Source organism: Hetaerina americana, unplaced genomic scaffold (genome assembly GCF_022747635.1).
Source record: "Hetaerina americana unplaced genomic scaffold, ioHetAmer1.1.p SCAF_8, whole genome shotgun sequence".
NCBI lineage: Eukaryota > Metazoa > Arthropoda > Insecta > Odonata > Calopterygidae > Hetaerina > Hetaerina americana.
This window is the reverse complement of record NW_027287427.1, coordinates 68,755,065-68,820,495: the sequence shown is the minus strand read 5'-3', so window position 1 is coordinate 68,820,495 and position 65,431 is coordinate 68,755,065. Positions and strand designations below refer to the sequence as shown.

The 65,431-nt window shown below is 38.2% G+C and overlaps 1 protein-coding gene across 2 annotated transcripts; it reads right to left on the bottom strand.

Moving 5' to 3' along the window:
• Positions 1–5,026: 5,026 nt before the first annotated feature.
• LOC139698078 (uncharacterized) lies at positions 5,027–45,494 on the bottom strand. Of its 2 annotated transcripts, none has more exons than XM_071596968.1 (6): positions 44,820–45,494; positions 21,104–21,397; positions 19,095–19,226; positions 14,582–14,674; positions 13,138–13,344; positions 5,027–5,544 (listed from the first exon to the last, which is right to left on the bottom strand). In XM_071596968.1, exons 1-6 carry the CDS (start codon positions 44,979–44,981, stop codon positions 5,479–5,481), a joined length of 954 nt encoding a protein of 317 aa, XP_071453069.1. In that variant the 5' UTR covers positions 44,982–45,494; the 3' UTR covers positions 5,027–5,478. The 2 variants fall into 2 exon arrangements, with proteins under 2 accessions (XP_071453069.1, XP_071453068.1); XM_071596967.1 differs by having other exon boundaries at positions 5,027–5,547; positions 44,820–45,492.
• Positions 45,495–65,431: the final 19,937 nt, after the last annotated feature.

Here is a 65,431-nt window from a genome sequence, read left to right as displayed (position 1 = left end):
GCTTTAAAGCTTTTTTCCCTTTTTATTTCCACTTCATTGCAATTTTATAGCATCCAAAAATTGCCTTATTATTACTGCATATTTAAGGCATTAATAAGTTTCCATGTGTGCCATAGAGTAAGTCAGATAACTTCATTATCTGACTTATCAACATCTTCGGTAGCTTGTGTTCTATTTTTTGGACATTGATTTATTATGATGAACTATTATCATATTTCTTCATGTGAGTAGCCCTTTAAGATTCCATAAATAATCTTAATATGTAGCTAGTGGAATGTGTTTTTTTGCAATTGGGCTTATATATATATTTATGTATGTTTAATGTGTAATAACACTATCCTAATCGATTCGCTCCATTGTGCTCAAATTTTGTTGGACTAATTTTGCTTGATAATCATTAAATCTGCAAGATATTGTTTTGTTTGTGAGGGGAATATTTGTATTCCTTGGCCAATGATATTAGCAATAATGTGTGGAGGAGTGTGAGCATATTAAGATGCTAATAGTAATCAGCTCAGATAAAAGAAGATCAGATCTTCATTTCTGGCAAGCACATCTATCTTGAATTTGAATTTTTTGTGCATAAAAGATTATTTGTGACTAAATTTACTTTTTTCTTCCCAAGTGATATCCTTTAAATGGATGTAGCCATGGAAAAAAATTATTTGAAATATTACTGCCGTTGTTTGTCTAGTCCCGCATTGAACCCTATAATACCGAATTTGAATTAATCATTTTTTTAAACCTTGGAATGTTTTAGCCAATCAGTGCTTGAAAGTTATGAAGTTCTTGATGTTAAAATATAAAAATATATTAAATATTACCTTAACGTATTTTGTAAAGTTTTCATGTGCTCAATTTTTTGTTGAATTTGAAGTATACGTTTCATAATACCTGGTTAGGTATTCTTTCTTTACTGTATTCTTGCCCTGTTGAGAGGAGGTTTTAAGAATATGCATACCCTTAGATTAGTGTAAATACTCGAGAACAAATCATAATTTAAGATTCAAGAGCTTTACAATTTGGCATTTCTGGAGGTTAATATGTGCATAATTTACTACAAACAACTACATGTATAGTATAACAGCCCATGCAATAAATTATAGTTTTCCTGATGATTTTTTTTTCTCCCAGGTGTAAATAAGTTATTTGTTTGGAGTAATATTATTTTTATCTTTTAACGCTTGACAGAGAAATGTACTAAGCTTATGTTGCATAGTGTGTTTTTTCATATAATAAAATGTAATGGGTGTGAAAATAGCTGAGGCTGTATTCTTTTTTATCATTGTCATTTTTGTGTCAAGCTCATGTCCCAGTATTGACAAATGGGTGAATTTATTAAATGTTTTATATCTATTTGATGCACGTTTGTGTGGATTGTAAATCTTGTCACTAGTAGTGACAAATGTGTGAAACACCAATTAAATAAACGGTGAAATGTCATATCTACAAAATTATGATGGTGTTTTTATGTGGAAATGTGTGTTTCTTAAAAGTAAGGCTAGTTCTATTATGATTTAAAATGAATTATTCCCTATTGGTTAAAGTGACTCTAGGGATATGATATATAGAGCTGGAAAAGCTGTATATTCATTCCAACTTTCTGAACTCTGCCACTGATCATGCTCAAAATTCTACTTGCATTTCCATCTAGAGTACAGTTTGGCTAAAGGGTCATGCCTCCCTAGATCATGCCCCCTATCCATACCTTCATTCAGTGCCACTGTCATTTCATTGTTGTACAAATGCCACATCTATTAATCTTCTGATGGCATATATTTTTTCAGTGGTATCTCGATCCCTACTTGAGGTGCTTTGTGGAGGGGGGCACTTGAGTGAGTATGCCATCCGTCAGATGGGATGTTAAACTGCTGACCCCTTGGCACCTTTCGTAAAGAGTAGGCTAATGCTGATGCTGGGGTTCTCCACCCTTCATCCTTTCCTGTCCATCCCTAATGGTGCAAATGACCTAGGCTCTTGGTCCCCTTCCCTAAAACGACTATTACTACTCTTCATAATTGCATTCCGCAATAGACCTGTTGAAACCTTCCTAATTCAGGTTTCTTCAAAAAAGATAATGGCTGGTCGACTGTCCTTCTCTTTCCCTGATGGCAATCATACTCTTCCAGGAATTATATGAGACTCACAGTCCTGTTGTAACTTACCCTGAACCATGCCTGTTTAAGGTTCGGGAATATGAATAGGCTTGCAGGACATTTTTGCAGACAGACTGGGATAGACTGTGATTTCAATTAAGCACATATTGCATGTTTGATAATTGCATGTATTATAGGTTGTCCTGAAAGATCTTCAGCCTTGTCCTGTGTCATGTAAGAAGAAAATAGTAAAGTTTTTCATAAATGCATTGGTGACTCTTTATGTAAGATGGTACCCACTATTAATTGTGGTTAGTTTGGCATAGAAATTGAAGTAGGCACCCAAAAACTGAGATAATCAGTTCAATTTGTGAAGTGAGAATCAGGTTTGCATAAGATTTCAGGCTGGAATGAAGATTGGTGAGAAACCCTATGTTGGCCTTAATGTACTCTAAGCAAATTACAGCAGCAGTGAACTCAAAATTTCAGTGGCAGTTGCTTCCCATTAATTGGAAAGTATGCTGTGGTTGAAGTATCCTTCACAAGATATTTTGAAGATATAACCCGGTGAAAATTTATGTCATTCCATGTGCATACAATTTAATGAAAAATTGAGACATTTGATCATAAATATATTTTGAAATAGTTTTCTCATTGTTGATCATTTTAGTACTAATTTGACTTAGTTCTTTACACATAATTAGTTATGCCTGTGATAGATGGATAAATGTATTTATTCGGGTGAAGTGGAGACCATAAGGTCCCTTTTTTCCATTGAACCTTTATGTTATGGCAGTATTGTGATCATATTGTATTTGTCTGTTAGTGCTATTTCTATAATTTTTTCATCCCTCGGCCTACTGTTTCAGTCTTCAAAAACTGCACTTCAAAAAAATTTGGAGAGTATTATGAAGAACATTGTATAAGTCAGTGTTACCAATTATATTGGTGACAAGCTCCTCCTTTTCCTTTTTCCTGCCCCCATAGAGACTTACTTTGTCACAAGATATTTACCTTCAATACTCATTTGTGCTCATCGGCAGCTATCATTTCTGCTCTCTCATTACCATATCTCTGTTTGACATACCATTTTAATTGTCTTTCTTTCTCCTTAAATCCCTACGTTAAAATCTCTCAATATGTGCTTTACATATTCAAATCATCCCTATCTCTTTATTCACTTACTTCCCTAATTTCCACTGTATAGCAAATTTTCACTACCTCCCTGGTAGTATTTTTTCACACCCTTTTGTACTTTACCGTGTACATAATACTTTGAAAATCAACAATGCTATTTGGATATTTGTATTTTCACATGATTATTTGAGTAAAAGAAGTATCACTTGTCATAAGCCATCCTGTTTTTCATACCTCGCAGTGAAACTTCATGCAAAGCCATACTCCATGAGAGATCCTCCACACTTGTAGTGTTCTGGAATTGGAAGAAATATGTTATGGTACTGACAGTTCTAATTATGGAGTAGATTTACTATCTGAAATGGGTGACAGAAAAGGGCACAGGGCTGGATATTGCTATGGCTTCATTGTATATAACTACGTAGGCATTATATCTTTTGTTTCAATTACTGTGGTCTTTTTCAAATGGTACTTTATTGTTCATGACTCTATTCCTTTCTGTTAATTTTTGGTGCCCAAATGAAGTTTCAACACAGATCTTCATTATCTGCATATGTGATTGTTATTACAGTAATGGATAGTAATGATAATTTTTATTGGTTCCAGGATATGTGGTTTACATGTGTAGAACAGGTCATATGAACGGTAATGAACACATTGTTACCCTATTCCAAATATCATGCCATGGTACCTGACATAGTGCACTTCCTGGTGATACTAGCTGTCCTCGGAGGTGGTTTGCTAGGTGAGTTGTTGAAAATGTGCTTTGGAAGAAATCACATAATTGATAGGGGTTGTGATAATATGTAAAAAACCAAATGTTGCTTTCTAGCTTACTCTACTGTGGGCAGCAGGTGAAAATTTCACTGAATGGAGAGTTTTCAGAGCACCTCACCATCCATGTACCATACCAAGCATATGGATGGTATTGCTGATGCATTCCTTTCCTTCAAATCCTGGCATATTGTATTGGTATACCTGAGCATACTGCCTTGGGGCCTAAATGTCTAGGTTTATGTTCCTTTAGTCTTCCTTGTGGTACCCTCACTTTGGCCAGAAACTACTGATTTGAAGTACTGTAAACTACTGGTGGGGCAGCGGGCAATTTCACATTAGGCATGCAACAAAAAATACTTTAAATGTTAATTACTAATGGAAAATTGAATAATTCAAATGATTAAAAACATTTCAACTTCTGTGGGCATGATATTCTAGTTCAAAATAGACACTTGTTCTGTCTTCATCCATTCACCTGCTGGACTGTGGAACTGACCTTGTTGACTAAAGGCACAAGGAGGTATGCAGTTTCAAAGGTTTAGTTCTGTATGAATGTTGTCATAAATGGGTATACAATAGTGCATGCTATTAAAAAAACAGAATGCGTTGAATACCCATATGTGCACCTGGCAGTGCAGTTAATTTTGGAATATCGGTTAAACGATACAATGTAATATCCATTGCTTTCTCTTTTTTTGAGCTATGAAATAATACCAGCCTTCCAAGTATTAATACTCTCATTTATTTGTTACATTTTGTTTTAAAAGGCAGTCTTTTCAAATTACTTGCCAGTGAATTATTTTACTATACCATGAAGGCATCATGCTATTAGCACATGCTTTGTGTGTTCAGAAAAAAATAATATATTTCTTCCTCATCACAGGGTTTTTGCTTCATATTTCAAGGATGGCAGTGCCCTAGATAATACTGAAGTAAAATGTTATATATATCTCGGTACAGTAATTGATTTGTGGATGTGAACATATGTAAATAGTATACTACAGAAAGTCATTAAATCATAAAAAATATTTTATTGTCAGTTTGGGAATCTATTTTACATGGATCAAGTAATTAATAAATTTAATGGTGTTTCATGCTCTCTGAGAATGTCTTTTTTCCATTCCAGTGCAAATTGTGGTTATAATACGTTCTTGCTGTTCCATTTCACATTTTTACACAGACTTCTTAGTGCTTACGAAGTAACACAACTTATGTACATCTGTTACGTATTTCTTCATGTCACAGTCAACCTCTCACTGAAGAGTATCAGTGGGAATAAACATGTATCTGATATGATTTGTTGCAGTCAAGGCTGCTTGTTTAGAAAATATATGCTGAAAGCATCATCCTTGAATACAAGATTTTAGACAAATTTGAGTCTTTTGTCTCTCCTCATGTCTGCTCCCAACAGAAGCATGATTAGTGAACAGTCCCTTTACTTCATTTTCTCTGCTGGGATACTTAGTTCTCATTGCACAAATGGCCGTATTGCATCCTGCCACTCCTTGGTGTACATCTCTATATTTTTGTTGGACTGCTGTGGGTTAAGAGAGAAATATACTTTAGCAGGATGCAATGAACAATAATGTTTCAGATCTTGAAAAGACAACTCATTAAAAAGTAATACTTTTGTTTTTTGCCTAGGTTACTTAAAAACCGTAAAACTAGCTTAGTGCTACCTCTGCATTACCAATTCTATGTAATAGAGTAAGGTTGTGGACTTGGACTCTTAGGTGTTCTCACATATGTTGGGGTTTTTGTGAATTAATGTACAATCATATATAAAATTGTAAGTGCAATGAGAGCAAGGGCCTACCCACATTGAAGCACTGGTTGCTGTTAAATTACTGAAGTTAACCAGAGTAGGGCGTGTACAGAAGTTTGATGGGTGATCCCCATACCTTCTTCATGGTGCTCTTGATATCTGTCTGCCTGTGGCAAGCAGGTTGGCATAATGGATCAAGGAATCTAAGTGCCTGGGGCTAATGTTGAAGATTTATTTATAATACTCATGTATCCAGATGCATAAATTCTTGTGTATTTCCTTTTAGAACTTATTTTGATTCAAAAGCATTAACTTCTCTTCCTTATTGTTTCTTATTATTTTTAAAACTCTTTTGAATTGTGTAAAAGCAATTTGTGCCTATGGTATTCAATGAACATTAGGGCACACTAGGAATGCTTATAGGTTTCTTTGGGGGCTTTTTGGTTTCTTTTTCGTGAGCCAATATGTCAGGACTTACATATGCCCCAGCCAATTTCTTTTAATTGTACAGCAGAGTGACCCTTGTCCCTCTGTCATTCTGACAGATCGCTCCTGGCTTGTAATCAGAATTTATAGAAGCTAAACCACCAAGTGTTAAACAAATCAATGTCCAAAGTAGACCTCAGACATTGGGACGAACTGTTTGGTTTTCTTTGGGTTCTGTGAATAGTATTTCAATAAATTCTGTCGTATCATGGGTCACTCCTTTCCTAGTATTGCCACCCATTGGACATATACATACATTACTAAAGGACCTGCCTAATATCCTTCAAAGGTTAGAGTTATACAGGAATTCCAAAATACCCTTTGAAAATATGGATAATACTAGGGAATGTTGTTTAAAACGTGAAAATTCACAGCAAAAATTGTTCTAATGTAGGCTTTCTCAAAGGGGCTCATTTACATAAACTGAATGAAAAACTGTTACTTGACTCAGCTTACATCAATTTTTAGGCTTGAAGGAACACATTCCCTAAAGTTATCCATTTTTTCTGCGGGGTATTTATTTTTCAGTATCTGTTCACATGAATCAACCACTTTCTGTTCAGTTAATGAAATAAAGACTGGGAGAAGCCTGAATCAGAGTAATTTTGATAACCCAGTGGATTCAGTTAATTTCATGAGTGTACTATATGCCTGAAGTGAATGCATATTTTTTTGCTCATAGGAATTTTCAGATGGCTGTGGTACCAGAGGATGTATGGAGGTGACTGAATTATGATGCTTGAATGGAATATCGATGACAATCAGATGGGCAAACGGAAGATTTAATAAAAAAGCTATCCAATTGGAGGGTGAAGACAAGGCACCTTGAAAAGGCAATGATAAGAAAGAGAAGGCATCTTTAGTGACATATCATGACTAATTGAAGGCTTTAAAGAAAGGTGAGATTGAATTGACTTGTAGAAGATGAGTTTTTTAAAAAAATGCCCCAAAGGAGTTTTAGGAGTTAGGGGAAGGAAGCAGTTTAAAAAATAGAATATAGGGAATACATTATTCCAATCAGAAATGGCTCCTTTATATATACTATGGGGTCCAAATCAATTGTAAAAGAAATTTGAAACTCTTTCAGGTTACTGAATTTTTCTATAGCAAATTTAATTCTCAAATAGTTGATAGTCTCTTTGTAAATTGCCAAATAACCTGTACTAGCTTTGAATGGTTTAATGTAGAATTGTTATGGTGGCAGTAATTTCCATTCACTCACAGGTGCACATGGATTCATTTACATCTACATAATACTCCGCAAGCCACCGCAAGGGCTTGTGGCAGGGGGTCGCCAACCATAAGAAGGAACAAAACCACATGCAAAATCAACACATACATGCAAAGCTATACCCACAGTGGCATATACATTCATGCAAAAATCCTTGCATTCTACACTCATGCAAATACATATACTATCATCTAACAAATAATGGCCCCTTAGTATGCAGTATGAAATTTGTCCAATAAAGTGCAATTTGAAAAGTAGGATGGTGAAATTCCACTACTACATGGACATAAAACATAAAATGGTCTCTTCCCCAAGGACACAGGTGGGGAATGTGACCCAATTCTGCAGGTAGCATGAGGGCCCCCCACAGAGGGAAACGAGGGATGGAAGGGGGAACCTTAAAAAGAGAAAAGACGGAACAAACAATGTTGTAAAGAGCATTACATTATTTAAAGACTGAAAGGATTGATAGCAGAGTATTCAGGGAAATATATGTATTGTGAGAAGTTGAGTTGTGTATCTGTGTTTTTCCAACAGCTCACAGTGTTAGCTATTGGGCCATTTGCAGTGGGTTCTTAGGAATGGTTCATTGAGAGTGCATGGGCTGTGATGCAAGAATTGTATTAGTGAGACATTTTATCCATTTACAGATGATAAAAATCTTGGAGTTGGCATACTTTAACTCTCCCATGCAATGAAATCTCTATGAATACATTTCCAAGCTCTTGTATCCATGGTCTCTTAGAACTCTGTCATTATATTGCTTCAGTTATGGGCGGCTGAGGCACAAGTTTTTTAGCATTTATTCGACGATGGCATCGGTTTGGTGTTAGAATTTGCAGTTGTTCGTTTTTAAAATATCCTTTTCATTGTTTCCTTGTTATTTCTATCGGCTCCGGACGTTTATTTTCGATTCAATCTCAGATGAACGGAAGGACTACCAATTGGTGTATTTCCACAGTAAAATCCTTTCTGAAAGACAAGTTTCAGTGGGTTTTGCTACACTTGTTTAGATAATCACCAGCAGAAATAGATTCCGACTTATTAGATTAAAACGACGAAATAATAAGCCGACCACGTTTTAATAGGGTATGCTCGCAAGTATGTATGTGTGCCTTCCTGCCCGAAGTATTGGATCTTGCCGAAGTTATTTTCTTCAGGAAAGATTATTTTAACAACATTTCTGGTAGACAGTGACTGTTGCAGGCAAAGTTGGGGTAAAAAGTGCGCTTGTCAGTAAAATGTGATCTAAGAGAGAGAAATAAGTCTTTTTTTACATCCCTAGGTCCTTCGCCCTCTTCCCCTGTCTGCTTCAAATGAGACAATACTACGAGGACGGGATTTGAGGCGATCGCCCTTAGTTTCACTGACGGGGAGGGGTCCGTTTCTCAAAGCCTGTCCTTGTAATTTTGCACATACGGAATCTAATGGTGGTAGTAAATGGTGCTGCACGTGTCACTCGCTTACATTATAGAGTGTTCCAAAATTCCAAAGTTTTTATCACATGCAACACTTTTCAAGGGCTTGTGAATCGGGTTGTAGAACTGAAAAACGTGCCCGCGGTACTTGCCGTGGACCCGTTTTACCGCACTGGGAAATTCCATAGAAGCCCTCTGAAAGCTGTTGCAGTTGTAATTTAAAACTCTCTCAATTACATCCTATGAAATATAGAATTGTGATGAGCATTATAGCATATTTATTGTTAATAGATAGCTTTTATTATTCAACTTCAAGGAATTGTAAATTAAATTGTTTTAAGGAATGGGGCCCAGTTTTCTGCTTTATGCTTTCATTCTAACAGTACTGTTCAGTTTTTTATAGCAATAATGCAGTCTGCGTATCTGCAGTGTTTGTGGACAAGCAACTAATATGTTGTAGTAGTTCAGTAAGTACCAGCCCTTAGATTTTAAGACACATAGCATTAAAACTCAGCGTTGAGAATGAGTTGCCTGCCGTAGTGTAATATAATAATCGGAAGGTGTGGCATTTTTTCAGGAAATAAGTGATACTTAGGTACATATTTAAACTTTGCTGGCTTATATTATAGCATTTTAAGTTGCAATTATTTTTCAAGGTTGGAAAAGGATGGAATTATTGCAAAAAGTCATAATCGGCTTATCCCTCTGGGGTGACGTCTGAATGTCATTCATTTCGAATTGTTCGTATTATATGGAAAATTATATTTCCAAGGTGGTTAGGCACCTTTCACTTGACCTTTCTTTTGATTTCCAAGGTCCTTCTCCCAGAAATAACCTACTGGATAATAAATGAGTGGGCATAGATCGGAGAAAATTACTCAAAAAAGATCAAATCGCCCTTTAGGCCAGATTTTGGTCATCGCTGTCGTTTTTATGAAGTTTCATGACTATAGACTGAAGATTGTAGCATAAATTTTGACGGCATTGAAATTTTCGTTCATGTTTTCTCTTTCCAAAAATTGGCGTTTATAGTCTCGAAAAAATGTAACTTGTTGGAGACCTATAATTGAGTGACCTTGTTGGCATATTAATAAAACCACACATTTTCCTTCCAGTGTATGTTACAAAGACTAATATTTAGCCACTTGGACCTTTTTTTCTATCCTTTGCAGATTTGGGTTTCTTGTTAGTAGGGCGTTTGGGTTTGGCGGGTTTTCGTTCTTAAGACGATTACGTTATCATTTGCGGTGTTCTCGTCAATTTTCTGGTCAATCTGGTCTCTCGATCAGAACCTTTGAACATTGGCTTTGCTCTTAATTTTTTTAAAGAGAAGCTTATATTTTAGCATTTACTTCTTTATGCCAATTGCCAGGTGTTACTAGAATGTGTTAGCATGCGACTTTGTAGTTCACACTTTATCAATAGTTAGAAAGGTTGTATAGCGTTTTTTATGTACCATTAAGATTAATTGGTTTTTAAATAAGCACAGCTGCTATTTTACGCTCAAATCTCACCAGCCATTAACCTGCAACGTAGGAATAAAAATAATCAAGGAAGGTAAATGGTGAGAGTTTCCATTATACCAGCACCAAAGTCTCAAGGTTAATGCAGCGTCTTAATGTCCTGAATCCTAATGTTTTAAAAGCAGTAGAGCAGTTTATAGATTAGAAATGTATACATGTAGGAATACATGTATACATTTGTTTTGACCAATAACGGTTTTTATTGGATGTACGATAATAATTTGCATACAGCTTAATTAGCTTCATTAGTCATGATATCCATCATGCAATTATTGTTTTCTCGCAGTTATCATTTAGGCTAAAACAGTTATAAGAAAGCACCTAATTTTACAACATTTAGATTTGTTAAAAATGTATTTGGCAATTACTTCCAAGTTAAAATTTCTCTTCCGAAACTCAAATGAACGGGGTTTCACGGCTCGAAAAAAACAATTCGTTCCTCGAATGACAATCTAATGTAGAAGCAATATGAGGTGAATTCGTTTTCATTTGGCACGTAACATTTGAAACAGCCATGCAGTTCATTAAACCTCTGGACATATTAAATTGCATGAGTGATGCGATGAAAAGTGCAGTGGTGTTGGTAGGAATAGAAATAAAATTAATATCAATGTCTGGGAAAAGTTCTTGTTCATAGCTATGAAGTGGTTTGATCTTCGTATCTGAAATATATTATAGAAATACTCTATGTGTGAATTTTTATAAATAAGCATGAGTATAACCTATAGCAAGACGGTGAGCCATCGTAGGAGAGGGAAAGAAATACGTGTAGCTCTTAACCAGCTGTGAAAACCGTTGCCGTAGTCGCTTAGTGAGCTTTCGAATTTCTCAATATTTTAAGTGTTAGGTGGCTCCCGCGTTGTTTTTTTCCGTGTTTCAGTAAGCGTCTTTATAAGGGAAATGGTTTGTGCTACTCATTTGACTGTGTTGATGCGACAATAAAACCTAAGTGACCGGAAGCAGAGTTTCAAAACGGAAAGGATGTTAAAAAGAGGAGGAGATAAAATAGATACAGGATGAATTTAATGTCTAGCAGCTGAATAAACATAAAACTATAAGCACAGCAATCTATCCGAAGGCCCGTTTGGTAGGTGATAGTAGACCTCACACAGTAATCAGCCCGAGGGCATGTGAAATTCACACATCAGAGTAGGGGCCATTTCCTTTCTCTGTGCCGATTATGATTTCATCGGAAGATCTGGTATCCGAAAAATCACTCAGCTTAGAGAATATGATGAAAAGTTCAGAAATGACAATCAACAAAATCATGATAGATAATAATAAATTAGAGCAAGTAGTATTCGATGGACCTGGGGAGTGTTATCAAATGGAATAAATATTGTGAATGGAAAATTAGGAATAGGATTGATTAGGTAAAGTCAGCTTTCGAAAAAAATGAGCGAGTTGTTGTAGTTAGGATCGTTGAAAGAGAAGTAAGGAAAATCTTTTCGCGAAGATTCATATGAAGCATCATTTTGCGTGGGCATGAAATGTAGATGGCGAGGAAAAAAGCAATACTGAGAATGTTTTTAGAATTGCCTGTAGCAAAGGATGGAGAGGATTAGGTGAACGGACTGTCAGGAATATGAAAGTTATGAGAAGAATTTGAGTGAAAGATATAAGAAAGAGGAATGCAAACTGGACAGGCTAATTAGTGGGAGGGGACTTCATTCAGATGTTTATAGAAGATTTACGGGAAGAGGAATAAGGAAATTTGGTGGCATCTCAGACATCGATCTGGGGTCGATGCGGCAGCAATTTAATTAAGGCTTTTGTACATCGATGAGGAAAAACTAAGAAAATTCGCTTCGGATATTAATTACTTAGGTAGAGTAATTCGGAAACCTTCCATAACATCAATGGCACGCACTCGAAAAGGAGCTATTTACGTTATTGTAAAATTATTTGCATGCATTAATTGCATGATCCGGTATGAAAAACTTAGAAAAAAAACACTCATTGGTGGGTCCTTTAAAAATGATGGGGGACATTTAGTTAGTATACTTACCGTTGCTTTGTGGTTAGTCAGAATGGGGAAAAGTTCTGTGAGGATATGTTTGAGGGACTGAATTCCTGGGAAGTACGTTGTACTGATCTTCATCTACGAGGGTGTGCGAGTTAATGTCTGGGGAAGGTGTGGACGCGTTAAGTTTTAGAGGATTTGCGTTGTTTAAAAAAGCCTCAGGGAATCATTGTTGAGATATTTATCCAGGGAATTCGAATTATTGCAGATTCGGTGACTGCGGATGTAGAGGAAGTACAATGGGTGACAGCTGGTGTTGTGAAGGTACTGTTGTTTGTTAGTGGATTTTATGTGGGCAGAGGTGTGAAATATTTGATAGGTGAGAGATACATGTATATTGCCGTCCAGGAAATTGATTTCTGAGGAAGAGTTAGTGAAAGGACGAATAGTTTATTTAAATGTTTAATACGTAAAAGCATTTGAAGATGGAAAGACGTTCTGTGGAACTTTAAATTGCCATTGACCATCTTCATGTAAAGCTTGTTTTAGTTTCAGGCATCAATTAGGGAAGTTATACCGAGGGAAGTAATAACTAGGTAATAATCAAGGGGAATCTAATTTCATCGCGAGAGAAGTTGCGCGCGATGAGAATGATCAATTTTACGAAATCGATTGATGAAACTCTCTCCTGTGACAATTTTTTCGAATGCTTTCATCGCGTAATTGAAAAGGAAACTTCACCTGAATGGCGTTCCAGAACTCCCGCCCGAAGAGCCGCCCGAGGCCGAAGACGTTCCGTCGGAAGATGCCCATCAGCTCGCCGGTGCTGATCTTCCTGGGTGTGGGCTCCGTGGTCGTCGTGGTCAGCGTCTCGTTGGCCCCTACCGACGCCCCGTCCACGTCTTCTCCTTCGACGCCGGCCTCTGCCGTCACCGACGCCATCTCCGTCTTCCGGGTTTTTAAAAAGATTTCATTTCCGAGGGGAGAGTGAGATAAGGACAAGTCATTGTCTTCGAAAAGCCTTTCACCTAAAAAAAAAGCCGCCATAATTTGCCTCTCACAGGGCGCCCTTAAACGAACGCCCAACCCTCTCTCTTTCTCAAAGGCGTCACGGAAATTCTCCCGAACGCTCATGTCACGTTAGAAGAGAATCGGCAGGAACAAAAACCCGGAGGAGAATAGGCATCCACCTTGATTTCCGCGAAAATTCTTCATAATTACGGTAATTTCTTTTCGCTTCACGGGGCGGTACCATTGATTTTCACAATTTCTGCGATTTTTCCTATTTCATTTTCTGCAATTTATGTAAGTCATTTGTTTAGGTACGTGAGTCGGTAGAGAATTTACTTATGAGAAAATTTAAGACCAGCGTTACCGTTCCAGTTATTCAAACAAAGGGCTTTCATTTCTTATCCGGGGAGGTTATGAACCACTAATGGACCATAAATCGGCAGATTGGAATTAGGGCGCATGGTAATTTTGTAATTAATTTTGTAATTTTAGTTCAAAATATTATTTTCGATGTCTTTATTTGAAATTTTAGGTTTGTTGGATTAAATTCGCCAGAACCTTTTTTCGGTTGAATTTTGAATAACTGTGATAACCACACTCCCCTAATTTTGCATGAAGAACAAATGTAATTAAAGTCCAATGTGACCATTAATTTAAGATTTGAATACCTTGTCAGATCAATTCTGGACCTCGAGGCCTTCACAAAGATATTAGACTATGGAAAAGGAACTCATTGAGTAGTTTCAGGAGTAATGTGGTGGGATTCGAACATGATAAAGAAAATACAGTAACAATTTTCAACTAGATAAATTTAATAGTACGACCGGGTTTCGATGTATTACATCACATTCAGACCTGAATATGATGTATTACATCGAAACCCACCGTACTATTAAATTTATCTAGTGGAAAATTGTTACTATCTCTTCTATATTATGAAGGAGGAAGTGAAGTAGCTCAGCATCAGAGGAAGCAATCATTACATGACGATCGCGTTTTCTCCCGAAGCAAAGTAAATAATTTTCAAATAACCTAGGAAGGACACGCTGGAAACAGTGGGGCCATTTTGCTATTTAATTCGTAAATGATGGAAAAGAGGGGCAGTAAAGAGGATACCATCAGAGGAGCAGCTTTATTATAGACGTTAAATTCTTTTTCTCATTAGATAACTTACCGTTGTTACGTTTTCTCGCGGCCTCTCTGGTTCGATTAGGGTCGAGAAAAGTTGTCGTATTTGCTGGAAGGCACTTACTGTATCGTTGTTTCCCTAGAAATGCAAAGTAAATTGCCATGAATTATTTCAGTAAATACTGTTTAGTGTCGTTATCTTTGTTAACTAATATTCCTTAGATTCAAAAGTATTTGAAAAGGAATTTAAAAGTTTTAAGTCCTTTGTGATTATCTCTCCTAACAAAACAGCCTGGCATCCAAAATTATAATAAATCCCTCTTCAATTTCGCATTATTCTTTTCTCCTTTCATTCCGTCCTTCGTGCTTTTCCTATTTCTACCCCTTCCTTGTTTCTCCACCATTCCCTCTTCTATCTTCTTCTTCCTTCAACATTCCATTGCCAATCCAAATGCTGTGTATCCATCTTTCCCGCCTCTTTTGATTTCTTCCAACTTTCTCAGCCCCTCACTTCCTCGTTTGTTTTCTTTCAGCCCGTCTCACCTTTTCCATCCTTCCTTACAGTCATATTACAAAAGCTTCCAATCTAAGCCTATCACCCTGCTTCAATGGCTGTTTCCGCGCCGTGCAAAACCACGATCCATAAAGTTTTGACGATCCTTTTTTTAACATTCTTACTCAACGTCCCTGTCAATTCCCAGGTCCTTGTGAAAGCTTCTTTGCCTAATACAATTGCACTTGGTATGTCCCTTCTACTGTGATCATTTTGGTCCAAAACACTTCCGAGATACGTAAAATGTCCCATCTGCTCTAGTTTATGAACTCCTTCTTTAATATGTAGCTTGGCCTTTCTCTTTCTCGAAAACCGCATAAATTTTGTTTTATTTACATTTATTTTCCTCCCATACCTGTCGCACTGACTAAACAATGCGCTGGCTGATTACGAATGCTTGCAACCCCTTGACTGACTGACAAATTCAAGCTTGGGCATCAGTAAACCTGATTTTATTTTTTTCCCCGCCGACTTTCATTCCTATCTCCAGTTCTTTCCATTCGTCTCTAATCATTTCCTCCGCGTATACGCTAAACAGCGCAGGTGATAATGGACAACCCTTCCTTACTCATTTTCCTAACACGTCTTATCCGAAATCTCCATTCCCCACTCGCACCTGAGCTGTCTGAGACATGTACAAGTAGCGGATTAGCCTCGTAACTCAACAAACTGCGCCTATTTTCTGCATTATTAATTAGTTTACACCCAATTCACCCAATCAAATGCTTTGTCGAAATCTAGGAAACAGGCAATGCAGGTTGCTGTCTACCCCCACGGCCTTATTTGATTTCAATCCCTTCAATTCCCATTCAATCTCGGCATCGATTAAACCTGGTCCTAAGCTATCCTCATCTACGTCATATTTTCTTGCCTCTAATTCAAATTCATTTTTCCTGTCTAACCTTGCTGGCCTAATATTTTTATCATAAAGATCATCAATATATATCATGCCTGGACCTAAGCTGTCTTCCTCTACGTCATTTTCTTTTTCAATGTCTAACTGTGTTGGTCTGAGTTCTTTACTATACAGTTCTTCTATATACTCCTTCCATCTCTCTTGGATCTTTCCTGCGTCAACTATTACCTTACCCGCCTTATCTCTAACTATTAGCATAGCTCTTCCTTTCTTACTTCCCGATAACGATTTAACTTTGCTGTACAGCGCACCGATTTCGCCCTTCCTCTGGAGACTTTCCATATCCTCGCACTGCGTCTTCCACCATGCGTCTTTTGCCTTATTTGTTGCCCGCCTCAATTTATTGTTCAATTCTTTGTACTTCATTTTGCCTAATTCTGTATTTATATTCTTCCATTTTCGCCGCTCATCCATCTTTGTAATCATCTCATCCGTGATCCATGGTTTCCTAGTCCTTTTAGCGTTAACGGTTCCAATAGTGTCTAATAGTGTCTAATAGTGTCTTTTGCGGCTTATATATATATATATATATATATATATATATGTATATATATATATATATATATATGTATGTATATATATATATGTATGTATATATATATATATGTATATATATATATATATATATAAAATAATAATAAGGGCTGACACAATATAACACAAATAGAAAGGAATAGCAACATTTAAAAGAACACTCACACGGTAAATTGTTCGAGCTTTCGGCCATATATATATATATTTGGACGGCACAATAGAACACAAATAAAATAGTAGCACTTAAAAGGACACTCACAGTGTAGATTGTTTAAGCTGTCGGCCTTCTCCGAGGCCTTCTTCAAGTATTACTTGAAGAAGGCCTCGTAGAAGGCCGAAAGCTTAAACAATCTACAATGTGAGTGTCCTTAAGTGTTACTATTTTATTTGTGTTCTATTGTGCCATCCAAATATTACACTGCTCGTGTGAGTGTTTCTTTATCACGATATTTTTAAATACATACCTGTGGAAACGCCACTTCGAAGGGTATTGCGTATATTGCACAAGTTCGAAGGCTACTTGTGATAACTATGCAGATAAATGCCAACAACGGGTTTTTCGCATCTCGTTGGTGGTTTATTAAATGTACTCCAGGGAAAATATTCTCCAGATGTGTTCTCTAATCCCAATTTAAATTTTCTGGCCATTTTTGTGAACAACATAGTCAGTGTTTTTAATAGCTGGATTTGATAAGGCCATCCTCTGAAAATACATCATGAGAGCGTAGTTTACTCACATCGGCAATATATGATATACATGTTATAACATAGGACGGGTCCTGTTTTTTTTGGAAAAAAGTCACAATTGCCAGAAAATCAGAAGGTATAAAAGGTCTGTCCCAAAGGTAGTAGTGCTTATTTTTTCCCGGACAGACGGACGGAGGGGCGACGGTTTCTCTGGCTGGGTTCGAGAGAGGAGAGTCTCAGGAAAGGCTGGAGGCCGGTGGCAGATGGCTCCCAGCTTTTGCGGAGTGCGGATCGTTCATTTGCGAAACGTCTAAAATGTGACCTCGGTACGCTCCTTCATGAACCGGTTATCGGAACAGCGCTACGCCAACAAAGTTTTCGTGAAGCTGGGCGAAACTGGGATAGAGACTAATGAAATGACCAAGGCAGCTTATGGTGATAACGCCATGGGTAGATCGGCTGTTGTAGAGTGCACACGTTATTTCGGGAGGGTACAGAAGATTTGAAGATGCTGAACGTTCAGGACGCCCTTCGTCCTCAAAAATTGACAAAATTTTTGTGAGAGTGAAGGTTTATTGGACAGGGATCGCAGATTAAGTGTTCGCATAATTTCTGATGAACTTTGCATCCCTTAAAGTGATGTTTATCGACTTGGGGCCGTAAACATGGGCATGAGAAAGATGTGTGCGAAGTTGGTCCCTCGAGTGCTTGGAAACTCGCACGGACCTGCGTTTCTCGACCATGTGAGTTAGGATCCAAATTTCTTAGACAATACCCCATCAGACTTCTTCCTCTTCCATTGCCACAAATTGGTGTCTAAAGCACGTCACCATGGCTCGGTGAAAGCGTTACAACAGGCCGTGACCTGGGTGCTTAGCATTTCGGAGCTTAGATCCCGGGCGCAGCCTTTCAGTAGGCGTGCAAGATGTGGAAAACCCCCTGACAGCGCTGTGTGGACTCACAAGGGTGCTACTTCGAAGACTTTTTAGTGATTGTATCAATTCTGTTAATACATTTTTTTTAATCGACTAAGTCCTACTACTTTGGGACAGACCTTGTATGATAAATAATTTCAATTAGGTAATGTGTTCACAGTTGAAATTTATTTGACTACCACGTGAGGGGACTGTGTGCAAGATTAGACTACATGCAAGATTAGACAACATGCAAGATTAGACAACATGCAAGATTAGACAACATGCAAGATTAGACTATGTGCAATATATATATATATATATATATATATATATATATATATATATATGTGTATATATGTGTGTGTGTGTGTGTGTAACACAAATAGAATAGAGTAGCAACATTTAAAAGGACACTCACACGGTAAATTGTTCGAGCTTTCGGCCCTCTCACAGGCCTTCTTCAAGAGAGTCTCTTGAAGAAGGCCTCTGAGAGGGCCGAATGCTCGAACAATTTACCGTGTGAGTGTCCTTTTAAATGTTGCTACTCTATTCTATTTGTGTTATATTGTGTCAGCCCATTATTGTGCCGCTCGTTTGAGTTTTTCCGTACAATCGTTATATATATACATATATATGTTATAGATAAAAGGAAAACTAACATTTACTGTCTTCCCAATAATAATGGTGGAGAAAACTTTATACGTACATAGTATATCCGACTTTGAAGACGCGCCTGACAAGTTATCTACATGAATATTTGAGGATAAAAATACATGTATTTGATACGGCAATAACCAATTTAATTTAATTTTGATCTAACCCATATTATTATTATCCAGCTTATTTTTAAAGTTATTTTTGAGATACAGTTTAAAAAACTGAACATAGCTAAAATATGACGAAACAATGTTGTGTATATTTTCTGTTAGATTTGAAACTTTTTTGGTCTTACCTCACGCATCAGCCTGAGGTAAAGCTGCCAGAGGCCCTCTTGAGGTTCAGATTGGCGTCTCAGCCTTAGCAATGTCGCCTTTGGCTCGGTAGTTAGATGTCTCGTAGCAGCCTGCGAGGCGACGTTCGATGGCTGGGATGGTATAATTAAATTTTTGGTTAGAAGGTAATTAATATTACTTCTATTACTAGTCATGAGGATCATTAGTGTCCATATTATTGTGAATTCATATATCAGGTATTGTGTGGTTTAGGTGGTAGTGCACCTTACGGACAGCATCTGGCAAAATATGGGGAAAGGAAGTATAATTGTACATTGTTTGTGTAGTGTGAGATGAAAAGACACTGGGGCTAGTGGAACGATGTACACAAGTATGGTGAGGAGAGCCAACGTGTGGCTCTGTAACAATGAAGAGGAAATTAGGATATTGTACATGGCGTTGGCGAGAAATAGATATTGATAAATTGGAATAAAATCTGATCCAAAATATTTAGTTTCAACTCCGATCGCCATAGATGCCATCAAGTAATAACAGGAACTCGAGGATCGAGTATGTGCTTAACCAGAGGAAATAATTGGGAATGCACCAGGGAAGTCATTGCCTTATATCGATGAGGATTAAAATGTATCAATGGGCATGGCAAGGATAAGCAATGGAAGGGAAATGAATTACTTAAAAATAGCTGTAAATTTTACTTTTAAAACTTATAGGGCTAACAGGATCTCAAGGTACTCGTATTGTGATGTCATCTTCAGGCCCATAAAAACCAATATGTTGAAACCAGAATCATGAAATAACATTTTATTATGCGGAATTTTGAAGCCAGCAATTTATAAAAGAGAAGCATTACAAGTTAAGCCCGAAACAGTGAATGTGATTGGAGTAATTCGGCTTAGGAATTTCTGAAGAGAAAATGTTTAGCTAGAAAAATTGGAAAGAAACGTAATTCAACTACTATACCAGCAAAGGCGCATGTCAGAGAGAAGAGGAGGGAACAGATAAAATTAAATTATGATTAGACACGCCTTTAGAAATTGCGTCGTCTTTCCTCGTCGCTTCCCAGGGCGTATTAAGATTCGGGTCATAATTTAGCTGCAGTGACAGGTAATGAATTAAGGGAAAGGAGTTTGCGAAAGTGAAAAAAAACTTTAAGTTAAAAATAAGATACCTGTAGTACACCACGAATCAGTGGAATAATTTTAGGTGAGATAAAGGGGTGGGATGAGTAAAAGGAAGGAGGGAAGATAAAAGCAACACGAGAGCTGCAATGGAAAGAAGAAAGGTGAACTCGATACAATTTGGAATCTCGTACTAGTAATGTATGTAATTATAAAGATAGAGGCGGAAAAATTAAAGACCACGATCAAGTTGAGAGAATATACTGAAAACAAAATTACAAACTCATGTTAACATCACTAATGCAAAGGGTACATGGCAGAAATAGCCGTGAATTGTCATGGCACATTTTATGAACAGGTAAAAGTGGATGTGGTAAACAAGAAACAATACAGTAAAGTTATTAATGGCATTGACAGGCATCAAGGAAAGTGGTAGCAATACCTGGAAAGATATTAGGACAATGCACCTAAGTTAGAATAGAATTGAAATAAACATCAGGGAATAATGGGTCTGGGAATACTTGATAGAGAAATAGAAAAAGCAAATACGGAAAAGTTGGACCCGATAGTTGTATTCAATGATGTCCCACGCAATTAATTAGGCCAAGTTTTATAATGCCTCACTAAAATGAAGGTTAACTTTAATCTCCGCTTAAGGTCAAAGCTCAGATTTATGACCGCTAGTAAAGCCGCGACCTGAAACGGGTACGAACAATTGAACAAAAACGTTCGGAGTTGTTGGACTGTCAAAAATCCTCTCAGTAAAATAAAACACACGATGTTTGCCGAATGAATTCCTTTCCGCATTCGAATGATTCTAGTGCGGGAGCAAGATCGTTCTTAGAAGGCGAATAATCCGATAAAAGTAGCCAGCCAGCCGTTGAACTCACCCTCTGTTGCCGCAGTTGTGTCTGCGGGCTCGGCTGCAGCGGCTGCGCTATCAGCTGCGGCGGGAGGAGGAGGATTGAAACGAAGAGGAAGACGAGAGAGGGTAGGAGGAGGGAGGGGAAAGGCAGGCGTCCACGAAGTATACGGAAGCCCCTCGTTGCTGCCGGACGGTGATGATGGGCAGGTTGGCCGCTGCTCGAGTCTTCGCCTCCCAAGGCTTGCTGAAGGCGCCTTCGCTCCATCGTTCGCCTCCCTTCCTTTCTCTTACTCCCAGGCGTTCGATGCGAATCCGGCCCCTGTTAACAGGAAGCGGAAAGAGAAAGAATTGATCAACCATCGGATCCTGATTTACGGTGGTCGACGCTCAGCCTAACCACAAAAAGTTGTGAGCTTGTGTCATCAACAGGCGCGTCCGACCATGCGCGTCGAAGCTTTTTGTTCAGTTCCACTTCGTGGTTCTCTCTTTGGATCGCGAAGCTTTAATAACGCGTTTCTTCCCATTGTTTTCTACATTTGAGAGTTTTTTTTCTCACTGCCTGTAATTCAAAAGTCTTCCTGCCTGAAGGTTTGACTTAAAGAGCTCTCGGTATATCGAAATGTTTCGAATTTAAGTTCAGTCAATTAACTAAGCGATTCTTCATACCGTAAAATTGGTCTTATATGTTAGACGTTATTCCCGAAAGCAGAGTCAAATGAACTTTTATATTATCACGGTTCACTTCAAGTAAACAAGTTGTTATCAACAATTTTTTTATTGATACAATTTTAGGTATGTATATATGAATGTATGCACATAATTAATCAAATCAATCAAATTAAGTCAAATATGTCTAAAAGTTAAAATCCATGGAACACATAGCGACCAAAATAGATGTGTGTGCGAGAATGAATGGTATTTGTAAGAAAATATTAGGAGTTACTAAGTAGAACTTAGGACATGCTGGAAAGAAAGAAGTTGCATTCATGAAATATAGATTTTAACCTGGTCGGCAGTCGAAGGAATGTCAATTGGTTATGTTTTGGAAATAAAATTGCTTAGCTTATGGATAACCTTTTCCTTTGACTTTCTGTGCTCAACAGAAATCAAAACTTTCCACAAGATAGTGTCTGGAGACATTCTGAATTTACGTTGGAAAGCATGGATTTGCACGCGCCAGAAAATCGTGCTTGGAAAGGTGAATGAATACTCAATTCAGTGTTAGGGGAGAAACTCAGTGGATGGAGGGAACTGGGTAAAAGTAAATTCTTTTTCCGCTACATCACTCTGGAGTACATTAATCTTGGTTACATTTTGAGTGAAGATTATAAGTATTGAAGTCTGATTTAATTGAAAATGACTTTTTAAACGCCCGTAGGAATTCAACTGAAGGCAAATATTTCCAAAGCACGATTTATATTTTAAAAGAGTGCAAATATAAATGTTTTTATATTCTCATATTCGAGATTGCGTCGAGGTAGTAGCCAGCGATATATTTTTTCCAATGCAATAAAATTTCACGACTCAAAATCCAAACGATGTGGTGAACGAAGGTCGAAAGTTATGAAGCATCGTACCCATTACCTCGTAAAACTGGCTGAGCGAGTGAAATCTTAGAGTATTGTGAATCAAATTATTGACTGTGGACCAATGGCTCCTCTGTTAGTTGTTCAGCTCTTTAATCTCAAATTATCTTGTCCAATGAATGTTTAATTAGTAGGCGTTTTAAGGGTAGGAGACCGACATGTGAGGCCATTTGCGCCATTAGGGATAGGTGAATAATTCGGTTGGGGTAGGATATTCAGGGAATGGAGTAAGGGTGGAGAGACGCCCCTGGTCGAAACTGATCTAATCATAACAAAATGCGCTGAGGGGTTCACATTTTAACGTGCCATGGGACGAACGGCGTACTACACTTAAGGTTCTCCTCATAGCACTCCAATAAGGGATCGGGATGACACTGAAAAATCTTGACATCGGTATTCAAACCAGGGTCCTTGGGGTAGAAAGCCGGTATATTAACCCCGCACCATCCCGATCCCCATATGTTTAAATATGTCCCAGTCAAAAGGCTGAGTTTCCCCTATTGAATTACATTGCTAATCTTAAGAGGTTTCAGACGAATGATTATCCGAGTACACGTCAAATAAGAATGGCAATCGAATAAGGGCAGTGATGTATAACCTTTGTCCATCAGCATAAATTTTCCCAGCTTGCGGCTGTGGCATTAGGATTATTTTGTGAATCTAGAAATGCTTCTCCTATTTTAATGACTTTATGGAATAGTCATCTGAACGGGTTGTCAATCCGAGGATGGTTTGGAGCAGCTCTACAAACTAGCCTGATCCCTGTCAAACTCTTCATTCCCTCATTGCTCCTTGTGCCCACCTTTTCCATCACTTGCTTCTCGTAGTTCAGCCTTGACCTTCCTCTATAATTCTTCCATTTTAAGTAGTTTCCTTCGCTTATGGTCATTAGGAAACTATCATACCTCATGATGTCCGTTTATTTTCCCTTGACCCCTTGTATCTTCCATTAGCTTCTTTCTCAACCCACTATTCTAAGTACTTCTTCATTTGTATTCGTATCAATAATTTAATTTAATCATATTTCAGTAGCATCATATTTGCATCACCTCAAATATTCTATTCTCAGTCACGTAGCTATCATAGTCCACGCCTCTCATCCATAGAAAATTAGGCTTCGTATGCTAAGTTTGAACTAATCACTTGCTACTGCCCATGCTAGTATTATATGCCGTTAGTAATTGTTTCTTCTGATAAAACACCTTCGACATTCCCATTCTTTTTACTATACATTCATTTACCTCTTGCTTCCTCCATCGCCGGTGATCATGCTGCTTAGGTAGCATAACCTTACTACTTGTTCTAGCTTCTCTTTACCTAGTATTACTTTGATATTTTCTTCTCAACATCAGTAAGTATTTAAAATACCAGATGAACACATTTTTGATAAAATATAACAATTAAATTGCTAAACTTATAGGAAAATGACGAAATTATAATGTGATATTTCAAATAGCGTTTAGTTAAATAAGTCATTCGTCATAAGCTATCTGTGGTCGCGAGGCGAATAGCAAACAGTGGCGGCGTGCTGTGCACAGTACTTGATTAAGGGATTTATGCGTGTAACTTGCAACCCATCAGCTGTGCTTAAACAGTTGAATTTGAATGTCATAACTTGAGATAAAGGGTACAATCATTTGCAAATTTGAAAGTTCGATTTTAATAACTGACGGTGTCACTAAATATCACGTGGGTAGGTAAGATTTAACAACAGAACGAAGCAAAATATCAGTATTATTTTGTATTGCATCTCTTTTTGGTTCCCACAAAGATTTCAGTGAAAGCTCGTTCTTTTTTGGCTTAGGCTTTACATGTATTCGGATTAAATTTCGTGTTATTTACATGGCATCGTCGCCATCGTAGTTAACCCTCCGGCAACTTAAAAATTCCTTTACACTTTTCTTCATTCCGTAAAATCTTGAGAATGAACATATACCGCAATCTTTCGTGAAAGGGGTTGAGGGAAATATCTGAAAAAATAGCATCTGATAGCCCTCACGAGAAGTCATCACTTCCTTTCACTGTTTATCCTCCAGTTACACCAACTTAAACTTCAATGGGACGAGGTCAAGTTCTTTGGCCCACAATGTGTTTTTCTTTTAAGATTACAATATGGTTTAGTCGTGGGGAGAGGTAAAGTAAGAAATATTGGTCAGTATTTGTTACAAGATACTTTCAAAGTTGATCTATATTCATCATGGAAGGTGAATTTACTATTTCAGGAAAACCCGACACGTACGAGAGGCTATTCGCTATTTAAATATGCTAACATCTATCCTTCCAATTTTCGCCTCGTGATTGCAATTTTAAAACTCTGGAACCAAAATATAATATACTTTCCCACGCAATTGCCATATATTCTCAAGTAATATTCTAGAGTGTGTACTAGAAATTTTTGTTGCCAAATATACGTTCGTTATCCATTTATAGCTGAAATTTCAGGTTATTTGTATTATCGCTTCTTATTAGAGTCAAACCGAAATTTTAAGATTTTAATCCATTGGACTGAAAACTGTTGGGGCCAGTGTTAGATATATTTGGTTCAAAATACATGTGATTTAAATAATAATCAACACATTAATCGTGTATTGGTATTTAAATTTCAAAAATACCTAATTTCAATTAGGAAAGGAAGCTTTTTATCAAATACCTTACTTAGCATAATAACCTTGCTATAAAAGACTGTCAAGTCAAAGCGTACATGTACAAGATGTACTGGCATGCCAGCACATCCAAAAGCTTGCAATTGATTTCCGATTGAATCAATAATGTACTAGTATTATGTATTTTATGTCAATGGGTCCTACAAACACTTTTGTCACCTTTCTACTCAAAACTTCGATGATATCCACTTCTATCTTTAATTATTCCTCGATTTTGATTTTCCAAGAGAAGTAAACACAGTTGAGGATAGCGAATAGCTTCGAGGTTTAGTTGGTAAATGAATAGGCATTTAGAAATGATGCTCATGTCCATATTATCTACTTAGTTTCTGATCGGTATGATTATTTTCGTGGTCTTCCGTTTGAGATTGATTTTGGATGGACACACTGGCTAACCACCGCTGCCCTTCCAAGCCTCGTTTATCAAGACACAACCTCACACCGTACACTGCAGTAAACTATCAATCCCGCATGCTTTCTGCCTCCTCTCATACCATTCAACGCTGATTGGTATAGTATTTCAAAGATTTCTTACTAAACAAATGTGTAAAGTTTAATTAGGCCGGTTTTTGTGATCGAGAATGTTAACCTTACATTTTTATTAAGGGTAAGGTAAACTATATGATCCATATAATCTTTCCAGTATCCTTTATCATTTTTTTTCGAATCCGTTTCCCAGAATCGTGAATCCAACACACCCTACTTACTCAAAGCGTAAGTTTCTGTACCACGTACCCTAACATTAAGAATGGATCAATTCTCTCTTAATAATAAGATTGTTGGTCATCAATTCCTTCCTTAATATCAATTCTTTTTTCCTTTATTTTTACTTCCTAATACTTGATTAATCTGCGGATGTGTACTTTTTGCCTTCAATACGTGTATTTAGCATAGATCTTCTGGATCTTGGAAATTCAGTTGTTTGTCGTTTATCATAATTTGTTCTTCCCTCATTTACCTAGAATCAGTTCTGTAAATATTCACCTATTATTTAATGCAGTGTCTTTTGCTGATTGATCAGCGTATCTTTAATATTCTCTAATTTGTCCTTTTATAAGTTATAACCGATTACTTTAATTTCCATTTCCAGTCATTTCTATTCCTAAATAACCATTTCCAATGATCAAGGGTGGTAAAACTTATTGTTAGCCTTATCCAATCCTCTAATCAGAATAATTATTTTACTTCGGGTTAAACAAAGCTATGATTTTATTCAGCACACTCTACTGCTTTGTTTTCCATTAGGATGGAGATTAAAATTTATTTCAGGAAGCAATTCCCAAGGTTTTTCATTAATGGAATACTTTCCCCATGTCTCGGCGTGGAGAAAGCAACAAACGAGTCCGATTGAATTAAAACTTGATATAGAGATATTTGGAGCTTTAACATAGACATGCTAAAATTATAATTTGTGATATAAAAAGGTAGGAAACATCCGAACACCTTCTAACCCGCTTAAATGTCCTCCACTGATTTCTACCAACACGACTAAAATATTGACATATATTTGCAAGAAATGGCTTATTTTGCGTAAAAAAGGGTGAGTAATATGATTCATCATCATCTGCAGCTCTACAGCCTGGTTTGGGCCTTGGCTTCCTCAATGATATGCCTCCATTCAGTTCTTGTTCCATCTTTTTCATTCCATCTTGTAACTCCCATTGCCTTCAAATCATCCTCCACATCCTGTAGCCATCTCTCCCTTGGTCTAACTCTTCTTCTGACCTCTTCCATCTTGCTATTAAGTATCAGTTTGGGCATTCTGTCATTTTCTATCCTTTCTACATGGCCCAACCATGCCAGACGCAGTAACTTGGCAAATCTAACTATGTCCTTCCCTTCTAGTAGAGTAATTTGGTTATTTCAAAGGTTTTTTTGTACATTGAATGGTGGCGAATTTCCCTTTGGAAAGTGGAAATTATTTTGTTTTTCCAGTCATTTACCACAAATTATCTCATTATTTTTATTCTCTTTAGAGTTGACACTAAGAACCATACAAAAAAAATTGTGTGCCAGTTAATTATTTCACTCTTACAACGTTTTTCTTATCTTGTGCGTTGAGCTATTAGGTTATTCGAAAAGGAAATAATTCTCAAGAGGAGGATAGTACGTCTAAAGGTTAAGTGGGGTTGTGAGTACCATTCACCCACAGGGGTGGAGGATATTCCTATGCTCACCCTACATTTTTGTGAAAATCACTCTCTTTCCGTAGATACTATTCAATTTTGAGTGAAAAAATTGTTGCAGTATAATGATTTGTTGACTAACAATTTCCCTGTTCCACATGTTTTCGAGTAGTGAAAGAGAGTCCTAATTCTTCTCCTTTGGGACCGTCCCTAAATTACGTAAGCTCATTTTTTTGCTTTTTTTACTTGCCCCTCCGAATAGTAAGGATTCATAAAATATGAAACCAGCCTACCTCTCAATCTTGCGTAATTATTGGCGCTATCATAAATATATCAAACGGGAATCTTTTAATATAAAAAGTGCATTCAGGTTAGAGGAAAGCGTTTTCCACTTTCCACCATTATCTGTCAGCCACTTAAATTACGTGTTCGTGCCGAAAAAAAGTAATACATTTCAAAGAAAAGTTTTGAAACATTTTAGTGGTGTTAAAATACGTAATACACTGAAATGAGACAAAATTCAAAAATATTTTTACGGGTTGGCGAATACTTGAATAATTCTGATTCCGCAGTTTCATTAGTAAGCCTTCGCACATTCTGTTCTTTAACTATCAAGGATAATTGAATTTTTTTCATGTAAATGGGTGAAATAACGCATTAATAAACCTTACGTAAGATTCCTCCTGGACCCTTTCCCATTGCGTAAGGAAACGCAATGAAATGACCCTCCCTCCCAAAAACCTTGCATAATATAAGTAGTCCTTTTTTAACCAAAGGGACTCAGATATTACCATTTAAAGGCATTGGTGGTAATGTTCCCTTGTGATCGTCAATATAACCCAAGTAGAATTTCCTTTCGGAACCTGAACTCAGTTGTATAATTGTGTACAAATGATAAGGAAATAATTTTAAATATTCACTGCGGTATGTTATAGAGGAAGCTAATTTTAGTTATTTAATGAAATTTGCCTAAAAATAACATAACGCAACAACAATTATCTTTCTTTACCACTTCAATGTATATTACAGGTGAGCGTATTTTTCATCCTAATGAAAATTTTAAACTAATAATTGTCACAGAATCGCGCGTCAAGTCTCTTGAGCATGCTGTGCCTCTTCTCCGACGTTGTCCATCCGTGTATGTGGTTGCGGTTTTGTGGGCACGGTAACTCAACTTGTTCCTCTATTTAACGTAAAATTTGATGGTGTACATTATTCCTTAGACTTGAGAAACTGATTATATTTTAGTCGCTTTGCCAAGTTTCATGTTAATATTTATTGATTTTCTCGGCTTTTAGTTGAATAGATTACAGGCTTTGACTGAAAAGCTGTTAGTATTTTTATTAAGCCTACTGTATTATATTTTTCCCTGAGAATTTAATCGTTTAGGAATTAATTTGATTCATTCGAATGCTAATCATGTACTCATATATCCGTGAGTATCAAAAAGCGATATGTATGGGCAGAAATTTTCTAGAAAATGAAATTAAAATTGTCTCCTTTTATTTCAGGCAAATCGTTTGAATTTTAGTTCAAACTACTCTAACATTATGTATACTCTTCCAGTTAATTAATGATATAAATTTCACGGACTACAAATGCAATTACAATGGATGCAAGCATGAAGAATTACATCCAATTTTTGTTAAACTCGTAAACGAATGTGGCTTTTTTTACAGTATTTGTTGAATTTTGCATGTGAGAAATACTCGCTCAAGGCAGTTAATTGAAACTCTAAATTGAGCTAAAATTATTTAGAGAAAATGCAAGCAATTACCTTCCGCTATTTTCCCATCCCATCATTATGGAGAGATTAAAACTTGCGGAGGAATTAGTCGGTGGAAAGCGAGGATATAATTTCTTTTTGGAATTGATACTATGTTCAGAGCATTGAGGAGAAACTTTTTTATTCATCAATTTTGCTTTTATTAAGGTAATATTAAATCTATATTCCAATTGGTAATTCAGTGTTAATTGTTGTTCATTATCGCTTTTTAAATCGAAATACCACAATGGCTTGGAGAAAGTGATACATCCGAGCCAGGATTTTCTGGAAGGTATGAAGCTAGAATTCTACTTTATCCCATTGTAGCTTTCACTCTCTTAGATTTATACTGAGCCACGTTCAAACCTCTGGCGGTAGATAATTTCCTCCCCGCATTTCGTTTCTCCTTTGCCTTCTTTCCTGTATCGCCCTTCCTTCACTGGTGCTTCGTGATTTTGGAATGAATTAGTTTACACCGGCGGATACAATTATTACGCCACTTCCCGACAAAAGACGGTGTTGATGGGTTTCGGAAAAGTGGTCGGCCGGAAACATTCAGTCGACTCTCGCTCGTTCGATCGGAACGGAAGCTGGTCGGTGTTGACCTTCCACGGAAGATCGCGTGCAGACCAACCCTCTAGCATAAGAATCCTTCCGGAATTACGTCATCCACGCTTCGTTGCATTGGTAGAGAAAAACGCGGGAAGCGCGTCTTTCGGCAAGTCGATAACCTTAAGTATGCGAGAGAAATTTTTCTTAGGGTTTAATAGAGAGTAAAGATTTAACTTGCATAGTTAGTGTAAATGTTATCCGGTGTAACCTTGTGGAACTCTTTCATATGCAAATAAAAAATATGTAACTTTTGTTTTTCCTCACAAAATTAATTTTGCACGCCACGACCTAGATTTCATTAAAGATATGTACCGTTCTTTATACTGGATAGTGTAGATCTGTTTCGAAGCCTGGGTCTTCTTGAGCTAAATTAATTGTATAAATGTTTGGAAAGACGAAGTTAAATTTTTCATTTTAATATTTTGTGTCCAACCACAATTTATATTTGAACGTAGGTTTTATTGACGTTGTCCGTCATGCATCATTTAGTTTTTTTTTCAAACTGATGCGACTGAGTAAAAATCTACGTATTCCTATTTTCGAACTAATTTAATAGCCTACTGGGCAGCAATGGATAGCGCATTCGAGTAATGACTGGAAATATTCCGGGTTCGAATCCAGTTGATGTATCTGGTCACCCTCATCTTATACCAAATACATGATTTTTGAATACCAGAAGTTCCAGGAATGGAAGTCAACCTGTAAACGATTTGAAATTTGGTGTAAAGATTTGCTTTGTACTAATTCCCTGGCGTGTGAGGACAGAAATATTCATGGTTTTATAAGTGGATTGTTGACAATCTCCGTGCTACCTGGAATCTTCTAGGTTAGGTTTCTGGTACCTAAATATGAATGGAAAGCTTTTATGGCTTCCTTCTTAAAGCAAAAAAGGGAAACACTCCTCCAGCAGTAAATGATTTTACCAATCGTATTCAGGCAGGAGTGGAGCTTTTGCGGGAAATATATCCCACGCCAGAAAGATAGTCAACTTCACGCAGCCAAGGATCACACACAATCAACCTCCTCTGTACTTCTGCACTCTCTGCACTCTTAAAACTCAAACACGCCCTGAGGTTGTTTTTTGAGGCAAAAATAATTTTACTCTGAAGACAGCCATAGGATGCAATCACTCTACCTAGTAGAGAATCTTTGTCGAGGAGTTGAACAACCCCGTAAGAGCAAAAATAGCCGGTAACAATATATAGATGGTTTATGGGGAAATTAATCCCGTGCAAGGGACCAACTTACCAGAATCTAGTCGACTAACACTCAGAAAAGGCATCTGAAAAGGATGTGAGATGTGAGTTTGATGAATGTTAGCTGTAGTATTTTTAACACTCGGAGCATATCATCATGATATGAAATAAGATAAATATTTGGCTTTCTATGTTTTTTCAAGTTGAAATAATCCTGTCCACGAAATAAGAAACCTGAGAAAGAAGTAGAGTAAAAATCTCAAATGACGACGGTATCATTTCTGGCACTTAAGGTATTCAGTTGATAAAATTCCGTTTCTCGAACTTTTAAGCTTCTTAATGCTGGCCAGCCGTATGACCTTCGAATTAGGGTCCAATAATTCCAACCTTGACCTGGGAATTAGGCCGTGCCGTTCTGGGATTATGGATACAAAAATGGATGAGTTATCTCTTTCTCCTCCAGTGCTTATGGAGAAAGTCATGGATCTCATACTGTTTATATGAATAATTCTATTATTTAGTATACAAAAAAATGGATGGGTTATCTCTTTCCCTTCCGGTAGTTACGGAGAAAGTGATGGATCTTATACCTTTTATGAATAATTCTATTTTTACTGTGTTTTGCTTAAATTGGCGGGCAAAACACTTGAAGTGTGTATATTGTTCATACAGAACGGAAATAATGAGTTTCACTGAGTTATAATCCTTGTTATTTATGATTAAACAATATTATTGATGGTAACCTTAGAAAAATTATTTTCAAATACTTGGGAATATTTCACCTGAAATATGTATCATTCCTTAACAATATCTATTTCATCCGTAAAAATATTAAAGAATTTATGACCAAAAATGTTTTACAGGTATATACTCTCACTTTCCGTTAACTAGGACGCAAGCAATTAATTTTGAGGATAACATATCATGAAAATAAAGTATAATGAATGATAAACTGTGAAAAAACTGGAATTTTTATATTATTTTATGAGACTTTTAATTCAAAATACACGTTCACTTTACAGGATAGGGTAACTTTTACTTTTGCCTAGGATGGGGTAAGTGGTTTGAATGGAACTTGCGAAAGGGATACCAGAGTGAATTTTAGGACGCGCATTTGAAAGATATAAGTTGATTTTGACATGGTGGCAGAATGATGAACTCTATTCAATAATATCTCGTATGTCGCAGAAAATTACGAGGATTAAGTTTTCCATGAATTATGTTTTGGCCAAAAGAAAATTAAAAGTTTTGTTCTGACTAATGGTTATGTGTGTGTGTGTGTATATATATATATATATATATATATATATATATCGATGATATAGAAACACTCACACGAGCAGTATAATATTTGGACGGCACAGTAGAACAAAAATAAAATAGTAACACTTAAAAGGTAACTCACATTGCACACTCACATTATATATATATATATATATATATATATATATATATATATATATATATATATATATATATATAAGGAACATCGTGGATGTACATACTATGTTCTCTTCGGAAATGGAAAATTTGATTTGAAAATGTCCGTATTTTAATCGCTGTAGAAAGTATATATTCTGAAATTACTATTTCGAATGGATCCATCTTACCGAGATAAAAGAACAATGCATGTTTTGAGTTTACAAGCAACTGAGTTTTTTTTGCTTGTTCCCTTGAATTAAGATATATTTATGTCCCCCCGATTTCCCCTGAATTAATAAAATCATCTTCTTTCAGAGCCAGCTGCAGGAGGATCAACCGTGAAGGAGTCGCAAGTGGCAAATATTCATATTCCCTTACGCCATTACCATCGATTCTATGGAATGTCGACATCGATACGGATCGACCGGTACGGATCGATATCCAGGAAATAAAGAAAAATTGCCTCTCGAAGAAAAATTTTCTCCCAGATCCACTCATCCAAAGGTAATTCACTCTTTTACTTACTTACTTGTTTATTAATAAGCTTTACCTACACTCGCATCCATTATCTTAGATTAAATGAATCCTCTTTATTCCACACGGATGATGAGTCTCAAGCAGTATGAAATATATGGTGCAAGTGAGTCATGACTGGCTGGTCCTATAAATCAGAGCGCCTGTCAGTAAGAAGTATTGCAGAATTTTCAGTCCAATTGATATTACTTGTCGTTTCCGTGAAAATCATTCGCGTTCATCGCGTTTTGTTTTATTTGTATTTTTCGCCTCCGCAGAACTGCCGGTATCCTACTCCTTGGAAAGTATTCAACCAGGAAGGGAGGGAAAAGTGAAACCACCCTGAGGCTTTTCTCTTTTCGGGGTTGAATATTTAATTTTTCTTGCATAATAAATTACACACAGTTTTATCATGTCACCTACTCCAAAAATATATATAAACATTACACTTTCTCAAGGACGTCGTTGAGCTTGGACCTCGATAGTATCAGAACTTTTATTCTTTATCCGTAATTGGTCTGAATGGTTCAACGTTTTATAATGCGTGAAGTATTAATTATTATTATTTATTTCAATTGAACAGTTATGTCCGCCCTACGTAAAACACCACCAAACCTCCTCAGCATCCCTTTTTCAGCTCACCTTTTTCTTGTAAGCTATCCTGCTACTATAAAGAATTCCTTCTGTATTTCCAAGGTTTGTTTCACTGAGATGTTTACCTGTTTGATTTAATGCGCTTGATGGGAATCCCTTTGAATAGTAAAATACCCCTGACATTATGAAAAGTGTTTCATATAAATATTCTAACGAAGGTTTCGTAAGTACAAGGTTTTAAACATTCTAATCTCAAAGGTAATTATGGTTTCCTGAGTTAATCTTTTGACGTAAATATTACGGTCGCTCAACCTGCTGTACGTGGAAGGAAAATTATTTCATCGTTATTAGTTGTTTTTAAGCTGTGTAGGCCCTATTATTTAAAGAGTGGAATGAACCCCAATGATAGTTTTTGTTCCACAAAGTACCAATGTTATATTGAATATTTCGTTTATATTCAGTATACAGGTATAATTGTGTATATATATATATGTATATGTATATGTATATGTATATATATATATATATATATATATATATATATATATATATATATATATAACGATTGTCCGGAAAAACTCATACGAGCGGCACAATAATGGGCTGACACAACATAACACAAATAGAAAAGAATAGACACATATAAAAGAACACTTACACGGTAAATTGTTCGAGCTTTGTCAGATATTGTCAGTCTCTCTTGAAGAAGGCCCCTGAGAGGGCCGAAAGCTCGAACAATTTACCGTGTAAGTGTTCTTTTATATGTGTCTATTCTTTTCTATTTGTGTTATGTTGTGTCAGCCCATTATATATATATATATATATATATATATATATATATATATATATATATATATATATATTCATTCACATGGAACTCCTGGCTAAAGGATCGGGGCCCTTGGTTGAATAAACCTCCCGCAAATTTCGGTGTAATTTACGTTTCCTTGATAGCTCAAGTGGTTAAAAGCATCGGCCCGGCAAGTCGAAGATCCGAGGTTCAACTCCCGGTCAAGGAAACTTCCTTACACTTGTGATCTGCTCGATTCCGCCTTCATCACCATTCCTGTGTTCGCTTTTTATATTTGTTCCTATTCCTTTTCCATTTATCAATTTCCATGTGAATTAATGTGTGTTCGCCAATTGGCTGTATTTCGTTTTTGAATATATATGAAAAAAAAATATATATATATATGTATATACATATATACACACACACACACACACACACACACATATATATATATATATATATATATAGTATATATATATAGTATATATATATATATATATATATATATATATATATATAAATTTACCGGAAAGTAGCAGCAGCAATGTGCGAGCATCAGAGATTGGGAAAAGGAAGTCGTTGGACTGATGTCCTTCTGGAAAACAGTCAGGAGCATTAAATAATATTAGTCTTCATCTCACTTTTAATTATATAATTTTTGGTTGTATTTACTTTATTCATTCCGAATTTTTATAGATGAGAATATTCGTTTTTGTCAAATAACAATAATTCTTATCCGCTGAAATGTTCAATCGAGAATGGTACGGATATATGCCTCTATTGGACGCACAACACAAAAGAAAGAATTCATTTTACTTTTTCTTTTACTTGATAATTAGTAATTCATGATAATTGCGATGTTTACAACTAAAACCAAAATATATTATTAATGATAAGTCTTATTTCTAATGCAGTAATCATTGTTGTATTCCCAAATCTCCCTTAGTAATACCTGTATTTTATGGCTAATACTTTAAATTCATTTGGTGTTAACAGATACCTGATGTAGCGACCAAAATCTAATTGCATGTAACTGAAAAAGTGATTACTTTAACATCTGGTTATAATTCTTACAAATTTTCCTAAAGAACAACTATCTGTACCAACTAAACCAGGCAATCATGAGATAATTTCAGTATCTCAAAGGTGGATGGTCGGAGGCTCACAGAATGGAAATAATGTCTACGCAAACTTTTCTAAAGTATTCTTTTACTTGATGAACCGCAAAGGGCCCCTTTTACAGATATTACCAATGGACCGTATTCCATAATAATAAATGTAGTCCTATACTCCTACTTACTCGATTTATATTCCTCTTGGGAGGCGCACTCTTCTTTCTAAACGGGAACAAAACTAGAAAGTGAATTTAAAAACATGCCAATTAACCTTTCCTCTTGCGTGACCGAGTCTTGCATTCCTGGTGATGTGTGCTCATATTTCCAGAGGGGTGAATTATGAAACTTCTTTGATACATTTACTTCTTTTTCTGCAATTTCTGAAGCCCTCTTTATATGTCCGCGAAAGTGGTTCTATACTAAAATATATTTTGGATGTAAGTGCGGGGAGTTAACGCGCACATAAAATTCTTTATATGGACTTGACTATTTTATCCGATGGCTTCTTGAGTTATCTCGAAGAATTCGGGTCGAGTTTTGTCAGTTTTTAAACGTATACGGAGTAATTGAAGAATACTACACTCCGGCTGAAATGTACCCATCATTTCCGGTTTATTAATTACCGCTGACTATACTTAGGAGTGCATGTACACTAAAAGATGAATCGTCAATTTTTTAAAAGCAGGCTTGCATCATGTAATTATCAATGATTGATCAGACTGATGGTGGAATTATATAGGATAAAATGTCTTAACTGTGAATACAGAAAATTTCTAAAAATATTTTCATGGCCCTCTCATAATGCTAAACCCGTAGATTTCCATTTCGTGTCATTCATTTAAGAGACACCTGATTTAGTTCATATATAGTATACTTACAAATCGCGTTTTAAAATGTCATCGTCGTACCTTTGCTAAAGTTGAAGAATTTCCTACTTTAATCATGTCTTGTCAAGTAAATCCTTTACCGTGCAATATATAAGATCAAAAGAAAAGCTATTTGTGCCATGCGAAATATTTTCATTACCAAGGAAGAATGGGAGTCTACCATTTGATACAATTTCGTCAATTCGTCAATTCGTCAATTTCAATGCTATTCTAATAGTGAAACTTTGGTACGCCCTATTCGATTCGTCAATCCCTCCACCCACTATTTAAGATTAGATAGATGCTTGTAGGAACTTGTGTTTATCACCGTGTGTTAATTATTTTTGTTTATAACCGTGTGTGTTCCTTCTCTTTTCATCCGTGTACCAGATATTTATCTGAAAGAAATTTTGCGTTTCGCCTACAAACGTTCATGGGAACGATGGAAAAATTGTGGATTGGAGAAATTTTTTGCGAGGTGACCTACATTTAAAACTGCCGTAGGGGAAAGAACTTGCTGTGGTTTAAACTCACCCTTAGGGTAAAAAGTTTCGTCCGCTGGCTCGTCTCCTAGCTTTGTCGGAACTTAATTAAACAATGGTTTCCGGGGAAAGTCAGAAAGGGTCGCGGCATGAAATCATAATGAGCTTTTTTGGTTATAAATGGATTCAAGGGATAGACAAACCCGAGTGAGTTTTTATATATCTTATACTAGGCTACCTCCTGTGTTTCGACAATAAAAGCCTGAGCAAAAGATTTCCCTGATTTTCGAGTTCTCATGTTATGGTTCTCAAATGATGCTCTTGATTTGTACAGATAAATTTAAAATTTTCCTCGGCGTGTTATGATGCCAGGATTTTGGCAACTGAATGAATTATTCAATGCCCATCATAGTGGGGCATTGAGAAAAAACTATAGACGATCAAGAAAATTTAACACGAAATATTTTGCATGAAATTCTATGATGTGATAAAATATTAGATAAAAAATTAGAAATACGGATTAAAGAAAGACTTTGCTCACAGCTTTAGTTATGCCAAAAATTTTCGAGCATGATTATTTATACCAAAAAATATATCATTCATCTAAGTCTTTGAGCAATGTTGAAAAGGAAAGTTAAGGGAACGACTCGGCAGTGCTAAATGAAGCGATTTCGTTTTGTACGAAAAGGTTCGGGATTGGGGTAATTCTGCGAATGACCTTCTAGGAAGAAATACGATTGCCACTTGCTTTCGAAGGTACGAGTAGAATTTTCACCGTAGCGCGCCTCTCCGTCTATCGGCTACCAAAGCGGATATATGAACTGCGTATGCAAAAATGTTCTTAATTAAGTTTAAATTTATATTTATACTTATGCCTAAGTAAAAATGTTTTCCTTGATATATCAGATTGCCTTTATTTATTTTATTATCGATTCATTAAATTCTGTCGCATCAAGGTCAGTATTACCGTTGGTATCTAGAACCGACAGAACTCATGCTGTACTTATATCTTCAAGTAAAAAATAATAATAATAATCCCAGGTTTTTGACGTTTTGATATCAATTAGAACCTAATTTTCTCCATATTTCTAACGAGAAATCAGTTGATTACTTTTATCGTCTATTTCACCGAAGGTTTTTCTTTTGTTGGTTTATTCCGACATACGTTGATATATCTTCCCAGAGAATGAATAATTTTCAATGGATCTCTAAGGTTCGCCTTTTTTGATACGAGTTATCATTTGCATTAATTATGATTCCAGAATGTACATCGTCAAACAATCAAGTGAACTATAGTAAATTGAATTCTTCGTTTTGTCAACAGTTTATTGTGATGCATTCATATTACCTGCGAGTAGTAATGACCACTTGTGTAAAGGTGAGGAGTGTATGCCGAGATTCCATTCTAATTTGCATCTTATTTCTGAAACTTTATCTAATAGGAAGTTTCAAAGATTTAACGAATAAATATGTATTGATTCGATGGGAATTTATCGCCACATTAAGAAAAATATAGCTCTAAGTGTGATATCGATGAGCAGGATGAAGAATGAGGGAATCATCATTGAACGAAAAACATTGTAATCATTTTAGGTTTTCAGTTTGAATTCATCGTTGCATACCGAGGAAATAGAGTTTTCCCGGCTTAGTGTTATGGTCTGCGCGTGCACGAAGATCTCCTGGAAAGATGCAATTACGATAGATGCAGAAAAAAAACATTTGCGGCTGAGAGATGATGCAACTTGCCACGTGACCCACATTAACCTAAGTAAGCATGGGGAGTAACAAGGGATCTGAGCTCTAAACAGGTAAACTTATTCCAACTTTCTCTATCCACCTGCACATTTTGTATAATCAAGAAGCGCTTTGACGGCGTCGGATTGTATCAACTTGCATCATCAACGTTGTTTACAAGAGTTAAAAAAAAATTGTCATCTCGAGTAGTCAAACAGTTTATAGAGTTATCGCAGAATGACTGGTGAAATCACTTTTCACACAACTAAATAATTAGTAGTTCTAAATACAAATAAAGGATGTTTGAATTTTACTAATTTCCATGAAGGAGAAAGCGCAAAAGAAATTAGAAAACTCAATTGAGTCCTTTCGATGAAGGCGTTCGTATACCAGACTTAAAGTTCATTGAATGCACCAAATATTTTAGTTCAATTCTGGTGCAATTTTGTAATCCTGAATCACCTTCAAAGGTGTGATCTCAACGTTCAGTTGCGACCAATAGACAGCCAAAAATTTAGTGCAGGTAACGTATGTTCCAGCATATGTCGCGTCAAGTCACGAGTCACATTAGCACATATTAGGAAAAACTATGAACGATTGCATTATAAATTATTATTTTTAATTGAATTCTTTTTTTATATTCTAACTGATCAACATGTGCATATCTCTCACGTTTTATTAAATTACTTTCTTGAAATAAATTTGGTGATATTCAACTTTTAAATAGTGCTAATAATTTTTAACCTGATTTCAAGTTTTTTCACTAGATTGTAGTTTCATGGCCAGCAATCACGGGTTTGTTTGGTAGTTAGTCCTAACCACTTCAACAACCCTAGGGTGCTGATGTCGACGTAGAACGTTAACATTTAGTAACATGAGTCTAAAATAGGAAACAACTTCGAAAAGACCTAATAAGTACGAGGGTCATCCGGAAAGTAGTACCCGTTCGTGCCGCATGAAGTGCTGACGACGCGAGTAGCCGCTGGACGAGGTCAGATAGCTTCAGTGGCTTGTCTGCCTTCTCTGAGCCAAGTTGCGTGACGCTAGCATTGCCTGTGTTGTTTCTGTGATTGTTTACAATGTTTAAAAAAATTGAGAACGCCGCCAGTTGTGAAGTGAGGGCAGTGATTAAATTCCTCAATGCAAGAAACGTTCGCCCATGTGATATTCATCGCCAATTAAAGGAGGTGTATGGAGACAATGTAATGGACGAGTCGTCTGTTCGGCGGTGGTGTCGCAACTTCAACATGGGGAGGGGGAACACACACGACGATGAGCGTTCGGAGAGACCGTCTGTCATTACAGACCAACTGGTGAGCTCAGTTGACGAATTCGTGAGGAACGATCGGCGCGTCACAATTGATGACATCTGTGAGCATTTTCCCAATGTTTCTCGAACAATTGTTCATGAAATTGTTAAACACCATCTGCATTATGCAAAAATTTGTGCAAGATGGGTCCCTCGCGTATCTCAATGAGCTGGCGGCGAAGGACTATGCAGCAGGAATACAGAAACTTGTCACACGTTATGACAAATGCCTTAATTTGCTTGGAGATTATGTTGAGAAGTAGTTTAAAGTATCCTCTTTCAAATAAAATTTTTTATGTTTGTTAATATTTACTTTTGTGTCTTTATTTCACGAACGGGTACTACTTTCCGGATGACCCTCGTTGTATCCGGAGATCGAGATGGTGCGGTAGCTATCTTGCTGGCTTCCCACCCAGGGGGCCGGGGTTCGAATTTCGGCAGCGTCGAATATTTTTCAGTGGTATCTCGATCCATACTTGAGGTGCTTTGTGGAGGGCACTTTGAGTGAGTACGCCGTCCGTCGGATGGGACGTTAATCTGAGGACCCCTTGGCGCCTTTCGTTAAGAGTAAGCTAATGCCGACGGCGGGTGTATCTCCACCCTTCATCCTTTCCAGTCCATCCCTAATGGAGCAAATGACCTTAGCTGTCGGTCGCCTATCCTAAATTCTACTAATAAATAGTATATTTACCGTAGTTCAAGGACAGTTTAACTGAACGATATACATTTGTGTGTTTTATTTGGAGCTCTATGACGTTGTTCAAGCAATGAATGTGTTACGGTCTTCGTGGGGAGAATGCATTTGAAAATATATTTTATTTCTAAACTTCAAAATGTCGCCAGGATATTCTTCGCAAAATGCCAAGTGTCCTTGAATTAAGCAAAGGGCTCTCTCAGGAACTCCTATTAAAGCCGTTGGAGTCGAAGGTGCTAACTTTTCCGTAACCATCTATGAACAGTTTCTCGCAACGGATACGAAAACGCGAGTAAATATTACAGGGTGTGAAAGATGGCACTACGTGGTCTCTAAATAGCAACTGGAGGTATTCTCGTTTTGGGTGAAGACGGAATAATACTCCTCGTTGGTTACCAGAAATATTCTTTTCAGTATATTAAAAGGGTCACCTGAAAGGTGAGCGCTGAATAATGTCTCATACTGGAACGTTACCGATTAACATTGGGAAAATGCGTGGGCCTGCGCGTAAAAGCGTGTCAAGGTTTGACGAGAAACATGATTTTTAAATCTTTCGATTCCTGTCCGAAGGTCGTGATGTGGTCCAAAAATATTTTTGAAAACAATATTTGACTACTCGACTTATGCTCCAGCACTTCTATAATTAAGGGCATTCAATTTGAACAATTATCCATTTTGACAGGTATGATATCATGCCACACATCAAAATATTGCTGCTTATTTGACCGATGAGCATATTCCTCTTCTAAATTTTTATTTTAAACTTTTCTTTTTGTATTCTTGTCCAAGAAGTTGCGGTGAGATCTTCAACATAAACTTATTAAATATGCAGGTTTAATAATATTTTGTGATCAGTTAAAAATTAATGTGACGGAAAGTTAACTTTTAACTAATGGATCAAGATAGCTACCCATTACTATTCGGCTGGTCTCGAAATTAGTAGTAGTAGTAGTTTTGAGGGGAGGCGACCGACAGCTAAGGTCATTTGCGCCATAGGGGAAGGACAGGAAAGGATGAAGGGTGGAGAGAAACCCGGCGTCGGCATTAGCCTACTCTTTACGAAAGGCGCCAAGGGGTCCGCGGCTTAACGTCCCATCCGACGGACGGCGTACTCACTCAAAGTGCCCTCCACAAAGCACCTCAAGTAGGGATCGAGATACCTCTGAAAAATATTCAACACCGCCGGGATTTGAACCCGCGCCCTCAGGGTGGGAAGCCAGTACGTTAGCCCCCGCACCATCTCGATCCCCTCTCGAAATTAGTTAACAAAATTATTAGCATAATTATTTTATTTATATTCAGACACTTGGAAATAAATTTTTCATTTCTATTTGTACCATTATAGTGGTTAGCTATAATTGCGCGAGCATCGGAATTGAAGCTATTTTCAAACAATTGTTGTAAAAATTACTGTAGTAGGTAATCCATTTGGATGTGCGACTGCAGCAATATCAGAGGTCATCCGAATGGTTCCTGTCGATATTCCCGTTTAAGTCCAAGTTGTTCAATTTTTTGGGTGAGTGGCAAAACCTTCTGCAAAACCACAGGAAACTCACGAAGAGGAATCATTCTGACTGCTTTAGATGTGCGAATTCCATCTGCCTTAGGGATTAGCTCTAGGGTAGTTCTGCCCTCAAATTTAAAACCATTTTTTAGGTTGATGGCTGTAGTATATTTGTGTGATTTCTGCAAGGTAAGGGCATGGAGACGAGTTGTCAGACTGAGCCTAAATTAACTATATAGTATTTTTACCAGTTAATGAAATGTTAAGTGTAAAGGTACGAAACGTTTTAAATAATGGCATAGTATTTATCATGACATGACATAATGAACTGTACAAAAAAAATGTATAATAAAATAAAAATACAAAATAAATAAATAACAATTAGCAATATTAAATAAAATAAACATTTAAAAAAATACTATGAGCAATCAGAAACAACTAAAAGCCTAATAAATGGGACAAACAATAGAATATATATTTATTTTATATATATATATATATATATATATATATATATATATATATATATATATATATATATATATATATATATATATATATATATGTTAATTGAACATCACATACGAGAAACTGTGTCAAGTGCTCGCTTGAAATTCCCACACGTGATCCAAATAGGTTACCCAAATAGGGAATACACCTCCGAGCGGAAGGCATAACCCGCATTTGGGTCCATCGGGTCGACTGGGTTCTATTCTTGGCGTGATAGACTCCCATCCCATAGATGAAACCCCACCATGTTACTAACAGGTATTCTCATTAAATTGAGAGCGCGATACGTCTTCATAAACTTATAATGAAAACTGTTAATAAAATGATGAATTTTGATAACCGTCCGTAACTCAATAATATAGCCAGAGAGTTTATCTCGGGGCGATTACCCTGAATAATGGAAGCGCTATTATAGAAATGATTACGGGTTGCGGTAATGCATTAAGCGCTCATTTTCTCTTCGTAGGATCCCCAAAATGTATTTTTTACCTAAGATGGCTGGAACATGCGACAACTAGTGAATCTTTTAACTTACAGTGTGTATACAAGAAAAGAAAAATAGTCGACATTTTCCCCACATCATGGCACACGTAAAATATTTCTAGGTCCAATCGTGTAGTAGATGTTGTTGAGTTGTTTAAGGCTTAAAATTCAGGCCTCTGCGCATTTCTGCATTTACGGAATATGAAAATTTGTGATAGAGTGCTTTTAAGGTTAACAGGGTAGTTAAAGATGTCTTATGTCGTCAAAGCGGCTGTCAGGTAACGGTGTTTAATACGATTCCATGCGACTCGAATATTTAGTCAACAACAGAATATTTCAGTTATGATATTGCTAAAATATATTTTATAGATATTAAAGCTATATCTAAGCTATGTATTATATTTATAAAGATATTAAAGCTATGTCATTTCTGAAATATTCTATTGTTGACTAAATATTCGAGTCACATGGAATTGTATCAAACACCGTTTACTGGCGGTCGCTATGACGACACAAGAAATTTTTAGCTAGCTTGTGCACTTCGTGTCGGATTATTGAAAGATTTTATGGAAAATACGCTTTATGATAATTTACCCAAAGAATCCTTCCATTTGTTTTGAGCAGAAACTTTGTCACGTTTTAGAGGATTAAACCATTCGAAATTACACCGGGTTAATGTTGTACCGAACACTTAAACTTTTGGTGTTTTTAGCGTAGTTAAAATGGTGTTCTTGCCACCGAAAATTTGGTGTGTTATTCTCGATCAAATTGAGGTTATACTCACCCCAAAATTTTTAAGCATGTATATACTATATATATAGTTCATTCTAATTTTTTCTTAGCCTTGTTTATTCTAGAATTCCATGGATGAACTAATGCGAACGGCAAGGTTGGACTTTAATCTGCCAAAAAACCTGAAGATTGTATTTCCTTCCGAAATGAGGCATTTTTTGCGATTATTTGATACTATTTCTGGCAAATAGGGGTTGTTTACATTCTTAAATGAACCAAAATACGTAAATGTGCGCGTTTTTGACCACTACTTTACGTGAATTAATTGGAGTTTTACTTGATCCAGGCCATTTTTCATCAACTTATTGTTGCCCCCCGAAGGTTTCTGTTGATGATTGGATACTGGCAAATGGGATGGTGAGTAAGGGTACCAGTAAAAGGTTTGGCGAGTTAAGATGACGGAGAGGGCAATTTGTGCAATAACTGTGGCAGAAGTTTCTCAGAAAAAAGTAGCTGTTCAACCAATATAGTTAGTCTGAAACTCAGAACGTCGGGAGTGAGAGACGAATTTTAATTTGTAGTGGAAATATATCGTATTTTAATCAGGCTCGAAGATTTCAGAATTGGAGGGAAATTTCTAATCCAGTGATCTGCCCTCAAAAACCATTTGTGTTTATTGCCTTCGTAGATATGTTCAGGAAATTTAATATGCGTGGTTCGCAAAAACATTCACATGGAAAACTTATGATCTGTCAGTTTGGGAGGATTATGCCAAGGAATAGAAATACAGTGTCGTACTGGATTGGCTGCGGGTGGAAGCGAGTGGAGAGTTTTCATGGGACTTCATCGATCAGACAAATGGTAGCGAGTTTCGTGCTATTCGGTCTCGGGCGCGTATATCCTCCAGAAACCTTTTCCGAAGTTTCTCTCGCATTTCGCTCGTTGAAGTCCCCGCCCGCCTTCCGGACTCCCTCGGACATTTACTTCCGTCTCTCAAGATGAAGAAGAAAACTGAGCAAAACTACGCGGCGCGTGCGCTCACCTGCGGCCGCTGAGAACTGCCGGCGGAAGGGGTCAACCAGCTGTTGACGGCGACGGACGAGACGACGGCGCGGGAGAGGCGCCTTCCGAGGGGGTCCCCGGTAACTCCGACCGGCCGGACGCTAGGGAAAGGAGGCGTCGAGGGGAAACTCTCGGGCCTCATGCCTGCGACCCATCGATCACACACACACAAACACACTCACGGCAAGTTAGTCCGGAGGGGTGTACTCCGGGCGGGGACGTCGCCTTGAGATGACCACGCAAGCGTTTTCCGATTGAAAGGGAAAAGAGGGGATATCGGGATAACGGGCGCGAGAAGAACTTTCGTTCGCCCCGGCGGAAATGTGGGTCATCCGCTGATGGGGACTCGGTTGAGACTGGCGAAGAATACGGCGACTGCTGTGGAAGTCCTCGGGGAGTGTTCGAGTGTGTGTGGAAAGCTGGCGGTGTGGTGCGGAGAGGGGGTGAGGTGTGGGGTGAGGTTGGAGAGGGGAGAGTTTCAAGGGGTAGAGAAGGAAAGTGGTGGGCTGGATCCAATATTGCGAGCTACTTGGTAATGTCTCCGTGGGTGGCGCACCTGTGCCGGAACGTTACATTCGGATGAGCCGACGATTTGAAAGCTCCAATCACTCCCGGAGCACACCCACCGGACAAGAAGTCTACGCTCCGGAATGCGGCCGATAACATTGATAGACTTTCGCGCTCTGTGAGATATTTCTCCCTCTTTCACGAAGTGACTTGAGGGACCTCAGTTGCCACATTCACCTCCCCGCCTATTGCATACCACTTGTCCTCCTTTTCCCAAGGATCCCAATAATTACATAATAGTGAACTTTTTATAGGATTCAAGTGTACTCGTCTGCGTTCTTTTGTCTGCCTGTTACACGCGATGCGGGTCAAAGTTCCTAACGCCATGTAGAAAGCTAATTGAATATTAAAGGTGAATGCATTGTTTCCACAATCGAAAGTGACGACGTATTTTTTTGGGAGCCAGACATTTCTATTTGTGGTTTTGCACTTGAGCAATAAGCACTGTAAATACAGTATGCAATGCATTTTTTAGTGAATAATGGATAATGGGTCAGTTAGAGGTATGCAGGTCAGGAATAATTTAAGTTAAATACGACGCAATAACGCTGGGAATATAAAATGACAAATTTGAACCCGAAGGCTTGGGAAACAAGCACCAATTCCGAGTTTGACCAAGCCGATCTACATTAAATAATTATCACTGCTGAAATCTGAGCGACGCTTTATCGACATTTTTGAAGTAATTCCGTGAATAACTACTAAATCTGGAATTTCTGTGTCGTGGATCTTCAGATTTTCTGTGTAAATTAGAGGGTCTGTCCCAAAAAATAAATAGACTTTTCTCGTCGTCTTTTTTGACTCAAAAGGTGTTATCCACAAAAGAATAGTGGCTCAGGTATAGTCAGTGAACAATAAGTTTTACGCGGAAGTCCTCGAAAGGCCGCGAAAAAGGGCGCACGACGTCAGGAAAGAGATCATTGCCAACTGGAGGCTGCACCAAGACAACGCGCCGTCCCACACCACCTTCCTCGTGACCGAGTATCTGGCCACAATACGACAACGATGATCAAGCCGCCCTGCAGTCCCGATGTGGCCCAGACGGACTTCTTTTTGTCCCCAAGAATGAAAAGGAGCTAGACAAAGAATCATTTTGGTGCGCTGGATAACGTCAAAGAGACCATGACGAGGTGCCCGAATGAAGCTCCCGTGTACGCTTTTCAGGAAGCGTACTTTACCGTATGCGGATGTATTCTACTTATTTTGGTTTTGACAAATCCACTGTTTATGCTGAAAGGTGCTATGTCCATCATGTACTTGACATGATTTTTACTTCAACTGCGTAGTTTCAGGCATGACATGGCGGAATTTGAACATTTTAATGACCCATTAGTAGCACGTATCCACTCTTTAAGCATTAAATATTTAAAAAAATAAAACGTAAGACCTGAGGATTTTAGCTAGTGGAAAGGTGCTGTTATTTGGTCATCAATGTTACTTTCTCTTTCGTATAATTCTGAATATGAATATATAATACCTGATTATAGTTGAAAAAAAGTAAAATTGATGTCCCAAGTTTTGCATCAGTTTAAAGTAACTTAGAATAATAAAAACTTTCATATGGAGAATTTTTTGTCTTTTTCCGAAACCTGGTCGCCCTGACTGGAGACAAGAGCATATTGTAGCTCTTGAGATGTGTTTGTTGAGAATAATGAAAAACTTGAATGGAAAAACAGGAAAAAAACGAAGTGTTAATCGTGGAAGGGGAAGAGAGAAGTTAAGGTAGTGAAGGAAAAGTGGTTAAAGGGTATACTGTGTGGAAATTGAACGTTAAAAACTGTGAAAGAGGGAAAATGTTTGGTGAATAGGCAGAGGGAGTAAAATAGCATTATGGACGGTACAAAGAGAGGTAGAAAGTGAGTGGAGTTAAAGAATGGGTTATTGTATCGCAGGATGTTAGTGAATTTGGAGTAATGTTAGGCGCTTTGGAGTGTATCAGTGCTTAATACTAGTTTCTGAGTCCATCGAAAATCAACCTCGGCCGTTATATTGCTTTTATAATTATAAAACAACTTGATCGTGAGCACAATTTCGAATGAGATTCACGAAAACCAGATTTTGGGTAAAAAATTGTTTTGTTTTTATGTTTCACGCATAAAATAATGAGGATGCTCTGAAAGTGGAATTTATGCTCAAGAAAATGAAGACAAAAGTGGCGTGCAGAGAAATCTCCAAAATGAAATATTTGTGTTGAAATAGTAATTTTCCTTTTGCTCGGATTTTTTTTCAAGTAGTGTACAAGCAAATGAGGAACAGAGGATTTATATGGGGCAGAGGGGAAATTTCAGTTCATCCTTTCCACTTTCCCTTCATTGAAATGTGTATTTGCATGCACGCTGAACGATCCAGAGACCCGATCCCTTGCTGACGAGTTTCTACACAATGAATATTAAAATGGTCGAGCGAACGATACCCATCCATCAATGTTATAATCAAATTTTCACAGATCTCTATTTAACTCTCATCACATGCATAATACTTTAGGTGATTTTAGCGATAGAATAATTATACATCCTGTGCCCAACGAAACCTGCGGTACAAAGTTTTCTCGTTAACTACATAAATTACGAATTTTAATGGAACTTTTTCATAATGAGTGAATGAGCAAAGTCAGGAAAGGGCATGTGGAGGGCCTGGGTGGTATCAAGACAGGGATGATAATAACTGCCCAGGGCATACTGCATTCAGGATCCCCTAACTTTGGTCCTCTTCACTCTCCTCTCCTACTCTCTTTTAACCTTTAGAATTTAAATTTACTCATAAGGTAAACCGGAATCTTCGGCCATATCAATTATTATTAACTCCAGATCCACGAAGAGATTTTAATATTACTATTGTCTCCCCATAAAATCTTTCAATTTTTTGTGAATGAATTTTTTATTATAGTTTTAGTAGAATTAATTAAGATTTAGTGGGCTATAGAATTTTCTAAGATGTTCAAAGGAAATGGTAAAAAGTGTATTTGGTATCAGATTGGATATTAGAATAATAATGATGGATTTAAAAACATTTTCCACGGACTAAGTTTATATTTTCCGGTCCATGTTGAGATTGAAAAATTGACATCTGATGTGATGATAATTTCAAAAGGTCCTATATTTCAAAAGGGGTTATTGGTACTGTGAAGCACAAGGGAGGGTATAAAATAATGGGGCTGAATGTGGGAAGTAATAGGTGAATAAAGATGGAATTACGGAATCAATCAATACTTCTACAAAATTAAAGACAGAGAATGGATTTGTTCTCTCATCTAGAATATGGATGTTTACGCTTTCCTTGTGCATAGTTTGAGCGCATATTTTTGTAATGTAATCATTTTTTAAATTCTTACGCCTTCATGTATGTTATATTTACCCATATTGATCATTGATATGAGTTACACGTAAAAGGGGGTATGATCTCTATTACGCGGGAATTAATTCGTTTCATGCTATAAAAGAAGGTTTTTAGAAATCACTAGCGCGCTCGACGATAACGTGTTAGCATCTATGTAAATGCCTATCAAAATAATTCAGAAAAAACCCGGAGTTTTTTAATAGGTTAGGGAAGAGCTCATTTCCCACCAATGTAGTCCCTGTGATGCGTGTGAAATTCACCCAGCAGGGTTTGGGGGCCACTTCCTTTTTCTGTGCCACATGTAGTTTCCCATGAAGTTCTGGTACTAGAAAAATCACCCAGCTTGGCTGAAGATGGGAGTGAGTAAAGGTGTCCCTCGGAATCGAACCTGGGCGCTCTGGTCAGTAACCCAGCGCTTTACCAAATGAACGCCCCATTTGAATACCAGCTGTGTAAATAAATTTCTGTAGAATTATTTCATTTACGTCCTCATTTCGTCGTTATGAAACAGGATCCCCTCAAGCAGCAGTGCTAAACTTTAAACTTCACCCAAACCAGGGCTAGAGAACGCTGTGGTGCGGGGAATGAGAGCGTGGTGCTCCCGATCTAATCACGATTTGGCGGAGAGAGCGCGAAGATACCATCCGACTGATAAAAGCAGTTGACTTAAAAAGGCCTGGTACACGCATAAACACAACGGTCGAGCGGGCATGGAAAGCAGAAGAAGGGGGGGACGACGCCTTCGGCGAATGATCAAGCGGAAAGTAAAAGTACGCGGAGGAATGAAGAACCTCGACGCGGGGACCCGTTGGCTTGGCTAGACGTCGAATGGAACACGATTCGATCGTATTGATGACCGTTCCGTCTATTGTTTTCGGGACTGAGAGTGACTGTGAGCGATTTCTCAACGTGTCGTCCCGAAATCCCGGATATTGTTTTTCCTTTGTCCCGCCCTCACGTTTTCCGTGAAAGTGGGTTTGGAAGGGGAGCGTAAGGGGCGAAGGGAAGTGACGCTTCGCATTATGCCGCGCGCAGGGGTCGTGGGTAGGGGGAGGATCGTGAAGGAAGGCGTCATCAGGGAATGAGGAACGCGTCCCCAAGCAAAGACCACGGAAGGCTGGTCGTTTAGGAGTGAGCCCACGTTATCCGGGCGTGGATGTAATTAGTTAAAGAGGTTGGCCTGTGCGTGATGGAAAGCGAATTTTTTTCCTCCCCTCACTTCCCCCCTCCCCGGTTGCTAGGCGTCGTGAGCCTTTAATTATTCTAACCTTTTCTCTCATGCATGTAATGAAATGAATGCCAAGGAATTAGTCAATCCTGTAAAGTATATGAATACTCCTCTTTCTGTGGTATTAAGCACTGTAAGAAACTCACAAATATTGTAACCGCTCCTGTCTTCTTCTCCTCTCCGCTCATTACTGATTGGTTAAATGCAGAAATAACGGTAATAATTAGAAATGTTGACCTCTTATTCCCTATATCACTTTTACCTTGTAGAATTGCATTTTTTCCTCCACAAATTGATGATTTAATATACAATTGTAGTTCATTGCAATGTGAAACAATTTTTCCTCCACAGGGGTTTTTATTCTGGTGAACCGGAAACTGTAAACTAACTTACTAGCGGGAGATTTTGATTATTCTCTGGTAAAATTAAAATAAAACAATCATATTTGGTAAGCTTCACAAAAGGAGGAAATAATTGGAGGGGATGTGCAGGCAAGAAGTCTTGAAAATAAATCTTTTAAATGCAGGGTGGCCACTTGTCGGGGAATTCAGGAAAACAAGAAAAAGTCGGGAATTACCTAGTCCTTAAAAAAATCGATAAAAATAGGGAGAAGAGAATTTTTTTGATGAAGGCAAATTTGATGTTCAAATCGGGAATATGATATGGGAAATTAGAAATTCCCGATAAGAAGACTATACTTTTTAGTTGTGATATCAGGTCGTGTTGGCGAAGGCCATCGCTCGTGTGGGCCCCGGCAAAAACCGGAACTATAGCAGTACCGACTTCGGTGATATCAGTGGCACTCGAAGCGTTGACAAATTGATTCACAAAAATAGACCTAATAAGATTCCGAACACTGAGAAGAAACACCAGGAAAAAACGAGCCTTGCCCACTTTGATATTGGGAATAGTTCGGGAATGGGAATTCAGAATATAAATTGACACCCTGCTGCATTGTAAAATTATGAGGAAAAGTACTCCTTTCTCTACATCTACACCCACAAGCCGCCGCAAGGGCGTGTGGCGGGAGGTATCAGGTTAGCAGCCTATTGTGTGATATATATATATATATTTTTTTTTTTTTTTAAGTAATCTACCGGTTAAGGTAGGTTTTTGGACTGACACAACTACCAAACAAATATTTTATTACTCCTAACAAAACACAAAATCAATCATCCTACTCTATATCAGGTCCCTCTTCATCTCTGAGTACTTCCTTCCTCCCTTCATCCCGTCCAACAACCCTATCCTGTTCCTTCCCTTTCCTCTTTTGCCCAACATTCTACCCTCTATCACAGTCTTCAACATCCCACTGCCGGTCAACACCCCCTTCATCCACTTTTCCTGCCTCCATAGGATTGCTCCCAACAAACCCCTCTCTTCGCCCACCATACCAAGTACTTCCTCATTTGCTTTCTTCTCTGTCCATTTCACCTTCTCCATTCTTCTCCACACCCACATTTCAAAAGCCTCCAATCTACGTCTATCCTCCTGCTTCAATGACCACGTTTCCGCTCCGTACATAGCTACGCTCCATATCAAAGTTTTTACGAGTCTTTTCTTAACATCCTTACTCAAAGTCCCTGTCATCAACTCCCTCCTCCTTGTGAAAGCCTCTTTGCCTAGCGCAATTCTTCTCCTTACGTCCCTACTACTTTGACCGTGTTGGTCCAAAACACTACCGAGATACGTAAACTGTTCTACCTGCTCTAGCTTTTGCCCTCCTATTTTAATGTTAAGCTTGGCCTTTTTCTTTCTAGAAAATCGCATAACCTTTGTTTTATTAATATTGATTCTCATCCCATACCTGTCGCACTGAATTTCCAATTCACTAAGCAATGCTTGCAGCCCCTTGGCTGACTGACAAACTAAAGCTTGGTCATCAGCAAACCTAACTGATTTTACGACTTCCCCGCCCACTTTCATTCCTACCTCGAGTTCTTCCCATGCCTCTTTGATCATTTCTTCTGCGTACAGGTTGAACAGCAACGGTGATAATGGGCAACCCTGCCTTACACCCCTTCCTAACACTGCCCATCCTGACTCCCCGTTTCCCACCCTCACCTGGGCAGTCTGAGACATGTACAGATTGCGGATTAGCCTCCTTTCCCTCCAATCTATTCCTATTTTCTGCAATATACTCATTAGTTTTTCCCAATTTACTCTATCAAACGCTTTTTCGAAATCTACGAAACAGGCAAATACCTCCTGGTTGTGTTCTATATTCCTCTCGATTAATAATCTCATTACTGCAATGGCATCACGCGTACCTCTCCCCTTCCTAAACCCAAACTGATCATCCCCTAAGTAATCATTTGCCCTACTCTCTATCCTTTTGTTTATGATCCTGAGAACAACCTTAGCTGCGTGGGATATCAAACTAATTGTCCTATAGTCCTCACATGACGTGGCCTTTACCTTTTTCGGAATAGGAACTAAAACTGATCTCACAAAGTCTTCCGGCCAGATTCCCTCCTCATAAATACTACGGATCAGCCCATATAGCCTCTTCCTCCCACATTTTCCCAAGCATTTCAAAAGTTCCACGGGAATGTTATCTACCCCCACGGCCTTATTTAGTTTCATCTCCCTTAATGCCCTTTCTATCTCATTGTCTAGTATGCCTGGACCTAAGCTATCTTCCTCTACGTCATGTTCCTTTTCAATGTCTAACTTTGTTGGTCTAAGCTCTTTACTATACAGGTCTTCTACATATTCCTTCCATCTCTCTTGGATCTTTCCTGCGTCAACTATTACCTTACCGGCCTTATCTCTAACTGCTATCGTTGATCTCCCTTTCTTACTTCCCGATAAAGATTTAACTATGCTGTAAAGCGCACCGATTTCCCCCTTCCTCTGCAGACTTTCCATATTCTCGCACTGCGTCTTCCACCATGCTTCCTTTGCTTTATTTGTTGCCCGCCTCAATTTATTGTTCAATTCTTTGTACTTCATTTTGCCTAATTCTGTATTTATATTCTTCCATTTTCGCCGCTCATCCATTTTTGTAATCATCTCATCCGTGATCCATGGTTTACGAGTCCTTTTAGCGTTAACGGTTCCAATAGTGTCTTTTGCCGCTTTAGACAACCCTTTTTTGATACATTCCCATTTTTCTTCAATAGTACTTAGCTCTTTACCGTCCTCCATGATTTTCTCTACCGCCTGTTTGTATTCCTTTCTTTTCAACCCATTTAATGCTTCTACATTCCATTTTCTAACTCGCCGCCCCTGCCTTATCTTTTTAAAACGTACGCAACATTTCATAACAACTAAATTGTGGTCTGAGTCCGCATCCGCTCCCGGGAAGCTGTGGGAATTTATCACACTGTTCCTAAACCTGTGTCTAACCAGGATATAATCTAGCTGATATCTTCCCGAGTCACCTGGCATTTTCCATGTATACCTGCGTCTTTTGTGGTGTCTGAACCAAGTGTTGGTGATAACTAACCCCTGTCTCCTGCAGAACTCAACTGCTTTCTCCCCGCGGTCATTCCTCGTGCCTAAACCGTAGTCCCCCACCTCATCACCATCTCTTCCTTCGCCTACTGTCGCATTCCCATCCCCCATCACTATCAAATGTTTCCCTGCAGGAACACATGCAATCATGTCCTCTAACTGATCGTATATCCTATCGACCTCTTCTTCCTTATGGTTGCTCGGTGGCATGTATACCTGGATAATAACTAAGTTCGTCGGTTCTGCTTTTATCTCCACTAGTAGTATTCTATCCGTTACCTGCTCTATGTTGACTACGCTTCTTCCTACCTCTTCATTTAATACTATGGCGACCCCTCGTTGGCTCTCGTCCCCACCGCTGTATATTATTCTATACTTATCACTCCAGTAATCCCCGCTATCTTTCCATCTCACCTCGCATAGACCTAAAATATCTATATTTCCCCTTTCCATCTCTCGCTTAACATTCTCCAATTTCCCCGTCCTCATCATTGTCCTAACATTCCACGTTCCTATTCTAACTAATTTGGTCTTCTTCTCCTGCGTCTTCTGTCCTGCTGCTGCTGGTTTTCCCTTGCAAGGGTTTCGTGGGATGACGACCGCGGAAGCCTTGCCTCCCCCGCTGCCGGGCACGACACACGGCCGATTGGGCCGAGCCCCGTGGTTGCCAGGACTCAAAATATCTCTATTGTCCATCACATTGTTCTTGGGAATGATAATTGAGGTGGTTTCCCGTTGCCTTCCTCAATAGTGTTTTTAACGTGACACCATCACTTACTGGCCGCCCCACTGGGGTCAGACGCCATTGCAGCCGCCTCACTGAGGAACAGACGCTGCGTATATATATATACGAGGGTCATCCGGAAAGTAGTACCCGTTCGTGAAATAAAGACACAAAAGTAAATATTAACAAACATAAAAAATTTTATTTGAAAGAGGATACTTTAAACTACTTCTCAACATAATCTCCAAGCAAATTAAGGCATTTGTCATAACGTGTGACAAGTTTCTGTATTCCTGCTGCATAGTCCTTCGCCGCCAGCTCATTGAGATACGCGAGGGACCCATCTTGCACAAATTTTTGCATAATGCAGATGGTGTTTAACAATTTCATGAACAATTGTTCGAGAAACATTGGGAAAATGCTCACAGATGTCATCAATTGTGACGCGCCGATCGTTCCTCACGAATTCGTCAACTGAGCTCACCAGTTGGTCTGTAATGACAGACGGTCTCCCCGAACGCTCATCGTCGTGTGTGTTCCCCCTCCCCATGTTGAAGTTGCGACACCACCGCCGAACAGACGACTCGTCCATTACATTGTCTCCATACACCTCCTTTAATTGGCGATGAATATCACATGGGCGAACGTTTCTTGCATTGAGGAATTTAATCACTGCCCTCACTTCACAACTGGCGGCGTTCTCAATTTTTTTAAACATTGTAAACAATCACAGAAACAACACAGGCAATGCTAGCGTCACGCAACTTGGCTCAGAGAAGGCAGACAAGCCACTGAAGCTATCTGACCTCGTCCAGCGGCTACTCGCGTCGTCAGCACTTCATGCGGCACGAACGGGTACTACTTTCCGGATGACCCTCGTATATATATATATATATATATATATATATATATATATATAAATTTATATATGTATATATATTTCGTATACATAAACACATGCACATTCACATACGAATATGCTTATGTACATCATGTAGTACTGGGTATGTTTCAGTAAAGATTTAAATTTTGCTTTTTCAATTTAGGAAGTAGGAGTCATTGATTCTGATTTTGTTATAATTGTGTATCGTGTCAGGGAAGAACGGGTATTTGGACCGGACAGTGCTGGAATCTATCTATATTATTTTATCTGGCGTCTCGTCTACTTCGTCTTTTTCGTACGGCCTCTCTCTCCCTCTACGAGACTTGCGTGAAAATTTTCACTAAGGATCACGTAAAATATAAAAGGTAAAAAATGTTTGCACCTTGGAAATGATTAATGTCATTATATTCTTTATTTATATTGTCATTACATTCATGTTTCCTGTCTGACCTCTAAAAGGGAATGGGAAATGGAAGAAGTTCAAATATTTCACGTTCTTGCAACCTCTTGGTCTGAAGGTGATATTGCGGTAGTGGTGTGTCTCGCAGCCGGGAAAACCGCGTGAGTCAGAGGTGGGACACCACCCATTTCTCGAACTTTACTTTTCGCAACAAAGCGCCCCTTCGCAAAGGCTCATTTGGAAAGAGATGAAACATTGCTACCAGCGACGTCCGCTGATTTCCAGCAGGTTCGTTCAAGGTTTCGAAGGCGATAGGGTGGCCGCCCGTTGCCACTTTAGAATATCAAATGGGGTAGACAGATGCAGAACAAACTTCCAACACATCAGAAGAGAATGTGAGATCTGTTATCTTCACTTATTCCGGATGTTTCGGGTTTATTCTAAGCTTTTAAGAAGTCTTGAACTCGACAGTTCATGACTGAAGAAGATGTGAAATTTTCACTCGGCGCGATGGCTTTAAAATGTTAATTTAATGAATTGAGCCATGGTATTGCCGCAATTGTTCCCGGTCACGTATATGGGGCAGGAGGTCAAGAGGGAAAAGGCACTTACCTACACTCCTTAAAATTATAATGCACCGTGCCTTTAAAACACTAATTTTATTCGAGCAGAGATAGAGATACTTGTTCTCTCTATTTTTTGTTGCCTCGAACATCACCATTTGCTATCGATAAATACATCGAATCGACACGTATTTATTCAGTCCACCTGTTCAGATGACTCCTTTCAGTCACGTAATGTGGATACGTGAATGTCACCATGATATTTTTTTCAGAAATATTTCCTTTCTTGAGGACTGTTGTGTTCATTTGTCCTCGAAACACGTGAATTGCCAGGTTAAAATAATCAATACATTTATACTATCTTCCCACTCAACCAAAAAAATATAATTCCAAATTACTGTCAAACAGTCATTTACTAGCACTTGAAGTTTACTAGCATAAGTGACATATTATGAGGCCCAGTGATCGTATTTTCATTCAGTGACATAAACAGTCTAACTTCTTGTTTGAACGAATATGGTAAGTCATGCCCACGATTTGACTTGAGTGTCCCTATCCCCGTTGCAGTTTAAATTTTACAAGTCCTTGAATTTCTTGGAAGTGTATTTTATGCTTTTAATATTATTCCGTTCCTGTCTCTAAAAATTCATGCCTTGAAATTTTCTATCGGCTGGATGGAAATAAGACCGGAAGGTAAATTCCCCAAAATTAATGGTCAAATTCACGTAGATACTATTCTTAGTATTTAAAAACAGGATGTTTTACTTGCATGAAATTAAATAAGATCAACAAACTGATTGAATGAATAAGTCATTGGCTCAATGAATACAGGGCCCGTGCAATAAGCATCGGGACTTGTTCCTAAAATCAAATTTATTGCAGTTATCAGTACAATTACTTAATAATCTTCAAAATATATTCCTCCTGCATCGATATACTTAGTTCGGCGCGTCTGCCACTCGTCAAAAGCCCGCTGGAAGTCGCTTTCCTGAATACTGTTGAGAGCCTTTGTCGTCGCCGCTTGAACCGCCTCGATGGAGTTGAACCGATATCGTTTGAGCTCCTTTTGAGCTATCCTTTGAGGTAATAACGTTGTCGAGAAAATCTTCATCTTCCTGGACGCTGTTCAAAATTTCTTGCGAAATTTCCACCCGCGACAGTTTTTGTTCCTCGCTCAAGACTTTCGGCACCAGCTTCGCGCACACTTTCCGCGCAGGCTCCCGGCCTTCCTTAAACATTTTATGCCACTCAAAAACTCTTGTGCTGTTCAAGGCATCATTCCCATAAGCCTATACAATGAGTTAAAGGGTCTCTGACGCGGATTTCCCGAGTTTAACGCAAAACTTCGCAGTGTAGCGTTGCTCGACGGTGCGCTCCATGCTGGCGCGACGACACCACAAACAATCACACGTCACAAAAATCCACCTCCTGTCTCAAAGCATGCCCGGAGGCGATTGAATTAAAGTGCGCCTAAGTGGTGGGGAACCCCTCTACCTAACCGACTGGTGGGACCATCATCCACCACTCCGTTGAGACTATAGCGAACCAGTCACGATACTTATTGTAAGGACCCTGTTCAGTCATACAATTTCAAATTACGTATATCAGCATACGAAAAACCTGACTGCAGATATTATTTGTGTATAAATAAACACCTCTCCATTAATTATCGTTGCTCACGTTTGAATTTGGAATCATTTTCAGTACGAACTATTTCATCTTCAATATAATAGTAGCATTAACGAGGGATTATTTATTTGTCCTATTGCTAAGAATGTTTATGAAAGATGTCAAGACCTAAGAGAAAATCTATGCATCCTTGCATTAAAACAAAAGAAACATACTTTAGGTTGGATTGGCGCCATCGGGTTGATAGTACCTGCAAGATTTCTAGCGAGTATTCCTTACTGGACTAAACGGGATCTGGTGCGTATGTGAGAGGGAAGTGTTTATATGATCTTTGAATATTAGTGTCCGGAGTATTGGAAATTACATTTTAATTAATGAGTCTAACGTGCCGTTCGGGGGATGGTGCATATCAGTGGAAGGGAGTTCCACACGCTCTATTAACAGCTTAAGGATAGCGGTATGAAAATCTTTGCGTGCGAGAGCGGTGCCTCAGGCCACCACACCAATCAGATACGAAGGACTCTTTCTTACGACCGGCACGTGAATTTCATGTCAACTTGATGATAAATTATGCATGCTATACGCTGACAGATATTGCTTGCTGTTAACTGAGAAAGCTCTATCTTTCCCTGAGACGCTGAGGACTGACTACTTCTGGATTGTTTTTTAGGACGAGTTTAAGGTCATCTGCGATGAACTCACTCCTCCATCTTTTTTTTAACGGTAGTCATAGCACGGGAGTCGTCGCGTACAAGCAGTGGCCTTAAGGATTTCTCCTTCCCTCGACGATACTCCTCGTCTACTCATTCCAGCTCTTTCTTCCCTCCCCTTCACAACTGCCCACCTCCCCAACTGGGGCCATAGTCCCGTCACAGTGCGTGATTCCAAAAAGGCGTTTTAGAGAAGGAAAGTCGATTGAATTGCGACATTTGTTCTTGAGAGCGCCCCCCTCACCGTTTTTCCCATTGCGTATTTATTTCCTTTCGTTCCCTTATGCCTCCCCGCTCATTTGGCCCTTGTGCTTCTCGTTTAGCACCAATGCGCCAGTCACGTAGGCATGGGGTTAACCGTCGAAGAATAATTCACTCTCACTTTATCGAGCGGTGAGAACGCAAAACCGCGGTCGGGATGAGGCTTTGGGGTATGCCGTCAGATATTATGCTCGCGCCCGTTTCCCCGAAGCCAATCTGACTCAATTTGCAGTCGAGTCTACCTTTCATACCCCCAGGACAATAGCATATTCTGTTTTAAATGATAATACGATCTCTGTGTGCTTGCTGTTGCAATAGCTCCAGGAAAGGGTGATAGAAGAATAATTTATCAAGGCGCTCCCACGTTACAGACGTAGGGGTATGGTAAAAAACTCCACGAAAGACAAGATTCGTTTTCTGTCGCGGCGAGGGGTGTGGTTATGACTACCACATAACTGGGTTGGCTAAAATGCAGCAAAAGTATTTTTACAATTACGTTATTGAATTTTATGATACATTAAAAATTATTTTATCAGTTAGAAATTATTACGATTAAGTACTGATTCGTTAAGAACACGCATAAAATGTTGAGGTTTTGAAAATAATTGATATAAAACTGCCTCATCTTGCATGCTGATAATTGGTCTGGAATTTAGTGAGCTTATTGATCATATCTTGCATTCATACCTTCCTATATTGTTACCTCCACAGTAAGTATAAGTAATGTACTGTTTCAAGATTCAAGAGCCATATTTGCTCTTACCACAATTATTTTTTCTGCATGGTCCATCCAAGGAAGGCTGGATAGGTAAAAAAAGTTTATGTGGTATGTTTAGTGTAGGATGGGGTGGGTTGTTGAATGCAAGGTATCAGCTTGTAGCATGTTAGATAAATGCCTTAAGTTGGGCGAAATTGGGACAAAATGGTTTCTTCTTCCATTTAACCCAGGGGAGACAAAGAGATATAAGAATTTTCAGTCTATATCCATCCAACACCAACCTTAAACGATAAACTACCAATGGGTCACCTATTTTAGGCGAACCGAAGTTTGGAATACTAGCGAAAAGTAATCCGTCGAGAGGGTGGTAATCTGTTCAGCAATGAGATAGCTGCAAAGGCGTTCATCTCAGATGGCCATAGAAATTCGCAGATATAATTGAATATATGAAGAGTGGCTACTTCTCCGTGCAGAATATTGTGTCGGAGGTCCTCGGTTACAACAAGGTGTCTCACCAAAGGAGTGTGTTTGCATCATGACAATGCACGTCCACACCAACATACACGTGTCACATCAAACGACCACCCTACTTAATGAATTCGGCTGGGATATCATCGACCACCCTCCTTACAGCCCGGACGTTGCCTCCAGCGACTACCACTTGTTTCCTGCTCCCAAAAAACACCTTTAGGACAGAAATTCAAGTCGGACGAGGAAGTGCAAGAAGCAGTTGTCAGTTGGATTCGCGACGCGGCGGGAGAAAGGTACGACGCCGGTATTAAAAAGCTGCTTACAAGGATGCAAAAAATGATTAATCATCAAGACGACTTTGTAGAAAAATAGCTAAATGTTCAGCCTTTTCAACGATGTGCACAAAGTTGAGAATAAATTTTGATTTTTCATGAAAAAAAAGGAGACCTTACTTTTAGAATCGCCCTCGTACATACCAGTATATGCTTTCTATTAAGAAAAACACGCCCTATGACGAACAAATATTCATTTACATGGATGTAGATATAAGAATAATATAAACAGAAACACAGAAATCAACATAGGTTTTCCGGTGTGCAAGAGTACTTATGTTTTACATCTTCTGGCGGCGGCATGTCTTTGTTCTTTCGAAACAAACATAGGTATAAATACTGGTCTAAAAGATATACTGATTGAATGTAGTGTAAAGAAAGTGGGCTCGTAACGCCAGAGGAAACTATCTAAGGAAGAAATTACGTAGAGAAATCCCGAGAAAGTACTAAGCATTTGCTATGAAGTGCGATTTGGGGTAAATTATAAAATTATATCGTCAACAGTTTAGGAGAAATAAACTGCTCCAATAAATGCTTCGACTGCTTGCATATTATGTTACCTTGGTGATGGGAAGGTCACATAAAATAAAATGTGATCCTTTCATTCGCAAGTGTCCACTTGAGGCAGTTTTATTCGGTTGGATATTACATCATTTATCCCTCTTCCATAACCGACAAAGCGTGCTTTCTTTTGACCTGTCAGAAGCTCCTGCTCCATGCTTTTGAAAACGGAAAAGATTTCGTGCTTCTTCCAACAAATGGTATCACGGAAACGTTGGTGGGAGTCCGTTTTCCGACTGATATTACTTTACCGGCAATTCATTAAATGAGCGATATCGATTATGACGTAAGATATCGTGACTCCATCTAATTTCGCCGGTGAAAGGATCATCCATGGGGGCTCTTCTTGTGGATTTTGAGTCTCGGGAGTATTTCCAACTTGAGTTGCTGCACTTCGTTGCCGATCGCGTGATTCAAATTGTCGGCGATTTTCAAACTTTTCCCCAGACTTATTCTTTTTCTTTCCAAAGAAAAGTCCATATTATTTGCTGACTGATAAGTTTGGGAAGGGCCTTTCTACCTATTTTTCTTGAAGACATTGAAAAAGAAATAAAAAAACGGGTACCGAGGGAACCTGTCACGTTTATGAAAGCATTGATGGTATTCTTCATGGTTCAGCGTAGTTAAATGGTACTTATATATTTTTTAATGAGTCCATGCCACAAGTATTTGGATTATTCTTTCTTTTCCTTAAAGTTTAACTCATTTTCGTAGACGATTAGTTGTATCTCTCAATTTGGCAAATATACGTGTACCTTTAAACATCTCGCGGATTTTAGTGCACAAGCACGCATTATCGTTTGGAGATGGACAATTAGTCGCAATACAATACAAATGAATTATATTCAGAAAATGGTTAATCTAGTTAGTCGTTAATGGTTATTGATATAAACTAATAAGTAAACCATGCCTAGTAAGAGGGAAAAGTATGCAGAATTCATACGTTCTAAAACTGTGACACTGCCAATTATCAAAGAGGTCCCGTTACGTTAGAAATATTATATTATGTTCATTTAGTGAGCGCATGACCGCTGTTCATGTGGTTAACATGTGTTACCAGCTTCGGGTCCTTTGTAAGGGATATTCGAACCTCCAGTTGAAAGAAGAACTTATCCAATATCATAGAGTGCGTACCTCAAAATAATTGTGTAGAATGATTAGTCTCTTTGAGAATGTAAATGATGACTCGAGCAAAAAGTTAAAATGTTCACTGGTACTTCGATCATTCTGATCAATAAGATTGTATGAAAGCCTGATTTTTCAAGAGTATTTGATGCTATGGTAATATTTCCATAGAATGGGATATTCTGAAGAAACTCTCTGCGTCATAAGGATTTCCAACGTTTGCATCAGCTGGGAAAATATCTTAGGTAATTGCGGTGCGTTACTAGATGTAATATTACCTGTGGTTGTGCGCACCGATCTATAAGAATCAGACATTTTAATATTGCTGCGTTGATATGTGAATAAATATGTAATGAGAAATAAGATCTCAAGCGTTCACGTTTGATGCCAGTCATGGCAAGAGAATTACGAATGCGTGATTCCCCAGCGATTTGGAAAGAAGTACTTGTTGCGAGTACGTAATCTATTCTTGTTCAGTCTTTTCCTCCTCACAAAACTCCTTTGCTGGAATCGCGTGACACTGCTCGTCGGTCATCGCGTGAGCGCAGGCACATACATATATTCACATTTCCTCACTGTTGTATTCATGGTCACAGTGCAATCTTTTCCTTGTTCGTTTTAATACGTGTGTTTCTTCCTTCATTTCTTTCTATAACGTTCATGGCCTTCCTGCAATACTTAAATATGATAATCCATTTGAGGTCATTCCGCCGTGACCGGCCGCCAATTCATTCATCAGTGCCTCATTCCGAAGATTGGTTGACCACAACCCTCCATTCTTTCCCATCAAGTGCTAACTCTCTTGCGCTTGATGGCCCTTCCTTGCCATTTGCGTGCCCTAAGTATACCTTCTGCTTTGATATTCCTCGTGGTAGACTGTCCTCTGTTTATGTTTTCATTGTACTCCTGAAAAATCCACTGCGATTTCAAGAATGTGCTTATTCCATCTGTCTCCTCTTTTCCTAACAGTGCTTCGCATGTTCCTTTTCTCATTCATTCTAAAGTTTAATCCTCGTATTTCTTGCTATTTGTCAATTTTATTTTCCGGAATATCGTCAAATTGTGAAGGTTTTCTAATCAAATAAATGGTTGTTACACTTATATAAAACCATTCAGGGTGTTCATGTATGTAATTAAAATAGGCAGGTATTACTAAGCCTAAGTTAGGCCACATTTGGAATATTCAGCAAGTATTAGGGATGCGATAAAACGCCAATTTAGAAATTTCAAAATATTCAGAGGAAATCCGCGGATCATGCGCCTCAGAATGTAACCCATACTTGAGGTTTGTTCAGGTTCCAAGGTCACCCAATTTTTATCTCGGAGGTGGTAGTATATATAAAGATGCAGTTGAACTGAAAATACGCGGACACTCTTTATAAATATAAGGCATATATAGCTGCAATGTAAACTGCTCAGGTTTTGCATAGCTTCCACTAAATGATTAGTGTTTTCAATTTGCTCCTCTTCCATGTGTGAAAAACTATCGAAATTCGTCATCGATCGATTCGAGTAAGATATATGGTGATGGCATTATAGCTGTGAGGACTGTGCGTTCATGAGTGTGACAGTTCAAAGAAGGCCGAACTTCGTTTTAAAACGAACAGATGATGCCTCGGCCGCGGACCAGCCGGTTTTTCAAGCGGGCAAAAGGAAAAACTACAGAAAGGTTCTCGGTGATATGAAACCATGGCCTCAACAATGTGAAAAGTTTGTGCGCCTACAGGGGGATTATGTGGAGGAGTAACAAATTCGTAGGCTTTCTAGTTTAAGTATTTCCTTAGAAAAATTTAGGAGTTAGAACCTGAAAGAACTTCATAGATAACATACCGTCATATATTTCCAACAAGGTGGGGCACTTAGTTGGCGGACTGGATGCTGGTATATATCTTCATATCGAGTTTTTCATTCATTCAGACAGAAATGTTTTGAATACATGGATGCTTTAGGAGGTTGCATCCATGGAGTGTTTTGAGAAAATTCTCTAAAAACCTGAGCAGGAAACTAATGTTTATCTCTTTCGCTCAAAATTCAGCTGCTTTATATGGAGATTGTAATCTGTAACCTTTTATAGAAATAAATTCTCGTAAAGGGTCGATTCGCGTTTTTTACAAAAACTGGCTCATTTTAAAAAATACGAGGGTGGTCAGAGAAAGGTTCTCGGAATTACCACCAGATGTCAGCGCTAGCCCAACGCGTTTTCCGCGTAATAATAGGTAATATTTTATGAGTAAACTCGTAAAGCATCAGTGCTCTGGGAAGAGTTCTGTGGTGCGTTGTTGTTCCCGTGTAATGATTTGTGAAAATGGAAAAAATTGAGATTCGAGCAGTGATTAAATATTTTGTAAAGAAAGGTGTGAAAGCAAAGGAGAGTTATGCCGACTTTTAGAACACTCTGGGGGACTTCGTTCTTTCATATCCAACTATTTCCAAGTGGAAAAACGAGTTAAAGTGAAATCGAGACAGCTTAGATGATGTGGTCGGCCTAAATGTTTTAAACGGCCTTAATGTAAAGTCGGCCTACCCCAGAAATTGTTACAAAAGTGCATAAAATGAAGATCGGCGAATTAAAGTGCGAAAAATCGATAAATCTGTTGGGATGTCATCTGAACAGGCATATCACATTTTAACAGTAAAATTGGATATGAGAAAATTATCTGCTAGATGAGTGACTCTTAACGCAGGATCACAAACGCATCAGAATAGGAATATCCGAGCAATGTTTGACCTGTTTTATGAGCAACTGACAAGATTTTTGGCGACGGGTTGTGACCACAGATGAAACTTGGGTTCACTACTATACCTAAGAGACAAAACAGCACTCGAAGCAGTGGAAACGTTTTGATTCACCTCCACCAAAGAGAGCAAAGGCAATATGATCAACCGGTAAGGTGATGGCTTCAGTTTTCTGGGATGCGAAAGGGATTCTGCAGATATATTATCTTCCCATCGGTCAAAAAATTACTTAACAATACTACGTTAACCTCCTGGACCAACGACATCAAAATATATATGAAAAAAGAGCAGATTTGGCAAGGAAGAAAGTCATCTTTCATCAAGACAATGCACCTCGGTACGGAGGTGCATTGTCACCATCTCCGTCTACCTCGGTAGACGGAGATTCTCTTCAAACAAAGAACTAACAGCCAAAGTAGATGAGTATTTTGCAGGCCTAAAAGAATATCATTTTTGAGATTGGATCAAGACATTGGGACATCACTGGACCAAGCGCATTGGTGTACAAAGAGACTGCATTGAAAAATAAATAAAAGTATCAGTGAGATAAGCCGTTTATTTCTATTCCATTCCGATAACTTTCTAATTACACTGGTGTTAGTTAATTATAGGTGAGTATCTTTTATAAGATTGCAGTGGCCTCGTCAAGAATTACGTGCTCTTAAGATATTTTCGGCTATGCCAATATTAACCTGACATTATAATGTCCTGTGCACACACACAAGCAGAATTTCTTCCATCACCTTTTGCTAACCCACCTTTCCTTTTGACGCGGTTTCGCAAGCACCGGAAAAGAAATTTTATCCTTGGCGTTTTCCGCTGAGACTTGTGTGTACTTGCTAAAAAATTCTCTGAGTTCTGAAAATTTCATTTCTGGAACTTTTTACGT

Excerpts from the sequence above, each read along its gene's own strand:
- LOC139698078 (XM_071596967.1), bottom strand. The coding sequence starts at position 44,981 with ATGAGGCCCGAGAGTTTCCCCTCGACGCCTCCTTTCCCTAGCGTCCGG. Across the intron at positions 19,227-21,103 it reads CACAACTGCGGCAACAGAGG|CCATCGAACGTCGCCTCGCA; the intron begins GTGAGTTCAACG and ends ATACCATCCCAG. Across the intron at positions 13,345-14,581 it reads CGCGAGAAAACGTAACAACG|ACGGAGATGGCGTCGGTGAC; the intron begins GTAAGTTATCTA and ends AAAACCCGGAAG.